This window comes from Protomyctophum parallelum, assembly GCF_964188405.1.
Source record: "Protomyctophum parallelum genome assembly, chromosome: 11".
Lineage (NCBI taxonomy): Eukaryota > Metazoa > Chordata > Actinopteri > Myctophiformes > Myctophidae > Protomyctophum > Protomyctophum parallelum.
In genome coordinates this window covers 14,467,698-14,539,100 of record NC_139707.1, presented here as the reverse complement: position 1 = coordinate 14,539,100, position 71,403 = coordinate 14,467,698, and the positions used below count along the sequence as shown (strand labels likewise).

At 42.4% G+C, this 71,403-nt stretch overlaps 5 protein-coding genes and 1 long non-coding RNA gene across 8 annotated transcripts; 4 read left to right on the top strand and 2 right to left on the bottom strand.

The window, feature by feature from the left end:
• Positions 1-8,690: 8,690 nt before the first annotated feature.
• LOC310866350 (E3 ubiquitin-protein ligase TRIM7-like) lies at positions 8,691-16,271 on the bottom strand. Its single transcript, XM_083775960.1, has 6 exons — positions 15,777-16,271; positions 15,126-15,221; positions 13,295-13,528; positions 12,518-12,662; positions 10,927-11,004; positions 8,691-10,782 (listed from the first exon to the last, which is right to left on the bottom strand). Exons 1-6 carry the CDS (start codon positions 16,218-16,220, stop codon positions 10,265-10,267), a joined length of 1,515 nt encoding a protein of 504 aa, XP_083632086.1. The 5' UTR covers positions 16,221-16,271; the 3' UTR covers positions 8,691-10,264.
• A 5,543-nt stretch (positions 16,272-21,814) lies between these two features.
• Positions 21,815-29,800, top strand: LOC310866492 (exosomal polycystin-1-interacting protein-like). The gene is made up of 3 exons (XM_083776125.1): positions 21,815-21,918; positions 22,213-22,330; positions 27,438-29,800. The coding sequence occupies exon 3, from the start codon at positions 27,498-27,500 to the stop codon at positions 28,356-28,358; it is 861 nt and encodes a 286-aa protein (XP_083632251.1). The 5' UTR covers positions 21,815-21,918; positions 22,213-22,330; positions 27,438-27,497; the 3' UTR covers positions 28,359-29,800.
• A 4,002-nt stretch (positions 29,801-33,802) lies between these two features.
• LOC310866493 lies at positions 33,803-35,861 on the bottom strand. The gene is made up of 2 exons (XR_014569922.1): positions 34,708-35,861; positions 33,803-34,674 (listed from the first exon to the last, which is right to left on the bottom strand). It is a non-coding gene; the product is annotated as an uncharacterized lncRNA (long non-coding RNA).
• A 3,297-nt stretch (positions 35,862-39,158) lies between these two features.
• Positions 39,159-46,262, top strand: LOC310866694 (uncharacterized protein). 2 transcript variants are annotated; one of them, XM_083776404.1, is made up of 7 exons: positions 39,159-39,269; positions 39,466-39,597; positions 39,954-40,074; positions 42,447-42,610; positions 43,004-43,164; positions 44,545-44,704; positions 44,865-46,262. In XM_083776404.1, the coding sequence occupies exons 2-7, from the start codon at positions 39,534-39,536 to the stop codon at positions 45,818-45,820; spliced, it is 1,626 nt and encodes a 541-aa protein (XP_083632530.1). In that variant the 5' UTR covers positions 39,159-39,269; positions 39,466-39,533; the 3' UTR covers positions 45,821-46,262. The 2 variants fall into 2 exon arrangements, with proteins under 2 accessions (XP_083632530.1, XP_083632529.1); XM_083776403.1 differs by having other exon boundaries at positions 39,466-39,607; positions 39,961-40,074.
• Positions 46,263-47,196: 934 nt separating this feature from the next.
• Positions 47,197-57,582, top strand: LOC310866697 (uncharacterized protein). Its single transcript, XM_083776408.1, has 8 exons — positions 47,197-47,226; positions 47,972-48,044; positions 48,929-49,058; positions 50,585-50,751; positions 52,020-52,171; positions 53,259-53,424; positions 54,604-54,716; positions 56,526-57,582. The coding sequence occupies exons 2-8, from the start codon at positions 47,996-47,998 to the stop codon at positions 57,354-57,356; spliced, it is 1,608 nt and encodes a 535-aa protein (XP_083632534.1). The 5' UTR covers positions 47,197-47,226; positions 47,972-47,995; the 3' UTR covers positions 57,357-57,582.
• A 2,627-nt stretch (positions 57,583-60,209) lies between these two features.
• On the top strand, positions 60,210-67,768 carry LOC310867189 (interferon alpha/beta receptor 2-like). 2 transcript variants are annotated; one of them, XM_083777048.1, is made up of 7 exons: positions 60,210-60,348; positions 61,457-61,586; positions 61,972-62,147; positions 63,021-63,181; positions 66,326-66,488; positions 67,154-67,266; positions 67,512-67,768. In XM_083777048.1, coding segments are annotated over exons 1-7 (999 nt in total). In that variant the 5' UTR covers positions 60,210-60,347; the 3' UTR covers positions 67,767-67,768. The 2 variants fall into 2 exon arrangements, with proteins under 2 accessions (XP_083633174.1, XP_083633173.1); XM_083777047.1 differs by having other exon boundaries at positions 60,281-60,334.
• Positions 67,769-71,403: the final 3,635 nt, after the last annotated feature.

Sequence of the window (71,403 nt, the reverse complement as noted above, 5' to 3'; positions counted from 1 at the left end):
CTATAGGAAAACAATATGTAGACTCCACTCCTCTTCGGTCTCTATCCTAGAAAAACAATATGTAAAATCCACTCCTCTTCGGTCTCTATCCTAGAAAAACAATATGTAGAATCCACTCCTCTTCGGTCCCTATCCTAGGAAAACAAGACTCTGAGGCGGCTCGTGAGCCACTGCGCTGTTGCTGCGTCTGCCTTACTGAGGTAAAAAAAACACTCATTTTCAGTCCATATCATATAGGAAAAATATATATCCTACTAAGGCCATATCGTCTCTGTCGGGTGGACACCTCATATGTAGGCTACAACAGTTTTTGTTCAGGATTCAAGTGCAAAAATATCAAAAGAAGCAGATCGACAAGCTCAAAATGCATGTTTCATGCTTGTAGATCTGCTACTTTTGATGCTTTTGTGTGATACTGTAGCATCATCAAGTAGGGCATTCATTTACGAAAAAAACAAACTTCTTAACCATAGTTTTATGGATAAGAAGTGTCCGCCGGACAGCAACGATATAATCACTAAATATGGCACAGAAAGCCTTAGAAAGTCCAGTACCAACAACAAAATAACTAAATAAAAAGCACAGTCTAAGCAGGCTAACCACCACAGCAACAGACAGACGGCGGGTGTCACGCAGGGCTTTGATGTGAGGATGTGGGATGTGATGTGGTATGAACATCTCTGTGCGTTTTAATCATTTGAGGATCGAGTCACCCTCCCTGGATGGAAGACCCGGGACAGTGTGTGTTGTCCTGTGTGCATACAGTGTGTGTGTGTGTGTTACTGTACATCTGTGCATGTGTGTGTTTGTCCTATATATGTGTGTGACTGGTTGGTATCTCTCTCACACACAAACACACACACACCTCGGAGTGAACTGATGCAAAACACATGCATCGTGTGTGCGCGTGCGTGCGCGTGCGTGTGTGCGTGTGTGTGTGTGTGTGTGTGTGTGTGTGTGTGTGTGTGTGTGTGTGTGTGTGTGTGTGTGTGTGTGTGAATGATCCGAGGGGGCTCATGCAGTCACGAAAGTCAGGGAGACAGAGGGTGACCCTGGCAGTGTGAAACTTAACTTGACAGGACAGCTGTGAGGGTATATTAACACAGTCACCAGTGTGTGTGTGTGTGTGTGTGTGTGTGTGTGTGTGTGTGTGTGTGTGTGTGTGTGAGTGTGTGTGTGTGAGGGTGTGTGTGTGTGTGTGTGTGTGTGTGTGTGTGTGTGTGTGTGTGTGTGTGTGTGTGTGTGTGTGTGTGTGTGTGTGTGTGTGTGTCTGTGTGTGTGTGTGAGGGTGTGTGTGTGTGTGTGTGTGTGTGTGTGTGTGTGTGTGTGTGTGTAATCCTCTCTCTGAAGTGCATGTGTGTGTCTATAGGCTCTGCAGGACGCTGGTCTCAATACAACTTGAGTCCTGCTGTCCGTTTTGTCTGTCATATCTGTTTATTAAACTCTGTTCAGACTCAGAGCTGATCTTAATGCAAGCGGACTGGGAAAGAAATACTAGAGGATTTCTCAGCAGTGACAGACCGCTGCCATACACAATGAAACCCCCACAAACACAAACAGCGGGTCACACAACACAACACAACACAACACACACATGCAACATAACATCAAATAGGCTCATGCCACAGACATGCTTGCATACACAGAGTGAGGGTGAGATGGTGATCATTAGAAGCAGATTACCTGTCAAAGTCTGCCCTCTAGCGGTGATAGGACTCATTGTAGTCACACAAACATTAGAATTGTTATAGTAAACCTAGCCTTTTATTCAAGATGCATAATTATTGCAACTTAATTGTAATGTAGAATTTATAATTATATTTAAGTTTATATTTATATTCATATCTATATTATTATATATTATATTATAGTATGTGATGACAGATGTAAATCAACATCCTGTTTACTTTTGTTATATTTCCTTTTCCTTTTCTGTTTTTAGTAATATTTCTATGATATTGCTATCTTTTTTTCCCATTTGTGTTTTCATAAATTATGCTACTGTGATAATTAATCACAGACTTATTATTATTATTATTATTTGTATTATATAAAAAGGTGGGCAAAATAAGCTTTATGCTTCAGCCCATACCTTTTCGGTCAGAACTAGTCACTGTGTTGACTAATTAATGTAATATAAATTAAGCAATGTAAATTGCTTAAACCTAATTTTGTTTATCTGTTTTGTAAAAATGACCGAAATAAAGATTCAAACTCAAACTCAAACTCAATGAAATAACTGCCCTGTGTGTGTATACATGTGATTGAACATGAAGAGAAAATGATGTGATAAAAGTTCACTGTATCTCCTAACAAACAACTCCCAAAGTGGACCTGTTCTTAAAGCAACGCACGTACGCACGCACTCACACGCACACACACACACACACACACACACACACACACACACACACACACACACACACACACACACACACACACACACACACACACACACACACACACACACTGAAGTTGGTATTACTTGTGAGGACATCCGAATTTTAGGACAGCAATTATTTTTTACCCTTTTACTTGCCATTTTGAAATCCCTAAAGGTCCTTGCACACAGGGAGTGTGACACACACGGGTCATCAGAAAAGTCTGTCTGTTTCAAAACTTGTCCATGTCGCAAAAGTCTATAGCCTGTAGGTCTGATAGTTCTTGTTGTTATTTTTTCTCATTATACTGTTCTTGTGTTGTTCATATCATCAGTGTATGATGCAAGGACTGACTGGAGGCCTAATAAACCTCATTATTGTAATCCCAAACATGGAACACATTTGTCTTGGACCATGCTGCATTAGTGCATTTAATGATGCCTGTACACAACCAGTAGGCTGTATAGCCTGCAGTGCCTGACTTGCCGATCTCCATATTTTCTTTAGAATAGGTAGGACACATAAAAAACACACATTAGGAGTCACTTGTAGCGTAGGCCAGGGCTGTTTCTGGTGATATTATGGTATTGACTGCTCATTTTGTATGTCTGTGGCAAAAAGAACATTTTGACGGAGAATTTGTCCATCACAAGTTCCTGTGATGACCCCTGGCCTGCAAATAAACCATCCCAAGACGTGCCGGCAAATATTCCACATCAAACTATTAATTTGATGATGCCTCATTCATACACGGTTGAAGCTTTTATTCACTTGAGATTGTAGATCAGCTATTTTTGGTGCGCGACACTGGCATGTAGCCAAGTGTTAATTGGCATAACTCCAACCCTAAACCCTAAACCTAACCTTCTAAATGCTTAATCCTAATCCTTACCCCAACCTGGATCTTTTCCTAATCGTAAACCTATCGTTTTTAACCATAGAACAACCATTTATCTTGTGAGGACCAGGTCCTCACCCATGCACGCACAATTGCACACGCACGCACGCCCGCACGCACGCACACGCACGCACGCACGCACGCACACGCACGCACGCACGCACGCACGCACGCACGCACGCACACGCACGCACGCACGCACACGCACGCACGCCCCTGGGCCATCCTGAGAAGTCCCCTGTGTACAGTACTTACACAATGGCTTCTCACCTTTTCTGATGGTTTTAGTGACAGTTAAATATATCAGATGTCAGCTGATGTTCCCCCTGGGTGACAGTACAGTATCACTGTCTAGTAGGTCATCTCAGACCTCCATGCACCATCACATATAATTAATAGTATGCTGTGTGTGTACACTGTACTGTACAGTGTGTGTGTGTGGTCCTTTGTTCCTTTCCTTGTAATATCTATTCTGTCACGTTATTGCACTCCTAATGTAAGCGGGATTGAGTTCATACTGTTAAATGCTCCAAATCAGATTTTTCTCATGTGATTCATGATAAACAAAAAAAAAGCATGCTAAAAGTATCTACTGTATGTCACACTCCTCAGGCCAGGACATTTCGACCTACATCTGTTCTGGCTCACTTTTGGTTTAGGTGTTTAGTAATACTTCCCTGATTGTTTACTTGTTAAGTTTCTGTGGCTCTGTATTTCAGTTTGTTCTGTGTCTTGGTCTTGTAGCTCTGTGTTGTTATGTTATTAATTCCCATGCATGTGTTATATCTTATTTTATTGTATGTTACCTGTCTTGCCTCACCGCCCTGTAATTATTACTTGCCTATAATGTCTGCCCATTCTGGAAGAACCTTGGTTTAGTCTAATTCAAATATACATGAACTTTAATTTAATCTGCCCTGTCATCTGCTCTGGGGTCCTCCACCAAATTCCTTCTGACATCTGTGTAGGAAATGTGTTATCCATGTCATTAATACTATTATTCTAATTGGGTGGTGTTATAAGGTCATTGGAAGTGGCCTAATTAAGTCTAATTCTAAATATGTCACTCTTACATGTGTCACTCTTACACTCATTTCAGTATACCTGGTGCATTGTGTATTACCGGCCTAAGAAATGCGGTAAACCAAGCGATCGTCCAACCCACTGTAGGCTACATTATAAGAGATTCCTGTGTTGGTGGCCGGGATGGGAAATGAGGCCGTTTTACAACTCACTTCCTGCAGGGAATCTAACTGAGCTGAACCTTTAGGAGAGGTGGGCTTCCACTGTGTCACTTCCTGATGACGGAGACGGAGCGTTTGTCGACGGACGGAGAGGAAACTAGATGTCATTCACCAATCAACGCTCACTCGTTCTTACGCTGGAGCCGGGGCCACATCCTGTCTTTCAGTTCACCTCTGTCTTACCAATTCACTCCTCCTCCAATTCATATCCCTCTCTCTCGCTCCTCTCCTTCCTCCCTCCTCTCTTCCTTCCCTCTCCGTCCTCAGTCTCCATCCCATTGTACCTCTCTGGAAGAGGTTTATAGGAGCAGTGATATCAAAGATGGTTGATATAGACAGATAGACCATCCCAATTGGAGCCACAAGAGACGAAATGGTACACAAATCCTACAAATGGTCTCCTAAGTGGGCAGTGGCAGCTTGAACTGCTGTTAGAACTGGTGCTAGGTCCCGTGAGAGTAAAAACTTGATAATAAAGTAGATTTTCTCCTGATTTGTCTTTTTGAAAAAAGCTATTTTTGTAACTCTTGGGAAGATTAGGCAATGTGTAGCCTCGGTACCAGGCTTTCACTTTGTTGGTGCAAAAATTGAAAGCCTGGCCGCATTGGCCGCTCTGGTCTAAAAGTGGGAGTCAACCCTTCCGGGTGGGCGTCGCTCCAAATTATGTGACGTAGCGCTGCACTAGGGGGGAGAGGAGGGGCCGGGGGTGACGGACAGATCGATGAGATCCAATCAGGGTGCACGTTTTTCTGAGCCGCGACCCTCCCATCTAGGCCAGAAATGTCTAGCGTTAGCTCAGGCTAGGCAATGTGTGTCTTGTGATTCAGAAGCTGTGTTCACGTTCACTCTTCCATTGGCAATAATAGACTTCAACCTGCTTCCAGTCCCCTAAAAATGGCATGTCTTTCTTCTTTCTTTGTTTTTTTCTTGGGTGATATCCGTCCCTTCCTGCCCTCCTCCCTCGGCCATGAGCGCTCCTCCATCATAAATATGATTGGTAGGTTCAGGCTGACAGTGAATGCAGTCATGGGTCGTTTGGTTGTTGTAACAGGGTTCAGCAGCTGGACAGACGGAGGCTCTCAGATCAAAGTTCTCTTTTACTTCCCAAGGAACATCCATTACAGTGCTTGTCAAGACCTAACACAACCGTAACCATAACATGAACAGACACATAGAATTAAGATGTTAGAGCAGCGATCCCCAAACCTGTGGGCAGCGGCCAATAAATAGGAACTAAAAAGTATACTACATTAGTTCCATTGATCCTAATCAGAAAACAATCAATTGATTGATCATTAAAGTAGGTATTATCTGGAAATGCAGCCCATCTGACCCACTTAATATGGCTTTTTCAAGTGAGCCCTGATCCATAATAGGTTAAGATTCAAGAACCACTGTGTTAGAGGATACGATAAAAGAAAACCTGTCACAGAGATAGGTCTGTGTGTGTGTTATTTATCCAGTGTGCTCCATACACAACAGCTGGTGTGTGGTCACACCCAGCTCAGTCTAATTAGTTTGACTGCTTGCATCAGTCATCACCACTCCATTTCACTTCCATTCTGATGGAGATTCCGGTTGCAATAATGTGTTGCATGCCGCCGTGTGAAGTTCAAAAGCGTGTATGACATTTGGACAGGACATTTTTTTTACAAACCAGATAGCTGTGTTTTTTACATCAATGGTTCTTAAACAGTTCTCAAACAGGACCCCAATGTAAGCTGCAGACCCTCATCTGAAAATATTTTTGTGCCATGGCCCCTCATAGGAGAAGATTTGAGTAATCATTTTCGACATTCTTCCAAATGTTTCACACATTTATTTTCATGACTGATCTACAAGTTTTTCTTTTAGTCTTATTATATAATTATATTTAGAGCCACATTGTCTCCACTCGTCAAACCTCAACCAACATTTCTTGACTGTGACAAACACAATTCATTTCTGTTGCGTCCGACTGGTCTGGAGCCAGGCCGGGTCTGTAGATTAAGCAGAACCACAGCTGTGGGTCCTTGTGATCAAAGCAGCCCGGGGCCCCGAGTGCTGTCAGCCCCGCTGTTCAGCTGGGCCATTCTGTTTGGGATTATCACACCTGTGGATCAGGGATTAATCTAGGCACAGACATGGGAACCTCATGGATCCAGGAGCCGCTTCAAAATGGGGGTTAAAGAGAGGGGGGGGGGGGGGGGTAAGAGAGGAATGGACATTATAGGGGAGGGGGAGAGTAGAAACTAGATAAAGTGCCCCTCAGGGCACAAGTCTCAACCAGGCCAGGTCAGGTTGTGGCCTCCTGGTGGCGCTATAATAGGCCAATGTGAAAATGGTGCCATTTGTTCTTACACCATTGATGGCAATTGGATGATTGGAGGCATTTTGTTCCAAAAATGTGTTTTGCAAAAATCCACCAGTTGGTGGCTCTATAATATATCCCAGGGTGGGATATATTCCTCAGCCTAGTAGGAAAGTCTGTGAAAGATTTCACGTAAATTGCACGCTGCGTTCATGATTTGAGGCTTTTTGTTTCAAAAGGGCCAATCCTGCAAACTTTGAAAGCCAATGTTAGCCTGGCAATTAGGATGGAATATGAAATATCGGACAGATCCATCTTGAACACATGACTATAGAGATAGTGTGTAACGATTTGCAGGATTTTTGGACAGAATCTGGAGTAATCAAAAAAATTGTTTTTCAAAAGTTGGCCTCCTGGTGCTATAACAGGCCGTTCTGGATTGTTTGGGGGGGGGGGGGGGCATAGGTTCATCGTTGGCATCCAGGGTGTGTGTGTGCAAAATTTGGCATCGACAGGGTTAACGGTGCCGGAGATTAGCTGTTCAGATGGACGGACGGACACACGGAGGAGTGCAAAACATACTCTCTCCCCATGCCTTCGGCCTGGTGGAGACAATTAAACAGTAAAGTGATAGTGAGGGGAAAATCCCTATGTTTCCAGGGTCCATGTGGGAACATGAAAAAGGGTCATTATGTTTGCACTTTTCAGGGTCAAACCATGCCCCATCACAGTGATTTTTACATAATTTGACAAGGCAGGCACAACAACAAGGATTTGAGACTCGCCCAAGCGAGCCACTAGGGCTAGGCCAAGCGAGTGTGCCATCTAAAGCTCGCTCAATGGTGCCTCTCATGGCTCAAGTTCGCTTGAGACAGCACGCCTCTGTCACGGTTAAAACAGTAGCCATCGCCCAGGCGGTGGCGTAATCGTCTGGGCACCCGACTGGTAATCCAGTCGCAGTGTGCCGCGGGTTCGACTCCCGAGCCTGACACGGCCTTTACTGCATGTCTTCCCCCATCTCTCTCCCGTTTCCTGTGAGCCTACTGTCTGTCCCTTCAAAAAACCAATAAAAGGCGTAAGCCGTCCCTTCAAAAAACCAATAAAAGGCGTAAGCCGCAAAAAAAAAATCGTATAAAAAAAAAAAAACAGTAGCCATCATCAACCCACAGAATAACGGCAAAACACCTACTGAGCTCGTCGGTAGGTCAGTATGTCACCTACTTAGACCATTCAATAGTCTGATTAAATGTGATAATGTCCCATACTCCCATTGAGTGCATTGACAGCAACCGAAGGGGGTGCCATAACTCTGTGAGCGTACAAATCCATTTGTATATTCTCAGAGTTACCCACTTGTTAGGGTCCCCCTCAAGGAACCCTGAGGGTCCCTGGACCCCACTGGTTTAGAGACCACCCGCTTCAAAATTGTACATTGTTTTTTACATTGAAGCACGTGTTAGGCTATCTAACATCAGCAGGCCTTGTAAACAGTCCTGTAAACAGACTGCCTGCAACACAGGGAACGTACTGTACTGTAGAACTCTGGTGGAAACTGTAACAATGGCTGCCAAGCAAGTGGGGTCAAACCGCTGTGACGACGTGGAATTCCTTAAAACGAACCCGAGCGATTCCGCCGTCCTCGCCTCCTCACTCGGAGGTGGGGCACTCAGCCCCACTCAGGAGGAACAAACAAGCAAGCAACTTGAATGCATGTCATTGAATTTCATGTCCAAACAAGACTCAATTAAGACACTACTTGATATGAATCAAACACATTTGGCTAATAATAAATTAATGAACATAATCTCAAACATTAAACCATTTAAACTTCACCTGAACTGAACCAGCTCAGTGAAATAACTCAGTACTCAAACATGTTAATTGATATCAATTTTATTTATAACTGCCAATGTATGTAAATGTACAACGCACAAAATGTATGTCACCATAACCAAACATGTATTTCTACTTGATAAACCTTATTTATTGGAAGACAGAGCACTTGCAGTATGTATAGATTTTGGGTCTATAATTTTGTTCTAAATACCTGCAAATTGACAAATTGTACATAACTCCTGTACTGGACGCTTTATCGTATAAAGTAAAGAAAATAAAGAACCAGACCACGTGATTAGACTAAAAGTCTCTGCAAGCTGATTAAAAAAAACAGTTTCTTACCCAAAATTACAAGTGAAACTTCAGTAGTATTTAACACGGTTCTGAATGTGACAATCTGACATAACATTTCTATGTTCTGCATCTAGAGCCATACTGTAAAATAGCTTCCAGCCTACCAAGAACGATGCATACATTTCACCTGGGCTGGTGGTGATTCACATTAAATGCAGGCAAAGCTGTCTATCCTTTAATCACTTGAAACATGTGAAATTATCCTTTACAAATGTTCAAAAACAGCCTCACAATGCACAATGCACAGTGTTGTGAGTTTGTAGATCAGCCGTTTTCACAATTGAAATTTGTTGTGCGACAAAGTGTATATATTCTGTAGGACTTAGGTTAATTACAAAATGATATAACAATAACTGAACAACTTCTACAAACATCTGTCAAAGGCATCACAAATAAAGGCATACAGTGTAATGTACATATACAGTGCCATCTAGCGGTGAAGAAGAGAAGACAGCCTGATTGGGATTGCATTTTTTCCAGTCCATTAGGTTTTTAGCCAGTTTATCTAAGAGCTTAATATCACTGGCTCCTCTTTCCCCTCAAAGGGAGGTGGAGAAAAAGTAAATGGAAGCAATCCCTTCAAAGCTGGTGTCCAATGAACTCACCTCCTCCAAATACTTCAGTGCAGACTTTTCACTTCCCATTACTCAACTTCAACCGAGCTCATAGCCTCATACTATGCAAGAATTATAAGGCACATAACGGCAAAACCCACTGAGCAGACTTTGATTATATTCTAACATGTCTGATGAGACTTGTGTCCATCACTTTTACAAATCCTGGCAATATTTTAACCACCACTTTTTCACCATATAACGTATAAATGAGATTAAAGGAGCAATGCAGAATCCAACAAAGAAAAAAACTTGAATGGAAGAGATGCGAATTATCAACCAAACGCTATCTTAATTCCTTCATTTTGGGATTCTGGATTCACCGTTCAGGAACATTTTACAAACTAAAACTCTCATCATCACCGGGTTGGTAAACAATATAAATTATGTAATTTATTGGGTGAACTACCCCATGTGACTAGGCATCCCTAGGCTTTCTGCAGTACCCGTGCAAAGCCTGGTTTTTATTAGAAATTTACTTGCCTTATCCCGCCTTCCGAATCCTGTAATTTGCACACACACACCGTATATACAGGTATGCATGCACCATTTCTGTGACATATGACTGATTTCTGTAGAACCATCATGCTCATGAGTATTAAACAGCCGCTGGACTCATCTAATTGGCAGCCGAGGTCCAAACACCTCTATGTAAAGCTTACTGTGTCTTTAGCCACTTGAAATATTGGGAAAATAACCTCTTTATTGAAACTGGTGGTGAAGGTATGCAGGGGATGTAGATTATCTGTAATATCTTTCCTATAATACAGACCCAGGATCCCACTGTCATAATCTAAATACACACAACATATCAATACACGAGGTACATTTATCCTTGTATGACATATAACTTTTATTTCTGAAGACCAGACTTCAAATGATGAATAGCTAGGATCCTGGGCATAGGGAACAATCCGAACCCCCCTACTCGTTTGTTTACTTAGTATCCCAAAATATGCGTTATGGTTATGGTCAAACGTAACTTGCCAGAAATGCCTTCCTCCTGTGAAGGATTGTGTGGCCCTAACCCGATTGTCTTCCAACCTTTCTGGGTGTGGTTCATGTGGCTGGACTTCTGGGTTTGTATTCCGAGCCACAGTTCCATCAGGAGACACCCAAATGAAACTGGCCGCAGTTGTCAGATCAAAGGTGAGAGACTCTGAATCTGTGGAATAACATTCAGAAAATGTGTACAAAAAGTGTCTTATTAGTTATTTGTTTTGTTTTACAGAACAGAATATTATTGAAACTTTCACTTTAATGTGTTTTGTTGATGAATAACCAACGCTGTATTCAAAGATGTACTTACATTTAATCAGCTTACTCAATGGAGGATTCAATGTCGTCAAATCAATGTCCAGGGGCTGTGCAGCGATGGGGCCTTGGTCTAGGAACAGACAGAATTGGAAATCAGAGGAATATTTCTATATATATTGAGTGGTGTCTGGCTTTGAGTATCTGGCTGTGATCAGTAGCAGTGTGACCTGTTGCACTGATCTCAGCTTTAAACCTGCTCCAAACCATTTACAGTATATGAGAGGAATAAATCTTCCTCTTTGTCATCAAGGCCTGGAAGCTGCATACGCTTAATGAGATCATAAAAAGACCAGCTCTGTTGTTGGCCTAGAGATGGATGGGCTGAAGGTAGTAGAAGAGGATGAGGGACAAACTCAACTCATTCTGGATAACCTCTCCCATCCACTATGACAGGCAGCAGAAGAGGCCAGAGGGTGAGAACTTTCAGCCAGAGGCTCACTCTACCTCAGATGAAAATGCAGTCTTCCTTTGTGTCAACTGTCAACAGTATACAGTACAATGTATATGAACTCCCACCTTTGTATTTAGAAGTCATGTAGCTACTGATTGTCCCATTGTGGATTGGTTAAAGAAACTGTTACAGACCGTTTAACAACTCTAATGCATGTGGTTCTGTGTCAGGCAGCTCATGGTTGTGTGGTTAGGAAGATAGATTTTTGTAGTTTTCGTATTGTTTTGTATATTATTTGCTCTAACATCTTCATTTACCTTTGGGGATTAATAAAGTGTATCGAGTCTAATCTAATATAAGAGTATCAGACGGTGCTGTAAAATGTAGCCTACTACTTGTTGTACATGTGGGAAGCTACAATTCAACCACACCACAATTCACAGTTTAGCCCTGTTCAGACTTACTAGACGTTCAGGAAATGTGGTGGCATGTAACGGTATTCATGTCTGAAAGTCACGTGGCTTTAATGCGTGTCCAAATTCTCAAGGAACCTTGAGGACACCTGTAAGGAAGTCTTCTGGAAAGTGTTTACGGTTTGATTATTTTATTTAGGTCTTGACAATTTTATCCAAAAGGAAGAGGTCCTGTGTGTGTGGAGAGAGACAGAATATTAACACCCTGAGTGTCATAAACTGAGGTCTCCGTCCTATCAAATAGTAACGCTCAACGTTCAGGATGGACTTTATTGATATCATAACCGAGCACACCGCTGCACAGGCTGGGAGCGCCTGTTGGGTAACATTCGATGTCATTTCCGGTTGGGAAGTCATCCAAAATGTTCCCCCCCATTTTAGTGGATGAGACCGAAAATCTTAAAACGTGAATAACTCTTGATCTAAATCAATCCATCCAACTCTAACCAAAGATTATGTTTTTGACGGCCCATTGCGGTCCCGTCGCTTGTCACGTTAGAATTAATCATACCTCCCGTTGTTGTCGATCGCCTCGGGGGTGTTTTGGCTACATCTAGCTACTTCAGCTACATCCAAGATAGCGCCTGGTGCACCTTGAAATGTGCTCCTTTGCTGCAAATGGCTGGGATGTCCTGATTTAATGGTCCTAAATACCTCTGGGCGCTCGGGGTGTTCAACTGCTATCGGTACCAAACTATATCAGTGATGATGCTTCTTACCCTTCCATATGCTTGTGACAGCAGTCATTAGTTGTTCTCTGATGTCTCTGGACTCTGTTAGCTTCTCCTCAGGGTCAAAGGTCACACCATCAGAGGACTGGATTGCTGATGCATGACTTGAACGTCTTTGCAGTGAATTATAAGCCTGAAAGATCCACATCACATTTCTATTCTATTGACATTCATCTGCTTTTATAAAAGGACAAGTTCCACAAATGTAAGCTCAGCTGATAAAGGTGAATACACGTTCATGTAACGCCATACATAGGACCAGTTATCAAATCAGAGTGATTCATCTTTACAGGTTTGTCTTCATGGGTATCCTTCTGATTTAGGAGTGCAACAGTTAATCGAACAAATTGTTTTTTTGTTTTTTTTGTTAATATATATTATTATTAATAAAAAGTCAGCACTTGACCAGGAAACCAGGTTCAAATCTGGGGTAGAAAAGGAAAGTTGCATAGCGCAGTTACAATGAGCTTGAGAGTGCACAGACCACACCCAGCTCAAAAACAGCTTTTACACACTTATCTCAATGAATTGGATACACAGGACCACAATGGAAACAAGCCCCTAGGATTTTTTGTGTTACCCTTTTAGCATCATGGTAAAATCGTACCACTGTACATTTGCAAACTGGTAATAAAATATTAAATCAATCAATCAAACTTGAGCAAAGTACCAAACTCTCAGGGAAACTGGCTTGGATGTGCAATAAAAAGATAGACCAAGTGTGCCCCTCACTTCACACAGGTGTGATTTTTTTATGCTGCCCACCTGCATCATTCTGTAGGGGTCCATGCTTTTCAGGTCGGCATCCATGTTGGAGACCTCATCCTCCAGGGTCTTGCAGGTGGCTTCCATCTTTGTGACCTCACTCTGACTTTTCTGCAGCAGCCTTTTCTCCTTGTCTTCCATGGAAGCCATCAGTCGTCTCTTCACATCAGTGATGGCAGATATGAGTGTGGACAAATCATCCTCCAACTCCTCTTTCTGAAGCATAACTGACTCCTAACAGAGAAAGAGACCAGATGCAAATAATGATGTATTTGTAATTTTGTATACTACAATTAATGCAAAAACATGCTTTACAAGATACTTAACAAATAACAATGAATAGATAGTACCGAGCATAGTCTAGATTGAACAAGAAACAATATGAAGAATATAACTTCCTTGTTATTACAGAAAATGGTCATTATTCATTATGAAAACCAATGCAATAATGCAGTACAGCCACTGGATGGCGGTAACATCTCAATATAGTAGTAGTGTTAATGTGAAGCCATCTATAGACCGATTCCGTAGCTGGTCTCATGGTCAAAGCCTACGTATTTCCTGTAGGCGGACTCGACGTAGCTGCGGGGATAAAACCCTCACCAGGCGCACCTCTTCCACTACAGTGAACGGCAGAGTGACTGATGTTAGTTTGCCTCAAACTTTACTCCTTTACCTGCTTTTTTACTAACACTAACATTACAAAGATGCCCAGAACATCGAGATGAACCTGTGTAGTTTATGGCTGCTCCAACAGTAGTGGCAACATAAAAAATAAAATAAAACGGAATGTCTAATATCCACCGCGGTGGCTGAGACCAGAGCCATTGAGTAATGTTTGAGACGAAGCAGTGAAAGATACATAACGCCAGTGTACTTTATACCTCATACTTTAAATGCTTAGTATGAGGTATAAAATACAGCAGCCTTGTGTTCATAAAACAGAAAGATTTGGTATTGGGTAAGACTGGCGATATGTATCTTTCCCTGCTTCGTCTCAACCATTACTCAATGGCTCTGGTCTCAGCCACCGCGGTGGATATTAGACATTCCGTTTTATTTTATTTTTTATGTTGCCACTACTGTTGGAGCAGCCATAAACTACACAGGTTCATCTCGATGTTCTGGGCATCTTTGTTAGTGTTAGTAAAAAAGCAGGTAAAGGAGTAAAGTTTGAGGCAAACTAACATCAGTCACTCTGCCGTTCACTGTAGTGGAAGAGGTGCGCCTGGTGAGGGTTTTATCCCCGCAGCTACGTCGAGTCCGCCTACAGGAAATACGTAGGCTGCGACCATGAAACCGCTACGGAATCGGTCTATAGTTTTGTTTTTGAGTGGTGCAACCAAGGAACAGCAATGTCCGTGTTCACCTATGTGTCCGCCTATGTATGTGGCCATGAGCACCAGTATGACTATTAGTAGCAGTAGGGGCGCTGTTGTGCAGAGAGAGATAGTGCTGCACTGTTGCCTGCTAATGAGAGAGAGAGAGAGAGAGAGAGAGAGAGAGAGAGAGAGAGAGAGGAGGGGGGGAGAGGGGAGTTAAGTGGTGCAACCGTGCAACCACTTCATTAAGGGTAACTTTGTCATTTCTCAATTGTTTCGGACATGTGGCACCTCGCAGGAACCAGCCCGGCCCCCTGGGTTGATGGGCACACTGCATACACTGCCACAAACAACACACACAGACTCACACACACAAACACAGAAAGAAAGAAAGAAAGAAAGAAAGAAAGAAAGAAAGAAAGAAAGAAAGAGAGGATGGGTATGATAGAGGGAGGGAGAGAGAGAGATTGCGTAATGTGGATTAAAAAAACGGGATAAAATAGGATTACCTTAAATGTTTCCATGTTCATCTGAGTTTTAACAATGTCCATCTTTATGTTGCGTGCGATGTTTGCTGTCCTGGTCTTCTCATTTCGTAGCATTATCTATCAAAGTACAGTAAACTAAAGTGAACACAAACGTTTCCATTCTGAAGAAACGAAACTTACATGTATGGACAGGTCACAGGCGAGTCGAGGCAGGCAACTACTAGAGTAATAAAAGTGGGCAGTCCCAACTCCCCATGCACTGCATGCAGTCACCAGACAAATATAACCAGAACATATTTTGTTAAAGCCAAATACACAATAGTTTGTTTGTTTGATTGAAGTATATATATATTAACAGTTTGCTGAATTACAGTACATTTCAAGCACAACTCAATATAGACCTAGAATGCCTGTGATCATTTAATTATACTTCGTAAATTTACGAAGTATAATTAAATGATCACAGGCATTCTAGGTCTAAACTCAATACAAAAACGGTTTACTGCGAGTGGACGACACCACAAAGCATTACACTTGTTTATGTTTACGTTTACATTTTACAAGAGGGTCCGGGACTGAGGCAGACTTTAATTGGTTCGACACAGCATTGGTCCGACTGGATTAAGGTTGGTGAGGGATGCGTTAAAACGACCGGATTAAGGTTTTTCTTACCTTTATTTGTTGCATCTGCTCAGCAGCTGGCACAGTTGTGTGTGTCTTATGGTGAACACACTGACCACACAAAAGCTTGTTATCATCCACGCAGAAAAGACTCATCTCTTGGTGATGTTGAGAACATATGACTTTTTTCTGTCCGGCTGCCATTGTTCTGTCCGGCGGTGGTGAGTCCGGGTTTGGATCTGGAACCAGCGGTTGGTCTTGTAACCGCAGGCCACTGGCCATCTCCTCCATGATGAGGTTGACAGACAGAGCAGGTCTGTGAGGGAAACGTGTCAAACAGAGAGGACAGCTGATGTCTTCTTTCTTCCAGTAGGTGTGGATGCAGCCCCGGCAGAAGGAGTGTGCGCAGGGCAGAGTGACCGGGCTGGAGAACACATCCAAACAGATGGAGCAAGTCAAATGCTCGTGCTCCAGAGGAACCCCGCCTGTCGCCATTGTTCCTCTCAAAATGCAACGATACGAGACTGTGAAGAATTGAAAAGCCTGGTGGTGACGCGAGGTTAGTGAATCGAAACGTTTCGAGAAGTTTCAAGAAGGAAGGGGTCAAGGGGAGGGACGAGTGACGTGTCCCAGGTCCCAGGCTTACTTATCTGCGAGGTTCAGAAGAGGGTAGGGCAGAAACCGAGCGCTTGGATAAGACCGATCGAGTGTTGTGTGATATTAGTCTGGTTTATTAGCCAGGCTATTATATGTGCATGCAGCCTGAAAGGGGGACAAGCTGGAGTTTGACATTTGACATACATTGTTTTCAACGAGGGCGGTGCAAATAAGAGCTATTCTAGGCATGTGTGCTGTGTGCAACTGTTTTAAAGTATTGTACAGTGACAACTAAACTAAAGTCTCTGTAATGTTTATGTTGTACCATTACTACAAAACAATCTAAAATAAAGGGATTTAAGATCATTACAGCTGGGCTGGCCTGGCACCATAGCTAATATGATGTGCTGTTTTTTGTCTTTTTTTTTCATTAGGCTGTTGGACTTGATGTTTCCATCTCTTGCATCTTCATTTTTACACTGTCTTTCTTACGCTGACTACAAAAACAATATGAAATTTATGAATGTCATAGTTTCAAGAGAAAAGTTTATATTTTATTAACACCAAAGCATTTCAAATACTAGCTCTGGTCCATAGCTCTATCTGGTCCATAGCTCTAATGCGTTGCACTTGCATTAGAGCTATGGATCAGAGCTATTCAAATACATCAGTCAGTCCTCTCTCTATCCCAATCCATCCAGTCAATAATGATACATTTATATGATACAATAACGACAGCAAAATGCTCCACATATAAGGAATAAAATATTTTTTTTATAAATCAGTTATTTGGAGCAAGAAGTTGAAATCACTCATTAAACCTGCACTGCAGAAGATGAGGGGGCGTAGCTGTACACTTACTGCCTTGATGCTCTTTCTGAAATAAATGTAAATAAATAATGTTCTCTCGTGTGAACAGAGAGTGCGCAGATTAGTGAAGTATGTGCAAACCATAATCGCACTTGCTGCCTAGAGAGATCTGAACACGCAACAGGATTCGTGTCCTGAACGCTCCATTTATCAAGGTGTTTATACTGGAATAAGTTATAAGCCTGCGTTGAGACCCGTACCAGACCCCGATGATATCTATCAGCCATAGATTATACACAAGCATACTTTCCCAGAAACATTAACATTTTTACTGTACTTCCTACAATGTTGGTGTGTATACTGTTTCGCCGCTGCGCATGTTTGCAGGATACTGCTGCTACTAGAACTGCTATTAGTACTATTCACTACTACTACCACCACTACTGATGCTTCTAGCCTGCTATTATACTACAGTAATACTAACTATTACTACTACCAGTAAGACGCCCTGAGGCCGGGCGAGAAGCCACGCTGAAACAACAGAGCTTTTTAATACGGCACAGTTGAGAAGCAGGAGTTAAACTATTAATCTGGTGTCAGTGAGGTCAGATGTAGAGTTGCTGGCCGGCTCCATATATGCAGATCTAGTATGTCAGTCAAACCATGTATGGCTATCCAGGGTTTGATGAGTGATCAGTGTCGTGATCTTCATATATGGAGATCGAGGTGATGATAGTCAGCTCCATATATGGAGATCCATGTGTTGTACCAACTTGGTTCATTTGCAAGTGTGACTTGCGTCGCGGCAACCACACTGGTTATCATGAGACTGTCACAATATGGCCATATATTGACATTCCCATATATTTCTCCTGTTTTTCATTGACCAAAACCCAAAGCACAATGAAAAACAGGTATGGCCAATTGGTTCATGGCCACAGGTATGGCCACGGGTATGGCCACGGTTCATATCTATCAGCCTGCCATAGATTATACACAAGCATACTTTTTTTTACTGTAGGCCTACTGGCGGAGCGTGAGCGGGAGCAGGATGTACTGCAGTTTACAGTTTTACTCAGTGTAAGGACATTTGGTGGAATAAAAGGTGTTTTACTTTTAGAACGACGAGCTCAAGAAGAAACACACACACACACACACACACACACAGAAAGACAGTGAATGTTAACACAGTGTAAACACATTAACCACTAGACACAGTAAACTGGACCCGAGTTGGCTCTGTCCATGGACCACTTTTTCCTTATACACAAAGTCTTTTTTCCAAAATAGCAGATCTACAAGCTCACAACGTGTTGCAGACGCATCATTGTATGTACACATATCTTTGGCTGAAGTTTCCCAGAGGATATAGATGCCGGGATTCTTTTTAAATAACGCCTCCCTCTGCTCTGTGAGTGAATGTTTGATGGCTGGGGTTTAATACGTAACGGGACAGACAAGACAAGTTTGACAACGGACTTGAGCTTGGTTGCCATGGGTACCACACAACACGAGGGGGGGGGGGGGGGTGAAAGCAAAGTGAGAAAGAGGCAGCCTAGGAGGAGGAGGAGAAAAGCAGAGTAGGACGGACGGAAACAGTGAAAGCCGGTTGAAACGTAGTCATACAACGGGTTATATAAACTTGGCTTTACATACAGTGGACATCCTATGAGCTCTCTGCTGCAGTGAGGTGTTCCACACAGACAGGACCACACTTCATACCGGAGACTGAGGTACAGTAAGTCAGGGAGAGAGAGTGTGTGTGTGTGTGTGTGTGTGTGTGTGTGTGTGTGTGTGTGTGTGTGTGTGTGTGTGTGTGTGTGTGTGTGTGTGTGTGTGTGTGTGTGTGTGTGTGTGTGTGTGTGTGTGTGTGTGTGTGTGTGTGTGTGTGTGTGTGTGTGTGTAAAGAAAACAATGCTGTTTTGGTCACTTTGTGGTCCTTGGAATTCAAACGAAAGTAAAAGAATAACACCTTGGCTTGTCACTTCAGATTTGATCAATGGAATCAGATTGCCAAGCCTTTAAACACTTGGATCAAAAATAGCAGATCTGCAAGCTCAGAGCAGGTCGCAACACACTGTGAGCTAGATCGGATATTTAGTGTAGAGGGAAAATAGGAGGGGGCTATAGACCACCATATATGAAATATAGGGTTAACCGGTTAGAGAGCTTATCCATTTTTGCTTTGGGGCCAAATGATAAGATTGCTGTGACTTCTTCTGAGTCAACACTGTTAATGTGAATGTTGAAACCTCTGTCATTTTGTGATAATAATGCGAGCAGTCAGCTCTGAGAATTCTGGGAAAAATAGGCCTAGTGATATGTGCCTCGGAGGCCCTGTATATCGTAATAAAAAGTACAGCTGGTTCAGCTTCAAGGGCAAGATATTTGAGAGGATGAGAACATTCCCAGGTCGACCTTATTTGTGCAACTCTAAAATTTGCAACCCCATCCCCTCTTTCACCCTCTCGCTGTCTGGCAGATATTCATCAATAAGTATCCATGCAATTTCTTGTCCATGCGAGTGTTAACCACTTGAACTCCAGCATGCCTATTCTAGGGAGAACATTCACCAGTATTCTACAAGCTCATAACTTGTCACAAACAATAACTACACATAGCGAGCTTGGATGGATTGTGAAGTCCATGTAGGGAATGATACATTAACCCAGGTGAAGAAGTTCAAGTATCTTGGGGTCTTGTTCACGATTGAGGGGAGGACAGAGAAGGAGATCAGCCGGGGAACCGGAGTGGCAGGGGCGGTATTACAGTTGCTGTACCCCACTGTTGTGACAAAAAGAGAGCCTTTGTGATGATCGGGGGGATTATCTCGGATCGACTACTTCAGTCTTGACATACAACATGATGTGTGATGATGTTGCTTTATTATTGTCTCCACCAGGCCGAAGGCATGTGGGGAGAGTATGTTTTGCACTCCGTCCGTCCGCGTGTCCGTCCGTGTGTCCGTGTGTCCGTGAACAGCTAATCTCGGCCACCGTTAACCCGGTTGATGCCATATTTTGGACACACACTCCCTGGATGCCAACGATGAACCTCTGCCCCAAACTTTCCAGAACGGCCTGTTATAGCGCCACCAGGAGGCCGCTTTGTGCTTTGTGCAAAACAGTTTTTGCACAGTACACCTACAGATTTTGTCCAAACATCACGCAAATTGGTACACAGTCTCTCTAGAGCCATTCAACGAAACGGGTCTTTCAGATTTATCAGACTCCATCCTGATTGGTTAAGATTGGCTTCCAAAGTTCACAGGAGTGCTCAGTTTCAAACAAAATGCTGCAAATCATGAACACATCGCGTGATTTCCGTGAAATTGTGCACCCACATTCCCACTAGGCCGAGGACGAAATGCCACATGAACAATTTCAACTCAGCCTCAAGGTGGCGCTATAACTGGCCAAAAAGTGTTTTTACCTCTAACTGCACGGATCTGTGGATAACCTGGTGGAGACCTGTACCCGGAATGGCACTTTTTCTAGTTATGACTGAGTTTTGTAAGTAAAGAAGAGTTGTGTCGTGGTCCACTGATTCACAATAGTAGCCTACTTTTAAACAGAGAGAGAGAGGGAGATTTTTACCTGTACTATATTTTTACCTGTACTTTGAGATTTTTCCTGTACTTTTAAACAGAGAGAGAGAGAGAGAGAGAGAGAGAGAGAGAGGAGGAGGAGGTAAAGTGTCTAGTTATAGTGAGAGTAGAGGGGGCCCAAGGGGGGTCATCAGCCTCTTTTGTTTGAGTGTGCTGGGTCGTTACAACAACAACAGATCAACTGTATAGGAATGTAACCATTTATTTGAGTGAAATAATAGTTAATATATACAGATGCCACTTTAAAAAATAGTTGAACAAAAAAATATATATATACAACGCTTCTTCAATACTAGAAGAAAGAAAGTTGAACAAAAATATATATACAACGCGATAACTAGTGGATTTAAGTGCTTAAAGACTAGCTTATGATTAACTATAAGATCATCAATTTAAAATGACCTTGATCTAGGTTCATGTTAGCAGGGTCTAAAACTGAGTAAATATCAAGATAGATCTTTCTCTAGAGATCTTTCTCTAGTCACAGAAGGGAAGGAACTGAAATATTGTATTTGTGGTGAAATGGAGCCATGCAGCAATCAGCAAATTATCCAAAATAGCCTCAATATTACTAACACGAGTTATCACTCTGTTGTATATTTTTATTTGCCTAATACCAAATGAAAAGTTTAACAACTAGTATCAGTATCCACAATTAATTTAACGATTAAAAAACATGTAGAATATATATATATAGCCGATCTCGTAGGCTTCTGAAATGATTGTCTCCCTATCCACATTTGAGAGGCTAGCTCAGTTGACTAGTCTTAAATCAAGCTCAAAATACTTTTTTACATCACGCTTTTACATCACTCTGAACCACTCTGAACTACCAAGAACTACATTACAGTCAAATTTGACTTGACTTCTCAAGTCAAAACCAGTAGGCTAATAATCTATGGGTTCTGCATGGTAGTACTGGAGGCGTAGTAACCTTTCTCCTCCAGAAGAGGGCAGTACACAACATCATATTGTTATTAGTCACTAACTTGAGGGAGGAAAAATGTGGGGCACATGCCAGAAGAGGAGGAGAGAGGGAATGAGAGGGAAAAGATGAGAAAGAAAGAGAGTGAGTGAGTGAGAGAGGGAGGGAGGGAGGAAGAGAAATGGAGGAACATGCGTAGAGAATGGACAGAGTTTGCGTCTCTAATGCTGTCAGAGCTGAGAACTGTACAGACAGTAAGTCATATTATCTTTATTTCTCTCTTTTGTGTTTCTCTCTCTCTCTCTCTTTACATCGCATACTCTATTATATTTCTCTTTCCGTTTCACTCACTTTATTTCTGTCTCTCTGGTTCTCTCAACTTATCTTGCTGTGATCTCTATCTCCCTCTCTCTCTCTCTCTCTCTCTCTCTCTCTCTCTCTCTCTGTAGAGCTCTTTCTGTCCCTCTCTAGTCTTACTGTCTTACTCGTGTCTTTCTCTGATAGTCTCTCTCTCTCTCTCTCTCTCTCTCTCTCTCTCTCTCTCTCAGCCAGAGGTTCAGGTCTTACAGACAGATGTGCGGGAAGCAGTGAGTGAGAGAGAGTGCAGACACAGGAGTGCAGCAGCAGCAGCATGATGCTTCCCTGACAGACACCACTATCCTTCCTGTAAGTAACAGTTATGCGGACTGCAGTCAGCCTCATCCTATGGAACCTGTTATGTTATTTATTAATATTATTTACTTATTACGCCTCTCATTGTCTCTTCTCCGCTCTTCTCTGAGGCCGCATTTCGTTATTGTATCAGACAAAGGTGGAACAAATTTATAACAATAAGCATGTATTTCCTCCTCATTTCCCCTCCTCTCCTCTCCTATACAGTATGCACTTGACACTGCTATTTGCTATACATTGATCGACTGCATTCAACTGTCTCTTAATCTATCAGAAGGCACGTTTATTTGTATCAACATTTCATCACTTAAAACCTATTATGGATAACCAGAGTTTTCTGTTATAGTGGGGAAAGCTTTTGCAGAAAATGCAACACGTTGTGAGCTTGTCAATCTGCTATTTTCTGTGACAGCTTTCTCCACAATATGGATGCTGGCCTGGGGTTTAAGTGGTTAAGACATTACATCAAGAAAGACAGTGCAAAAATAAACGGAATATACAGCAACAACAACAACACTAACAACAAAAAGTTAACATTACAATTGCAATGCAAAAGTAAGATAAAAGAAGAAGAAAGGTAGCAGCAAACAGAAAGGTTTTCTGGGGGTTTGTTCCAGATATGAGGTGCATAGAAATTGAACACTGCTTCTCCAGGTTTAGCTCTGATTCTGGGTTCAGACGATCTGAGAGGTCTGCATGGTTCATGTCATGATGTGGCACAAGATGAGGGAAATAAGGGGGGGACGGGGGGACGGGGACAGGCAGGGGTGATATTGTCTGCTTTCTGGACAGGTTGTTCTGAATCAACTGATTGATTGTTTAGGGAGATGTGTAAGACACTTCTTGCTCTTGCTGAGACAGTAATTTAATACTGCATATATTCTTTGGAATTGTATTGTGGTTGAAATTAGGTTACAATTCACGTCTGTACAATTTGTAAGGTGTAATGCAAGATCAACGGATGATGGAGGACTTGTAGTGACGAGAGAAAGAGAGAGAGAGTTTATCTCTTTTAGTTGAAGAATAAGAGAAAGGGAGAGAGAACAAGACAGAGAGAGCACAGCTACAATTTGTATTTCTAGACAGATTTGCTAATTACACCTTTTAGTCATAATCATTAGTTTACTGAGGAACGAATATTTCTTTATATTATGAATGGATTTTATTATTGTTGATTGAGAAAATTCCAAATGATTTACAGTTGATTTATTGCACTGCAAAATGAGAGGGATGTAAGAAAAGAGAAAGGGAGTGTTGAGAAAGAGAGGGAATAAGAGAGAGAGAGAGAGAGAGAGAGAGAGAGAGAGAGAGAGAGAGGATTAGGGTGGGTGCTTGCGGCTGCATGTGGAACATGATGTCAGAGGAATGCCTTGTTCCTTTAACAGGCTGGAGACGTCTAGCGCTGCACCTCTCTCTCTCTCTCTCTCTCTCTCTCTCTCTCTCTCTCTCTCTCTCTCTCTCTCTCTCTCTCTCTCTCTCAGCATCCGGTTCTGCAGCTGGAGCCCGTTTCAGGGATTAGACTGACGGAGCAAAAAGGAGAGAGGGAAAGAGATGACACTGACAGACAGAGAGACAGACAGAGAAGAGAGAGAGAGAGAGAGAGAGAGAGAGAGGGAGGTGAGAGGGGGAGAGTGATAGAAGGTGAAGGAAGGAGAGCGGTGAAGAGGGATAAACAGAAGGATTGGGTGTGGGAGAGAAAGGCTGAGAGCTGAACAGCTGGAGAAAGGATGACTAAATGATGAGTGAAACTATAGGTGAGAGAGAGAGAGAAAGACAGAGAGACACATGCACAGAGAGAGAGCAGGTTGAAAGGTCATACACAGTCAGTGTAGATATCCATTTGTAACCATCTTTCACAAGTGAAATGATCACTGATGATCTTTTCCCCAAGTACCATTGGTCAGTGCGCCTTATAACTAAAAATCTAACCCTAACCCTAATTACTATGCCTATAGACCTATAACTAAGCCTATAATCCTCATAACGAAGGATATGGGCCTAACCTGTCTGCAATACTGGGCCGTCAGACTAATGGCGAGCCCCCGATGTGAGTGTGTACCGGCGGATGTGTACATAAACACTGCGCTGCTGTAAACGGAGCAGACCATGTGTTTATGAAAGGCTCCACAGTATAACATGAATTCATACTTGAATGGAGAGCAACACTGAAGAATGAGAAGTAGACACTATTACAGGGGCGGCCAACCTTCTTAGACAAAAGATCACTTTGTTCAGACTGCAGGCAAGAACTGATCTTCAGGAGGACTGACTGTCCGTGTCCACACTTATTATTTGCAAGTGATCAGATTGGATCGCCGACCTTTCTTCCTTTCTTTGCTGTGGCAACGACATAATTAACCTATACTGTAGGACGGTGTGAGTAACGCTTAACGTATACCGTCGTACTACAACTTTGATTCAGCCAAATCCGTTTTCATGCGTTAATTTTTATATTTTTTGCTGTGCAGACTTGATAAAACAGAACTGAAAACTGAGTGTGAACATAGCTTCTCAACCCTGAAGTAGAGAGCCAGATGGGATTCACCTGCAGGTGTCTTTAGTTTGTACACTCTCTATGCTCGTTTGGACTACCAGAATTTAGGATTTGTTTTCATTACGTTGCGACTCGGTTTCAGAGGAGGTTCTGAGACTCGAGTAGAGTCTAGATGTAGTGCTACTGTACTGCTAACCCTGAGTTCTGGAGAACTCAGAACTTGTTATTTCCTAAAATATCAGATATAGCTGATCTACAAGCTCACAATGTGCCACGTATTTAATGCTGTACCTCCTCCTTCAGGGGTGGTTGTGGTTATAATGGAAATATCACACTTCACGGTTTCTAGAAAGTTTCTGGTCCTGGAAGATTCTGGACAGAAATGTTTGATTTAGTTTTTGTTATAGTCTTTTGAATACAATTCCATTTACGGAACATTCTGCATAGTGAGTACTTTCTAGTACATTTCGATGCCAATACTTTTGTGTATTTTGAATTCCGGGCTTTTACTTGTAAGGGAGTAGTTCTACATTGCAGTATTGATACTTTTACTTAAGTAAAACAATTGAGAACCTTTTCCACCACTGATAACCTGTGGGTTCACTTTGGCACTGAACATTAATAAGCGATCCAGAATTGACTGCGCACCATCACGGCAGTGCTGAGCACAAGAGGCGGGCTGGCCTGGCACTGCGGGCGTTCATAAACCCCGTCATGGGCACCAGAAAGCACCCTGTGGATTTGTTTCCAGACATGCTCTCAGACAACCCAGTACATTTTGTCCTGCCACCCTGCCAGTCAAAACACTGGGTAGAGAGAGAGAGAGAGAGAGAGAGAGAGAGAGAGAGAGAGAGAGAAAGAAGTAAGTTGTTGACTCTGGAAGTCAAGGCGGTTTATTCATCCCATTTCTCCTCTGCTGCTAAACGATAGAAGAAAGACGCCACTGTTTTATTTTTCCTGAGTGATTTTAATGTGGTCGGCCGCTAGCTGCCTTTTTTTCTCTCTTTTTTCTTTTTAGCCCACTCTCCAGCCAAAGCGCAGGCACTTTTATGGACAGCCGTATGCCATCGGCAGTAGCTCGGGGCCTGGAAGGACCTCTGGCCCTGTTAAAGCTGGGAAGCAAAATTGGTCTGAATGACGTGGGAGGGAGGGAGAGAGAGAGAGAGAGAGAGAGAGAGAGAGAGAGAGAGAGAGAGATGTGGGCTGGACTGGAAACAGTGCTGGTTTCAGCCTCATGCTGGTCGCTGTAACGCTTTAAAAACACAGATGTAAATCAGACACAGGTTACCATAGGACAGAGAGAGAGAGAGAGAGAGAGAGAGAGAGAGAGAGAGAGAGAGAGAGAGAGGGGGGGGAGAGAGAGAGAGGGAGATATGTTTTTTAATTTTTAAAAGATTCCTTTATAATACATAAATTACTAAAGGTAACAATTTGGGGCAGAAATGCATACACCTGAAAAATAAGCAAGGGACATGTACAGAAAGAACTACAACAAGAAAACAAAATGCTAGACATTAAAACAGTAGTCTACTGTCAAAATGAAAATTAATCTCCATTATCTCCCACCGTACTCAAAACCATTCGCACACTTCAAGACATGTGCTCTGTGTTTTGTAATAGGCGTGCTCAGCCCTAACACTGAATTCACGCCACAAGGGCTTGAGCCTGAGGGACATGCTCCTAAATAAGCCAGTTTGTGGTCCAGTGAGAGCTCTCTCTGCTGCTCCGAAACAGATCAAAGCGAGCAGCTGTGCCCGGTAGGAGGGCTCACTGACAGAGAGGACAAGACACTCGATGCTTGTCCCTAGCCGATTGTTTGTAAACAGACTATACATTGGAGGTATAAGACATTGACCATGTATACTTGTATAGTTGCTCAACCTTGATTCATCTCACATCTAGTGCTACTGCTAGTATAAAACTTCATCAATATACGCTGCTTGCCTTACAGTACATGCAGTAGTCCATTTCTGTCCTTCTCAGGCAGTCTTGAAACGCAAAGTTTAACTTTTGTTGGCTCGATCGGCCCCGAAAGTGACAGTCACTTTACTTGACAAGGACAATCCTTATAAACTTTGCCGCTTTCTGTTGCTTATTCTGTAGGGCTCACAAATTATGAGTTAGGCTTAAGGGCAGGCCGACAGCAGTCCTTGCAAGATCTCAGAGAAAATGTAAGTAGACACGTGAGCCACTGAGGACAGTGTGTGAAAGCAGAGTAGGACAGTTAAATCATTCCTGAGTTCAGATCTCATCTGACACAGCTAGGTAGCGGATGTTTGGTATTTGTACTGTCAATATGTTATTTATAGAACAGGGTGTGTCTGATACTGTGACCATAGGCCAAAATAAAACCTTATTTCCGGCTCCTCCTGGCTGCATGCATGTTGAAGTGTGCGTGAGTAAGACACTTGATTGAGTGATGTTTTTATCGACAAAAACACATAATATAACATATTTATTTTATACATATCTGTCGAAAGGATAAATTGCTCCTATATGCTGCTGCTCCTGCATGTGTGAATGGGTGAACTGTGAATGTAACACATTGGATAACTGTGCTACTGTGCAAATGCACCATTTGTTTACCATTTATTATTTCTGTTTCAGGTGCGGTCGCGTGTTCAGTCGCTGGGTGAAGATGTAGTCCGTTTGGTCACCATTTGGAGTATGTCTTTCATCAGGATCCCCTCTGCCCTGTTACCGTGCTTACTGTGGCTGTCCTTCCTCCCGCCCCCTGTCGCCCCAACCACGATGGCGACAGACACCGCTCCCCCGTCCAGTTCCGCCTTCGCCTCCTCCTCCTCGCCCTCCTCCTCCTCCTCCTCCTCCCTCCCCCGGCCGGCGGCCAACACCACGCTCCTCTTCGTCAGCGGTGTCCACGGGAACAGCCTGCGCAACTGCACCTGCTCGGCCCCCGTCAGCGACTGCAACGAGCCTCTGGCCAACCTGCTGTGCAGCTGCCGCACGGTCCTGCGTTCGGCGCTGCCCTCCGCGGGCCTCCGAGAGCCCGGCGGGCTGACGGTGTGGCTGCGAGAGCCGTGGGTGCTCGGCGAGCTGCTGAACAGCAGCACCGTGGGACACCTGCGGCTGGCTCTCTGCGGAGGAGGGACCCCGGTGGCCAGCCAGTACCTCACTCTGTTTGGACTCAGGACTCTGACCGTCCACAGCATGGCGCCGGGGACACCACACCCCTACCAGGAGCTCAACCTGGACCCCACGGTGGGGGCGGCCACAGAGGGAGGGAACTCCCTGGACACTGACCCCGTCCTCTCCCCCGATCCCCCGGCATCTTCATCATCATCATCATCATCCTCGTCCTTCGTCCTTCACGTGACATTCCTGGATGTGGCCGTGTTGAACGGCCTCTCCACCCTGAAGTCATACAGCGTGGTGGGGCCGCCCGTTTCAAACCTTTCACAGGAGTTCCCCAACCTGCCCCTCCCCCTCCCATCCCCCGCCACCCCCCAGGATGAACACGCGAGTCCCAGGGACCCTCAGCTCAACTCGCTACTCACCTTTGTCTACTAAAGCCTAGTTTATGCTCCGAAAATTTGCCCGCCTACGAGATGGTGATGGATGCGGCACGCTGTCAGGCCATTTTGCGTCCATCATGTAACAAAGTATTAATCTGGATTTATACTTCATTATGATGGTTGCAAAATAGAGAAGACATCTTCAAAAAGAGAGACGTCCGCTCACCTTTGGATCTTTGTCTCCTTGGGAATGCTGAAACCTTGAGAAGACACGGGAGGGACGGAATTTGTTGGATTTGGATCTCAGATTAGCAGTAGTCTTTCTCACCATGAGCTAAAAGTGATGCTTGTCACTACGAAGGAACGTTTGTGATTGTAGTGGTTGCAGCAAGTCTCTCTGGATGAGAGCATCACTTGATTATTCAAATGTAAACAAGGAATGGATCAATATTTCCACTTCCTTTTTCTACACGCTGCTCTTGTGGAGCAAGGAGCTAAATGGAAAATAATTCACATGATTTTTTCGGCATAGAATTCCACTAGAAGCCGTTCTCTGTGACTTCTGCGTCAAAGGGAACACGAAGTGCCACATGTTGTGTTGTTCACCTGCCTGTGGTTTTGAACGCAACGTTCCAAACATAATTTTATGTTTTCTCAGACAGACACACTGTCTACTAAGAAGCGTATGTGTGTTCACACAGCGACAGCCTACAAGTAATTTTCAATGCAAGCCAGCGGCATGAAGCTACAGGGTGACACCCAAGCCACTGCATGGCGGCCATGGCGAGCCACAAATCAAAGTTGAGCTGGTCTCAACGTTTTTCAGGGCTCCACTGATGCATTGAACCATCATTCAGTAATATGTTTTCCACCCCCTCTTCTCCCTAGTCAAAAGCGTACTCTGTTCCATAAATGGAAGGAAAACTAACTATAGCTCTCTGTGTTATTTAACCCCTTTCATTTGCGCAGTGTGGCTTGAGCAGCACTTCAACTGCGACTCGGCAGCAATGAAGCTGGCCAAGTTTGTCATTTTGTTGCTTTTGAACACAGCCATGCAGTAGCCTATGGGTTCTTGAGGTTACCTCTTTCTGACCTGCTCTCAGCATGGCTGTTGCCACAGTTTTGTACCTTAAACCTTAGGAATTATTTGGTCTACAAAGATTATTAGGTCTACAAAGATTCAAATTTTTAAGACCCCGGTTGTCAGTTTAATGAACACTGACGTGTCAACTAGAAAGCTTCGGTTTGACAACCATGGCAGATCTTGTGTTAAATTAAACTTTTTCTTGAACCAAGAGATTTGGTGTAGACTAGGGATAAAAGAAGTGGGCCTGGTATAGATCAATGGGTGACCCCCGGTCAAGGAAGTAGTATAGGGTTTCATGTGGTTAACCTGCTACTGCGGCTACACACACACACGCGCGCACGCACACACACACACACACACACACACACACACACACACACACACACACACACACACACACACACACACACACACACACACACACACACACACACACACACACACACACACACACACACACACACACACACACACACACACACACACACACAAACACCTACCTGATGCAGATCACATGCAGGGAGTGTGTTGACATGTACATATTGTCACTGTCTGGCACAAACCTTGTATCTCCATATTTCAACGTTTTTCATAAATTACCGTAATGCCCTACTTCACCAGTTCAACAGTGGCACACAAAAGTAGAGAAAATAGCGTATAGACTAGCTCACAATTGCGATGTTACTATTCGCTATTTCAGACAAAAGTGTTTAATTAAGTCTGTCTGTGGGTTTTAGAAACATTGAACCAATGAAAGTGTTGGAACACTTTCCCATTTCCTGAAAAGTAAATGTTTTGGTCATACAGTACATGGTTTGTACCCCGGCAGCAGGTAGTAAGGCTATGTTTTGGTATGAACAGGCTGTTCTCGTTGTTTCCGTAGCAACCAAACTCACAAAGAAAGCAGTGATGTTAACACGTTATAAGATGTCCAGCTTTCCAATAACCTGGCTGCCAATAAAACCCATGGAGAACAGGATATGCCATGGTATTACGTGAGTAAATAAATACGATGTATAATTTATTTTTGTAAGGCAGTAGTCAGTACTCAAGTTACTGTCCACCACCACTGGCATTACGTAATGACAGTATCTCTTCACAGACAACTTGGATATCCCAAACACTACTGGAATGCACTGTAATTGTGCATGCATGCACCACTCATTGCATATACTGTAGCGCGAAGCCACGTCGTTAAATCTTATACACACTGCACATTCCATACGCAGGGAAACTCAATGCGCTTTTGTGGCAAAAGCTTAAGAAGATATCGTCGCTGTCAGGCAGAAATCTGACATAAATCACATCACATTAATATTCTATTTTATACTCGATTCTGAAAATGTTTGCCTATAACGACATGGCCAAAATAGGTTGAAAATGGTCTGTCTGTGGTTTATAAATAATTAACAACAAGTACTAATAAGAGCTGTGACTAAATATTTCATTGGATCAATTTTCATTTTCCTTTTAGGATATAGGCCAACAAGTTTTCCACCTGACAGTGACCATATGATACTCATCCCTACATTGAAATGTCCCAAGTCCAGTGTCTTGTCAAGTCACATGGTGTCATGGTGGCCGCTCAAAGCCAGCAGTACCAACACCAAAACCTTCACGCATGTGTCTGAATGAACAGATAGCTAGCTACAGTATATCCTCAAATATCAGAGAGAGAGAGAACAAATCCCATCCAATAATAATTTATTACCTGTTAGTAGTGATATCTTGACATCAAACTCACGACTGCTCGTATAGTGTGGGACGGGATGTTCCAGACCGCACTTGCAGTCAGCGTGATCTCCAACGCACCTGCAGGTGCTGTCAGAAGATAAACTGCAGCAGATTACCTCCAGAGACAGACAGAGGAGATCTGGAGTGTAACCAGTCAGTGCAGGGTGGGGTCAGCTGGATGGAGCTCAAATCATAGTCCATTATTTATGGTCGGTGGGGATACGTTTTATCCCTGTTGCTGGTTAGACTGAATTATGTAATTACATGCATTTCCTTTTGGGAAATGTAGACTGAAATATATTACATAATATCCCAATTTTACCATTTAATTAAAAACAATTTAATTAGAAATGTATGTTAACCACATCCACACCGGCATCCCTATTTGGCAAAAAAAGAAAATTAAACTTCTGTTTTGGTTTTTGTTCGTATTTTGACAAATGAAGCCCTGATGACAACACAAACTGATTTGTTTCACGGAGTAGAAATTAGGCTTTTTAGAGCAGTTGTTAAGATTTTAACCTTAAAAAATAACTTAGCATATCCCTATTCTGGTACGAACATTAGAGCAATTTTTGGAAGACATTTGTTGTAGAGTGAAATACTGCAGATGTTAATGAATACATATTAACTACAGCAGTACATCTGCAATGTCTGTAATGCTATAGAGATGGTGCAACAGATTGGATAATACATGCAGCGCCATCTTTATTGTAGTTCAGATATCATTGCAATTACACCTCTCTATCAGGAGAGGGAGACAGCGGACAGAAACCGTATGTATTGTAGCTTTAAAGGGAAAGGGTAAATTACATTGTTTGTTGTGTTTGTTTTAGGGGGTGAGATCAGTGTGCAGGGTTAACAGCTGCATCACAGCTGCTTCACACGCACGCACGCACGCACGCACGCACGCACGCACGCACGCACACACACACACACACACACACACACACACACACACGCACACACAGAGAGAGAGAGGGAAAGGAAACATTACAAGCTACATTACGTTACACGCTTAACCACGTCCCTATTATAGGGCAAATATCCAGTGACGAGATTTGATGGAGGGAAAAAAGTAGAGAAATCCAGTAGCCGAAAATAAAATTTCAACGGTTGTTCTTTGTGTCACGAGTACACACAGAATATTATGGTATGTTACCATAAAGTGATGTAATTGTTATATAGAACTGAGCTTCACACCGCAGATAAAGGCATCAGTCTGCATGAATGATGAATCAACTGCATGAATAGTTTTGATTTTAAATATTCGCTGGCGAGTATTTCACATTTTTGTATGGATTATTCGTCGAGGTGTGTAAAGGCCTTCACTTTAAGAGTTGGTTTGAGGGACTGACCTTTTGCCAAAATGCCACAGGTTCCATTTGTCTGTCCTCTTCCCTGTGTCTTATCAAAGTGTCAAGTCAGTGAAATGACTATACAATTCAAAATACAGCTTATTATTACACATATCTCCTGCACGATCCTTGTTCACACTGATAACTTATACTAAACTGGTGGATGATGGCTGGCTGCGACGTACTGCGCCTGCGGTTAGCCTGTGCTAACTACCAGATAATATTTGGCTCGTCCCCATAGCAACGTGAGAGTTTTGGGACGAAACCGTCTAACTGCTTTACACTGAATGTTTTCAAGTGCGTCGTTGTGAAGTAACGTCTTGCCAGTCTAACACACTAGTCTTTGGCAAACAGAAAGTACACAGTAAAATCCTTGGTGTATATTTGCAACTTAGAGAGTGTACAAATGGAACCTGATGGGTCCAGTTGGTTCTATTTGTACACATCTCTGAGTTAACGGAACACTCAGGAGGCGGTCTGACGGACGGACGGATAGACAGACAGACAGACAGACAGACAGACAGACAGACAGACAGGCATGTGTTTGGATAAGAGACAGGCAGACGGATCAGTGGGTCTGAGATTTTTCTGGAGTACAGCTGCTGCCTGCATTCTCTCTCTCCCTATCTCTTTCTCAGTGTGTGTGTGTGTGTGTGTGTGTGTGTGTGTGTGTGCGTGTGTGTGTGTGCGTGCGTGCAAGTGCGCTGTGTTCTCCCAGTCTTATTGAGTGCAGATGTACTAATAAAACATGTTGTTTTGAGGCAGCGTGCAGGTTTACTGTAGATCAACGGGGGGCCCGGTGTGAGGGTCCCTCTCTGAGCCGCCTGTAAATCTCAACCCTCCTGGATCAGAACCACTGGACTAGAGCTTCTGCTGGGTCAGAGCCACAGAGGACAGGCTCTGCTGGATTCCAGTAGTGGTGTTGGAACTTCTCGGACGTTTGAATTCCGAGCTAGGACCCCCATAACCGTGAGATTGGAACCATTTGTTCCATTTGCACACTCGCAGAGTTACAGACCTGTAAGGAATGATCCATTTTGGTTCCTGTCAGACACTCATAAATAACCCCTTCAAGGGGCCCGCTGGGCGTCCCCGAACCTCACATTAAGAACCACTGGTTTAGAGGTTGTGTTGGAGCAGAGGTTCTGTTGACTGAACAGAGGTTGGTTTAGAGGTTGTGTTGGAGCAGAGTTCTGTTGACTGAACAGAGGTTGGATTAGAGGTTGTGTTGGAGCAGAGGTTCTGTTGACTGAACAGAGGTTGGATTAGAGGTTGTGTTGAAGCAGAGGTTCTGTTGACTGAACAGAGGTTGGATTAGAGATATATATATGTCAAAAATAGCAGACGTACAACCTCACGTCGCTGCACAAAGTGACGCTATGTGAGCTTGTATATCTGCTATTTTTGAACAGCCAACATATAAATGGATAAAGTGGATAAAGTGGTGGATAAAATGATTGTGATTCTGTATTACCGGTAACTACTTTTGCTGGGGAACCCCCCAAGGGCCACCATTTAAGAGAAACACTGGGTTAGACCCTCGGCTTGCCACGTGTGCTGAATTGCCCCAGAACGTAACCCCCTTGCACTCATCTGAGCCTATAAGCAGCCATCAGCTGAGTGAAGCACTAAAAGTGATTCACATACTTTCCTTTCGCTTCTTGTGCCTGTATGAGTAATGACAAATCATTAAAACCCCCTTGATTCATGCTTGATTTTGTGATATTGAGGATACTGGGGCACCAGTGGCTCATGAGGTGGAGCGGCCACATGGGAATCGGTATGCTCCCGGTTCAATCCTGGGCTCCCCTGTGTTAGTGTCGAAGTGCCCTTGAGCCACTGAACCCCTAGCCTCGGAAACCCAGACGTTTTTATTTCCAGGGAGAAAAACAACTGAACCCCTAACTGCTCCGATGTGCATGCAGGTTGGTGCCTTGCATGGTTTCCTCTGCTGTGAATGGGTGAATGTAATTGGTGAGCACATTTCTTGTGTGGTTTTGTATGCGGTTTGGTAGTACTACTGCGCTTCAGGGGGTACTGTTATTGTTGTTACTGCGAGTGTGGTCTAGCCAACACCAACTCGGGACTCCTGGATCGCTGCCCCCCCACACTCTCATATCCAACATCCGAGTCAATTTTATTGCCTCTAGTTCTGGTTGCCTGACACAGTGCCCTGCCAGCCTCATCCTTCTCTCTCTGATTTTGTCTGTGACCCCTAGGTCCACATTTCTAATGTGGTCCGTCCATTTGACACCTAGTGCCATTCGAAGAATTCTTGAATAGGCTCCATTCAGGGCTCTTTCCTGTTGGGCATGTCTCAGCCCAATACAGCAGTACTGACTCCACAGTAGCTGCCTCTTAAGGTATTCTCCCATGTCTGATTTCCACACTCTCCTCATCCCATGCAAGGCATTCCAGGCAAGTGCTCTCTGGATCTTCAGGTCCTGTTCTGTTGAAGCAGTCCAGGCCTTGAGCTATTTGAAGTCATCGACTGTCTCGAGCATCGACTGTCAGCAGTGGCAATGGTTTTGTCCTCTGTGTTGACTGTCATTACCATTGTTTTCTTGGCATTGAGCTTGAGGCTGATCTTCCTGCACTCCATTTCAGTAGTAGTTCCCTTCCTTTCTCTGCTGCATGTATCTGAGATCAGGGCGATGTCGTCTGCATAGTCGAGGTCAGTGACCATGATAGGGTGTATGCGCCTTGACTTCCTCGGGACCAGAGTGAACCCCAGTGTGAGCCCCACGTTGTGAGCTTGTAGATTATTTTTTGTGACTAGATTTGGTGCAGACGGAAAACAGTGGTCCGAGTATACAGACCCAACTAACTAAGTGGTTAAATTGCACTCCGCAGAGAACAGAAAACAGGGTGTGAAGAGTCATTAAAATGAGAGGCCATGACCCTGTAGCACACTGAACCCTCACTCTGCCTCTTTCTGTCTACAGTCTCTCTTCCTTGGTATCTCTGTCTATACATCTACTTTCTGTCTACAGTCTCTCTTCCTTGGTATCTCTGTCTATACATCTACTTTCTGTCTACAGTCTCTCTTCCTTGGTATCTCTGTCTTTACATCTACTTTCTGTGTTTGTGTCTTTTTCTGTTCTTCTCTGTCCAACACTCTGACTGCCCCCCCCCCTTTCTTTCTGGTTCCAGCTCATTTCCTGAGAGAAAGAAAGAGAAAGAGAGATTGTTAAGACTTCTCTCACAAACGCAGTCTTCAGCCAACACTTCTGCAATGTGGTGTGTGTGTGTGTGTGTGTGTGTGTGTGTGTGTGTGTGTGTGTGTGTGTGTGTGTGTGTGTGTGTGTGTGTGTGTGTGTGTGTGTGTGTGTGTTTGTGTGCGTGCATGCGTGTGTGCGTGCGCACGTGTAGTGCAGTGCAGGGGCAGGGTTAGAGTTAGGGTTTGCACGCTTGGGTGTGTCTTTGTACAGTAGTGTATGTGCAAACATGCTTCATCCCCTCCTACCTTATTATATTTTCAGTTTAGAGAAAGCCACAGTTGTTCTGCCATGCTGTGCTCATGGTTATACCCAGGGCTCGATTTGTGAGGAAACGGGTGGCGGTGGGTCATTTAAACCCATTTCTTTGCCCGACAAATAAAAAGAATATCCGAAGCATGCATCTAGCAATGCTTCAAGTTGTGAACTTGCCCAGTCTTTCTGTGGGTTTTATAAATATTGAACCAATGAAACTTTGAATAAGAGCTTGGTACTAAACTTGTGTCCAATCGACAGTGACGATATCATACACGACCTTCATTATTTATTAAACAGTAAACTATGTCTTATTTGAGGGTCTCTAACATAATATTAACAATGATGATGATAATAATAATAATATTAGCTCAGATTTATATAGCACTTTCTAAGTACCCCAAGTCACTTTACAATACATAAAAGAAAAGGAAGGAACCAACTTTATTAAGAAAATCTAAAACAATAAAAAGTGCTAGATTAAAATGTATGAAAGGTTCAGCATGTCTTCTATAGCGGTGGTTCGCAAACTTCTTTTCTAGCTTGAGACACAATAGTCTCCCCTGGACCCAATCGTACAAAAATATATTATGATTAACAACCGATGACCTATTTATAGTAAAAGAAAAATGGTTTAGGAACCACTGTTCTATATGAATACCAGATGAGTCCTTATAGTGACTGTTCGGCTATAATGGCTGTATGGTAACTTAGTGGAGCCAGAAGTGTCCCATTAGTTCCTGCCATCTGGTGTGCTGGTGAGCAGCGTGCTGGACTGTGTATAATGGTTTTCAGACAGGATGTTCAGACAGACTCCGCACATTTGTTACAAGCCTCCAGTCAGCTTACAGCTCACGCTCTTAAAACCTCTGGAACATTCCGCCATCAAACCAGCGAAATGAGGTCATTGGCTATTTGGCTCCTGACATCACATATACACACACATGCATGCACACGCACGCACACGCATGCGCACACACACACACACACACACACACACACACACACACACACACACACACACACACACACACACACACACACACACACAATACACACACGCACACACACACACACACACACACACACACACACACACACCTAAGCTTTAATTTGTTTTATTTCTTTTGATGTTTTTTTAAAACTAGACTATAGCACCTTACCTACTTGTTTCAGGGAATGTAATGATTCAAAAGTAAAATAAAAAGGGTACCCGTTTGTTATTAATGTCCATAACCCGGGGCTGTACGCCTTAAGATGTGTGTGTACAAATTACAATAGAGTTATTTACATTCTATGTACGACATGTTTGATGAGTCATCACTGAATCTTACGACGTTTAATGAAAGAACTGTGGATTTGGACTTGGTTTTGATAGAATTAATTTGTATATAATTTGGTTTTTGTCATTGAAGATTTTTTATAAAAATGGGAAGCTTGTTTCTTTATCATGAGGCTGACGTGTGGACTATGTGTTGTCCACAAACTTATTGCTGCTGTATATTGTGTAACAGTGCCTAATTAAAATTAAAATATTTTTGGTTTAATGTTTGAAATGCAGTCTTCAGTCTTGATGTCATTTATATTGGGCAGAGCATACATCATATAGTGTCACACTGCAACACAACATTGGAACTAATACTTATTATACATTATGCCCACGTATAGTGCATCTGGATATTGTTTTATATCCGGAGGCCGGAGGCATCCGGTGTTAATTTTAACTTTATTTCATTGATTTGCAACTCTGAGATAGTAGACTACAAATGGACCCTACGGGTCTCAGAGTTAAAGTAGGCTAACACAGGGATTTTGCTGTGCAAGGGCCGTAACAGTTACATCATACAATGTGGCAGAAGTTGCACATTAAATTAAGAGCCAGGAATTATATTAAACTACAGTGTTGACGTCTCCTTTCAAACAGGCCAATTCTATTATCTGGCTTTTACACCGGGGGCCAAATTTGACATGGAAATAAGGGCCCAAGATAATAAATAAGACAATATTATCCTGCCGAATGTTATCTTTGTTCATGGTCCTGTCATCTCCCGGCTACTGTTTTAAAAAATACAGATCTGATCACAACTAAACATTCAAATTCAACTATTAACAAGAAGGGACATTAAACCACTTGTGGTCCCAGTGTCGTCCCTATTCTGAGTTGAACATTCACCGACGATGCATTTCAATTACACTGTATATCGGACTTCTGACATTTTGAGCAGAGGTAGGGTGAAAACATGAGATGCCCTAGTAGAGTCCGGGAACTCCGGTCAACTAAGTAGGCCTATAGGGATTAAGTGGTTTAGTAAAATTACAATACTGTGTAGATTAAAAATAGAAATGCACCGTAGTTTCACAGTGACTAGATCTGTGGTTCCTTGAGTCAGAGATTGCGTAATCCACATCCACATTACTTTATGACTTGGTCTTGGTTGAATAGAACCACAGACTCTTATAGGATATCCCCCACATCTTGCATAGTTCACTGACCTCTTGTGGCGAAGGGGAGTACTACAATATGATGGGGGGAAAAAACCTATCAAGCGTCGTTAATTGGTGACCTATTGATTTATGTGACGCGGTTGGGTTCAAGTTCAAGGCATTATTTCGCATACAGAACAATACAGGTCGCACTTCTTAGGCTTTTAAAAGCAGTGAAATTCTTGTACTTCAAGCTTCCTCAAGTCAACACAATCATTTCTGTAATGTGTAGACTTTATAGACCTTTCAAAAAAGGTGTCCAGAGTCCAGAACAATAAACGTTTGTCAAACTGTAGATATTTAGAACAAACTAATATTTATCAATAACAATATCATATGAAGTGTCATCGATCCTCTCCTCTCCGGCTCTGAGTCCCAGAAATAAACTCTCATTATAAGTTATTATATAAGTCTGAACAGAGTGGATAAACATAAAACACCGCTCCCCGATCAGCACATGATTCTTCAGTGACGAAGGGAAACGGCAAACGGGAGGCTTCTCAAATTCTCAGTCAACAAAGCTATCACAGTTGTATAATATTCAAAAAATACTTCACAATAAAGAGAGAGAGAGAGAGAGAGAGAGAGAGAGAGAGAGAGAGAGAGAGAGATATGCATAATAAATAAATATTTTATTTTGAAGTCCGCAGCCGGATGTCTTCTTATTTTCAGTATAGGAGATGCGATTTGACACGTAGTGACGTAGAACCATAGAGTACAGAACTGGTATCGTATCTCCAATTCGCCTGTATTTGTAACATTCTGTCTATCACACGACTTTCACTTCACTTTTTTTTGGACAAAACACAACAGCGAGGCTGTCTGGCACGGTACAGTAGCAAAATAGTAATATCTTTGAGAAAGTTTCTTATCAATGTTGTGTCATACTGTAATGGATTATTATTTATTTGCCACTTTCATTGTCACTGCTGCGATTTCCAAACGCTTCATCGCGATTGTGGAATAGTTGTCTGGCTACGCGAGACTATATTGAATGAATACACCCTGACTCTGTTTCCTTATCAGACACTGACAGTAAAGGATATGCAGTCTGCAAACGGAGAGACCCACTCTGTGCTGTTGAATGAGGAGAGATGGAAATTAAAAACGTTCATATCACCTGCTATCTGATGATGATGATGATACAATGTTATAGTGGTAAGAGCTGGTAACACTGAACACACACACACACACACACACACACACACACACACACACACACACACACACACACACACACACACACACACACACACACACACGTTGATGATTTGTGAGGTCTAGCTCTGGTCCATAGGTCTAATTCCAAAGGCATTAGAGCTATGGACCAGAGCTATTCAAAGTCATGCTGCCCAGCCCTGGTTTAAACAGTGTGCTGCAACTATCGCTTATCTATCGATAAGTGTTACTTTGTCACACAACAGTGGCCAGCTAAAATAATAATAATAGACCTTCGATCCGGCAAGCTTGTGAGCCCTAACATGAGTGTGTGTTCTGTGTTGTGTCTGTCCCAGCACTGAGCTCCCTGCCTGCTCCAGTCAACCTAAAAGTCAATTCCAAAAACTTCCACCATGTTCTCACATGGGACCCAGGTCCGGGAACGCCACCAGGGACGCAGTACAGTGTCCACCGCAGGTCTGTCTATCTGTCTGTCTGTCTGTCTGTCACGAGGTTAGTCTGTCACTAGCATTTGCTGTTCAAAAATATCAGATGCACAAGCTTGCAGCATGGCACAAAGTGATGATGTGAGCTTGCCTTGTACATACATCTGCTATTATTGAATTTGTTTTGTTGATGGCTTTTAGCACACCTGGTGTGCCTCGACACTGTTTGTAGTTGATGTTTCAGAGTGTGCTGTTCTACAGTGTTGGTTGGACATTGGACCTGTAAGAGACAGGCACATTATATTATTATGGATTATCAGTGTGAGTGAGATAGCTGGACTGTACAGGTTTATTAGACACACAATCACGCAGTGGTGGGTAATGATATTGGAACATTATGTATGGCCCATCCCCAAAATAAAATGTATTGCTTCAAATTATGCAAATGAATGTCCTAAAAATAAATAAATGCGTAAAAAGAAATAGAAAATGGCACGAGTGGCACGATTTCTTCGTTGATTGCGACTGTAGGTCGCAGATTACTATGAAAACCTGCAAAACCTGTCAGTCAGTCAGCCCGTCCTTCAGGCCTCCATATATGGTTGTCAGTCCATCACGCCTCGTGACATGTCACACCACCATATATGGCCGTCAGTTCGTCACACCTCGTGACATCCTCCATATGGCTGTCTCCGTATATATGAAGATCACAACACTGACCTCATCACACCCTGGATAGCCATACATGGAGAAGACTGGATCATCGCCTAGATCTGCATATATGGAGCCGGCCAGCAACTCTCTGACCTCAAACCCTTAGATCTCCATATATGGAGCTGACCTATTCTGACATTCCAGATGTTGACCTTCCCCCACCCGAAAACAAGAGTTCTCAACAGGCCCGGAAAATGAAGGCCCAGCCCTACCTGGGCTGACCCGAGAGGCCCTCAATCAGGTGTTCCTCACTTAATGTTTCGGAAGGCGCTTTACATAGATTATGCATCAATTCACCCATTCACAGTACACACACATTCATACACCGATGGCGGTGGAAACCATGCAAGGCACTAACCAGCACATCAAGAGCAATTTGGGGTTCAGTGACTTGCTCAAGGACACTTCGACACTAGCCTCGATACCCAGGGTTTCATTTCGTCTGCGTGAAAAATGAAAGCCTGGATTTACGCATGGGCTGCACTGGCCCAAAAGTGGGATCGCTCCAAATGATGTGACGTCAGGGCTCTGAGCGGTGTGCACCCCTCAAAATAACACTGTGAGGAAATCATTACCAGTGGAACTTCAAACGAGGCCATGCGAGGAAAATGAGGAGAATGGCTGAAGAACCCACCACACCGTCTAAGAAAAAAATCAACGTGTGCCTACTCTGTGTAAATAACTTTGACAGTCCGTTAGAATGGTATACTCCAGCAACCAGTGGTTTCTGCTTCTGGTCGACACAATAACAGTGCTGCACTGGGGGGGGGGGGGGGGGGGGGGGGGGGGGAGGAGAGACCGGGGCTGACGGACAGATCAGGGTGTGCGCAATACTTAGCCGTGGCCCTCCAACCTAGGCCAGAAAGGTCTAGCGTTAGCTCAGGCTACTTCGACACTAACTCTGGGGGAGCCCAGGTTCGAACAGGCAACTTTGCGGTTACCATCCAGCCACTCTACCCCTGAGCCACCGCCTCCCCTTTGAATGGAACATTTCTCCCCCCGCAGCTCTTGACTTTCACCTGTACATGTCACACACACTTTGTGTGAGGGTGGTTAAAGTTTCCATCCGTTAGCTGAGCAGTGGCAGTGATACAGCTGTGTCCACATACCGTCTGAAAATGACTGGAGAGAGGAACTGAACAGTACGCTGGCCTTTTAAATAAACCACCACCCTTGATGGAAGTGTGTGTGTGTGTGTGTGTGTGTGTGTGTGTGTGTGTGTGTGTGTGTGTGTGTGTGTGTGTGTGTGTGTGTGTGTGTGTGTGTGTGTGTGTGTGTGTGTGTGTGTGTGTGTGTGTGTGTGTGACGTGTGCGTGTGTGTGTGTGTGTGTGTGTGTGTATTGTTGTATTGTGCTTTGGCAATGTAAACGTATGTTTTCTCATGCCAATAAAGCCCTTTGAATTGAATTGAAATTGTGTGTGCGTGGTGTTTTTGTTCAAGTTCCATCGTTAGTTTTAAGAAATTAAGTGGAGAGGGAGAGTAAGGAGAAAACATAGTAAAGAAACACATACAAAAAATCTCATGTACAGTCCATTTATACACGGTATTTTGTATTCTGCTTTGAAACATAATAAATCTTAAATGCTATGTGCTTCACTTTCTCTATCTGTCTCTTATTTACCGGTACTCATAATGGGTGTAAATAAGTATTGAAGGTTTCACTTCCATTATTATTTGTCTTTGTACAGAGTCAACAATAGGCTGCTAAAGCCTTTTAAAACATCCAACAGCACCAGTAGGAAGTTGAAGCTGAAGCTGTTTATGAAGACGTACAAGCTGTCTGTCCAGGCGTCTCTCAACATGTCCGTGTCTCCAGAGTCCAAACATTGCACCTTTGTTCCCTTCGCTGATAGTAGGTCAACACAACACATCACTTTCACTAAACATTCTTTTACTAGCTTGATTTGTATTGGATACTACTACTAGTACTATTACTACTACTATTAAGGTGTTACTACTAATACTATTAAGGCACTGCAATATTGCAGTGCCTGTTCGGGACCTGGCCACCATTTGGAACACGAACACCTGGTTCTGGAGAACTGCTCATGTGGTCAGCTTCACACTCGACATTGCACTCCGTTAGTGGGTCCTCAGCAAAACACAGATATGTGAAGGACAATCACACGCACGCACACACACACACACACACACACACACAGATCCTAGGAATTTATAGATTGCAGACAGACAGTTTGATCAACAACACTATAATAACAATGGGTAATTGTGTGTTTGTGTGCAGCTATCATAGGTCCACCGATGCTGTCAGTAGCAGGATGTGGGACATGTATCCAGGTGAACATTTCGATGCCTAAGCCTGACAACAATGACAATGTCGCTGACATCCAAAACTTATATAAATACAGAATCTACTGTAGAAAAGATGAACAGTCGGAGGAAAAGGTAAGAAAATCTGTTCATGTTTAACATTTAACCACACAAACCCTCTATACTTAGTAAACTTGTAAACTCGGTCAGGGTGATGGACTTAAAAAACACACACACACACACACACACACACACACACACACACAATTTACAATTTAGGCATTTAGCAGACGCTCTTAATCCAGAGCGACTTACATTTAAGCAAGAACAAAAGCATGGGAATACATCACATAAAAGCATTTATCATGAGACATGCGTAAGCTAAGAAGGTAACAGTGGAATATCTATATGATGAAACTATACATACATTATACATAATAAACTATACATATTCACTACTATGCTATACATATGTACTATGGCGTGCTATGGCTATATACAATACAATTATAGTGCTGTCTACATAACATGCTATAAGTCTGTGTCAAATGCTATCTAAGCCAACAGAAATGCTATCTAAGGGGTTAGGGTAAGTGCTATGGGCCATGATGGAGTCTGAAAAGGTGGGTTTTCAGGCTACGGCGGAAGATTGGGAGTGATGCTGCAGTTCTGACTGCAATGGGAAGTGCATTCCACAGTTTTGGAGCCAGAAGGGAGAAGAGTTTGGGACGTGTGGAGTGTTGTCCCGGCGTTTTTAGTGAGGGTACTTCCAGTTTCCCTGCATTGGCTGATCTGAGTGCGCGGGAGGGTTTGTAGGGTTCAATCATACTTGTAAGATATGGGGGAGCCATACCTTTGGTTGCTTTGAATGCCAGCATCAGAGTTTTGTATTCTGTGCGGGCAGCGACCGGGAGCCAGTGGAGGGAGCGGAGCAGGGGGGAGACATGTGAGAATTTTGGCTGGTTGAAGACCAAGCGAGCTGCTGCATTTTGGATCAGCTGGAGAGGCTTAAGTGCACATGCTGGTAGGCCAGTAAGGAGGGAGTTACAATAGTCGAGTTTTGACAAGACTGTTGTCTGGATTAGGAGCTGGGCTGATTCCTGGGTGAGGAACGGTCTAATTCGTCGTATGTTATAGAGTGTGAACCTACATGATCGAGTGACAGCTGTGATGTGAGCTTTGAACGAGAGCTGACTGTCCAGGACAACACCAAGATTCCTGGCTGTTGGGACAGACGTTACCAGGGCGTTGTCTACGGAAATAGTTAGCTCCCGCATAGGGCAGGACTTAGCTGGGAAGAAGAGAAGCTCAGTCTTGTCTGGGTTCAGCTTGAGGTGGTTGGAGGACATCCACTGTGAGATGTCAGCCAGGCATGCACACACACACACACACACACACACACACACACACACACACACACACACACACACACACACACACACACACAGAGATAGACGATAATGCTAGCAACACAGTTTAGTGTGGGGTAATTTGTTTACTGTTTGTTTTCTGCAGGCGACAAAGCAAGATACAAGTGACACCAGTTATCGTGTTGAGAACCTGTATGTTGGGGTGAAGTACTGCATCAAAGTAAAACCCATGAGCGCAGTCATTCCGAACACTTCACCCTCAGAATGGAAATGTGATTATACCAGTAGACTGGAGCCAAGCAGAGGTCAGTATGATGTCTACTTACTAAATACTTCAAAACCGTGTTGCTGATACTACAACTACCATGCTACAGACAAGAACCGTTACAAATGTGAAACGCAACATTTTGTGTGTGTGTGTGTGTGTGTGTGTGTGTGTGTGTGTGTGTGCGCGCGCATGTGTAGGTCCTGCAGTAGTATCTTCACTAACGTCCGTCCTGCTGGTGGGTGGAGGTGTCCTGGCTCTTCTCTTCTCGTGTCTGCACTACACTGGTTTCCTCTGCAGAGTGCAACTCCTCCCCGCCGTATTGTTGCAAGACCAGACTGAACCTCGGCCCACTCATGAATACCTCCTGTCCCCAGAGAGGACCATCCCGGACTCGGTCTCCATCCAATCAGATCCTGAACAGAACATGATGGCAACCAATCGCAGACCACTACGTCCCAACATGGAGCTGGAGGAGGAAAATGAGGAAGAGGAAGATGAAGACGGGGCCTTGTACCTACAGAGTGGCGTACAAGGCAGCGGGGCAGCGGAGCTCTCCTCAGGTGAAAGCTCTGACTCAGACTCCCAGAAAACATCTGAACCAGGGGTGCACGCCGCCTCCATCTCGGGGGGCTGTGGTAGTTTCAGAGGTGTTGCTGAGTTGGCGGCTGAGGGGGTGGAGCCAGGGGGTCATGGCCCAAACAAAGAGGGCAGAGGTAAAAGGACAACAGTCTTGTATTCCATGCCTGATCTGGACCAACCAGGAATTCTGGGACATGTTGGAAAAGCTATTGAGGAAGAGAACGAGATGAGAGAGGAAGAAGAGCAAAAGGGGGGAGAGAATTCTTCTGGCCACGTCAATCTGTTCTCGCTGACCCTGGGGTCGCAGGAGGAAGATGAGGATGAATATGATGAAGCACAGAGTGCCAAAGACTTCCTGAGACCGTGTGACGAGCGGCCATTACTCCCTACAGACTCACCGCAGAGGACTTCAGGAGACACAGGAGCACAAAGGGAAACGCTGTCTGGCGATGGGACTCTGCAAGCTGGACTTACAGAGACTTTCCCACAGAATGTTGACCAACAATCAGGGGGTACAGACACGAGCTCTGAAACAGAGGAGGAAGAAGAGTTCTCAGGCTATGTGGGACGTTAATTATATTGACGATATACATTTGCATGTGCACACTGCACAGTGAAATCATCTGTGTTCAAACTTCATTTAACTGAGCAGTGTACAAATGGATAAATGAACACTAGTAGTGCTAGTGTTGATTATTTTGCAATTGGTCTATCAATAACTTTTTGGATTAATCAAATAATGTAGACGTTTGTTTTTTTAATACTTTATTTTTTGATCTATAGCAAATCGACACAAAAAATGTAAGGATCTTTTTTATTATTAATATTATTTTTTACAATTTAAATATGGGATACCTCTAATCGCTTGATGCAACATGTGAGCTTATAGATTAGTATTTTGTACTATTTGTGTCATTTTTTATATTTTTTTGCCTAGAATGACAAATGGGGATACCAACTATAATGTATAAAACGATATATTTTTATAATCGATTAAATCGATTAGTTTGATCTCTAATTGACACTAATGTGTGTGTGTGTGTATATATATATATATATATATATATATATATATATATATATATATATATATATAATACATTCCTGCCTTACAAGTCTATACTGTGCAAATATGTATATATTGTCTAGGGCAATACATTCTTAATGATATTTATTACTGTGTAATAAAGGTCTATTTCTATATAGAGTATATTATAATTATTAATTACTAGTATATGTGTGTATGCTATGTACTATTTAGGCCTATAACCTATTACCTATAACCTATTTAGATACCTCTAAACCTATCACCATGCTGTAATGCATTCCCCATGGCAAATTATAAATAACACAATATTATGCTAAATATTATGCTAAAAATGTCCTATGCAAATAGTATATTAATAGAGTGCTTCTCAAACTTAAGTTAAAGGATGCCCAAATTATCATCTGAAATTATGGAAGAATTTTGTCTTGTTTTTAAATAGAAAGATATACCAGCTTTATTTTGCTGGGTGGGAGACTGGGAGTATAGGGAGTCGGGAACCAGGATGGATATACCCTCTCAAAGCAGGGGTCCCCGGCTACCCACCCGGCCCGAACCCATACTCTATGCCCGAACCCCATACTTTCTTGGTAAACCACCTTTGTGCTGCTCTGCCAGCCTGCAGTACTTCACGTTTCTACTAGATCACATGATTTCCTACCATTCCTGGAGCATAGGGTATTTATTTGCCTCATCTTAGTTTGTGATTTACGTAGCCGCTCCACCACTCGTCATACAAATCATCAATGAACACGTACAAATGAAATTACATCAATAAATCACCCTATTATGTTATAAACTGTGATAAATTAATAGTATCATAACCAAACCAGTTATGCTTGTGTCTCCCTTTGCTAGTTTCATTACATGGCAAGAACGTCCCCTATGTCAACAACAATCTCGGCAGGAAACAACATGGAGAAGTTACAGTGCGGGTAAGTTAAAGTTGTCTTAATATCATATTGTAAACCTAATTGAAGTACCGGTACGTACAGAATACAGATCAGTGTAGAGCTGCCCCATATAGGACCACTTTATTTCTAAACTTCATGGCTTTTCATTTATTTAATAATAAGATATCAGCTAATAGCAAAACAAACAGTGCTATCAATACAGCCTACTGTTAGATCAGTTACCGCTAGCAGCTTAACGGATACAGGCTGTCAGTGGGCATTGCTGGGCATAACGCGATCGTGGGCAGCACTGGGCACAACGTTAAATTGACAGTTTCTTCCTCAAAATGTATAAATTAATACATACAAAATAAAATAAATCAAATCTATACGTTAGAAAATGGTCGGAAAATAAATGGATTGATTACTTGATTGATTGACACAGTATGTAGAATGGAATGGCCCTGCAGGGTGGGTACATTTCAAACGAAACCAAGTCAATACAAAAAACTGTTACTTGTGGACGAACCATAGCATTACACTTGTTTGGGGTCCAAATCAGAACATTTTGAACGATTTAGAGACGTAGGCCTAAAAATATACACTTCTAAAAAAAGGAAAGTAAAAAAGGGAATCACATGTACAGTATGGGGAAAAAGGGTTTGACTCAATGACTGGATATCACAAACTGTTGCAGTTTTAGAATTTGTAGACATATTGGGCCCAAAATAGATTTGTTCTCATTTAAAAGCAAAAATGATTGTATTATTTTATTTTTGCCACTCAGCACAATGGAGAATATGTCACGGTCATGACAAATGTAATCTGGACGCTCTCATGGTTACTGCAGGTGCTCACAGGTGAGTGGGTGTGTATGAGTTCCATAGACACATTAGGGTTATTCATGGTTAACTCAGGCCTACTGTGGCAAAACAATACTTTCTGGCCTTGACAGCCCATACATCCATTCCAAACAGAAAAGTCCTATCTGATTGCATTAAAGTTAACAATTTTAAACTCACTTTGCCTGTCACATCTCCACTCGATTTGTCACTCACTTTATGCATGTGCATACCCTCTATAGGCTATTTACTATTTGGTTCAAATGATTGGATTTTATTTGTAAAATGTGGGTCTGTAAAGGCCTTTTGTATGGAAGCCTATTTACACCACTGGACACATCTTTGTTTTGTACAATTATGATTACCGGTGTATATATCCGAATACTGAGTCAATTATTTAAGTGATTAATTCAAGTGAAGGTTAAATATTTACTTTTAAAATTGAATAGAAGTAGTATTAATATTGAATTTGTTGTTAAAAAATATGTAGGCCTGGTCAAAAACGGAAAACATTGAACTCCTGTACTGGTGGATGATCACGAATGTACTTCCTAATGTACTGATGTGTTGCAGCTATGAGTGTACTTCCTAATGTTGTACTGATGTGTTGCAGCTATGAGTGTACTTCCTAATGTTGTACTGAGGTGTTGCAGATATGAGTGTACTTCCTAATGTTGTACTGATGTGTTGCAGCTAGTGTACTTCCTAATGTTGTACTGATGTGTTGTAGCTACTGTATGAGTGTACTTACTACTTCCTAATGTTGTACTGATGTGTTGCAGCTATGAGTGTACTTCCTAATGTTGTACTGATGTGTTGCAGCTATGAGTGTACTTCCTAATGCTGTACTGATGTGTTGCAGCTATGAGTGTACTTCCTAATGTTGTACTGATGTGTTGCAGCTATGGGTGTACTTCCTAAGCCAAACAATCTGACGCTGACCTCCAAAAAGTTCATACACCTGGTGACCTGGAAGCCTGGACCAGACACTCCGTCAGACACGTATTACAATGTTTCAGTCCACTCTGGACGGTAGGTGTGTGTGCGTGTGCACGTTTACACGCCCATGACAAACGTGGCGGCGTGTGTGTAAATAGCACATTATCGTAATTATGATATCAACACTGATGACAGATTGCAGTCAGATTGTACAGTACGACCCACTTGTACACAACAAAGAGAAAATCTCAAAAGACAACTTCTCTTTGACACCTGTGTGCAGTGGTATCCACAGAGCACACGCATGCTGCCACAGCAATGGTACCCACAGAGCACACGCATGCTGCCGCAGCAGTGGTACCCACAGAGCACACGCATGCTGCCGCAGAGTCGGACCCGTTGCTCCCACAACCACGAGATGTTTAAGCCATTTGAACTAAACTATGTGTGCTAATAACACAACCTGGATTAGAACATTTTCCGCACACACGCACACGCACACACACACACACACACACACACACACACACACACACACACACACACACACACACACACACACACACACACACACACACACACACACACACACGCGCACACAAACACACTTACACACACACACACTTGCTTATGGCAGTCTATCGTTGTCGATGATGACTTCATATCTCCTGGGGGTAGGGTTTTTTTCATATAAAAACGTTAATAAAGAGGGTATATTTTGGGAAAGCAAAAAACGGGCGTTGTTTGTTTGCATATATGTTAGCGGTCAATTCCTGTGTGCAAAATTCAGATCAATTGCTCCAGCCACTGAGGAGAAGCGAGCAGAACAGGTTATCAGGACAGGTTTTGGTGACAGATGTTTGCTTAATTTATTGCCCATTTGATTAGTCACTAACCCTATAGATTCTTTGGCATGGTCGTGGTGGTATATCCTTGCCCCCCTCCTTTTCCCTCGGTACCAAATCTCTTCACTGAAAATAGCTAATCTAAAAGCTAACAATGCGTCACTCACATTGCAACGCATTGTGAGCTTATGAATAGGTTATCACCAATTTCAGCTGAATGTTCGACTATTACGACATTCCCAGAATAGGGACGCTAGGATTCATGACTGTACGCACGCACGCAAGCACGCACACACACACACACACACACACACACACACACACACACACACACACACACACACACACACACACACACACACACACTGTGTGTGTGGATTTGTTTACTAGTGTGTGTGTGTGTGTGTGTGTGTGTGATTGCTAGTGTTATGAAATTTTACTTACGTTATTTATCTCAGATATTGGCAAATGAACTGATGTGATTATTGTGATTTGAAATAATATACCGTTGCTGTCGTATATACAAAAATAGCACATCTGCAAGTTCACAATACGTCACACCAAATTAGGGAGGCTTGGTATCAAATTTGACCAATGAAAAGCATTTAGAGCTTGTAACTAAATACTAACTACTTTGGATCCATTGGAACACAGTCCCCCCTCCCTCATTTCCTGTAAATGAATGGTTTTGGTCAACACGGTATGCGTTTTCCACCCGGCGACAACAACAACAACAGCGTTCTATTAATTAATTATATTCTTCATGTATTCTAGGGGTAGCTGGGTGTCGGTCTGTGAACGTGTGCGGCGTCCACTGCTGTGTAACCTGACAGAGCATTTCCCGGACCCCAACAAGGTGTATTATACACAGATCCAAGCCGTCCTGGGCTCCAATGTCTCAGAACCGCTCCTGCACGACGGCTTTGTGCCCCTCAAAGAGAGTAAGTGTCAATAGACCCCCTTCAAGAGCATTACTCACGTTTGTGAGTATCGATGCCACAATGTAAAAATACAACTTACAATACAAAAAATACAACTTGCAGAGTATTTCCATCAAAATATACTTAAAGTACCAAACGTAAAAGTACTCATTATAAGTTCCCATATCACAAGTTCTCAAACGTATAACATTTGGGTTAGGGTTAAAAGTTGTACTTAAGCACAGTCATTGCGTATGTACTTAGTTACTAGTACTACACATGCCAGGCTGTTACTTTAAAGTGCAGGGACACTTTGGTGGAGGATTGGCTTGTGCAGCTACCTTGCCATGGTGTAACTCCAAAGTTGGGTGAGATATCAAAAATACTTGCTCCCGATTGATAATTAAAAATATGGTCCTCATTGATTACATTGTACAGTGAAACAGCCCTCAAAGTCGCTCTTTTTCTCTATCCCCTAAACAAATACAAACAATGCTGATTCTGCAAATTGTTATTATAATTATATCAAGTGACACACCCACCACATCTACAAGGACACAGGCTGCATACAAAGCTGTCAAGAACAAATTATTAAAATGGCACTAAGGGAAATCGAGGGTAGGGTGGTACAATGGTGCAGAAAAATAAATAATTAACGGCAAACCAAAAGACATCAAAATAATGAACTGCAAACCAAAAGACATCAAAATATGTCAAAATATATGCATTTATTTTTCTGACCAATAAACCACCCTACCCTCGATTTCCCTATTTAGGAATCTCGTCTCTACAGTTGGCCTTAGTGCCACTTTAATATTGTTTCTACTAGTCCTCGGCTTACAGTCAAACACTTAGTCCAAAAGGGATAGCAGCAAAAGAAAAGTCCTTGCGGTCTTGTTTGCATTTAGGCCCTGTGTCCTTGTATATGTGGTGGGTGTGTCACTTGATAATTACCCTCATTGCAAAAGCAGCTTGTTCATTTTAACTGTTATATAATACACTCCAACCAACCTCATACCAAACGTTGTACCTATGTAACCTATCTATTTATTAATAAGGAGCATGGGACTTCCTTCCTTCTAAACTGTATGTATTTCTGTTCCTCACCCGTAGAACCTTTTGAATCCAAGCTAACCACACAACCAAATGTCTACCAAAGTGTCCTTTAACTTCGGTGTAACCACTTGTTTCAGCCTGGCGTCCCTATTTGGGCCTGTCACTGTTATCTCAAACATCTTGTCAGATCAATACGTTTTAAATAGTTGTTTTTTCCATGGCGTTTGTTCCAGCGGAGATGGAGCAGCCCCTGCTGACGGTGGCTCCCTGTGGGCCTGGGTCTTTATGTGTGGATCTGCAGCCTCCAGAGGAACGCCTCAGGAACATCTACCAGACCCTACATTACCGTCTGAAGGTCCAGAAGAGCAGCCCACAACCAGCTACGGTAACACACACACACACACACACACCAACTATTTATTCTAATGCGACTAGCGACGGGACCGCGATGGGCCGTCAAAAACACAATGTTTGATTAGAATTTTAATAATTTATTTAGATTCAGAGTTATTAGCAATTTTTCCTCCCGTCCAGTATAATGGAGGGAAAACACTTGATGACGCACCAACCAGGAAATGACGTCGAAAGTTGCACAATAGATGCTCCTAGTAGTGACTGTAGTGTAGCTCGCTGATATCAAACAATTAATTCTCCGTCTTTAGCAGTAGAAGTGTTAATCAGTAGTTCATGTAATATATATATATATATATATCCATATTCTTTATTGCGATCGAAGGTCGTCACTCAAAATCCCCTAAAAACATGCCGAAAATTGGGTTTTTTATGCTTGTTGACACTATTTTCTGATTTGTGGAGTGATAATTAGAGATATCAAAAATCCCATCTGTAATTTTCTTTGTCTCTAATGTGTCAACAAAATGAAATGATACTTTTGAACCTGGCTTTATCCGATCTTCAGATTTATCGCCCCGAAATGTATGCAAATTAGCGCATAATTTGCATTTTTAAACATATAATTTCAGAAAACTTGTAATACAAAAAATCTTAGTTTTAATATAAGTAATCAACTGGAGAAGTTTCATTGTGATAGCTATTATTTAACTTTTTTTCCATATTCACCTGTCCTGGGGTGTCTCGCCCATATACGAACATTAAGCCCATATACGCGAATGTCCCCATATATGGTCACGCATTGTGATATAGTCACGTCTCCAAGACACGCTATATATGGCCATGAATGGATATATGTCAGAAACTGTTCTTGAATTCCATTTGTTGATCCTTCTCCATCCATCCTTCCTCTTCGATGTCTCCCTTTTGACTGATAGCTGTCCATTTAAACTCTAGACTAGACGACTCTGCCACAAAGTTATTTGTGCAGCCGGACCCGGCAGCCGGCGAAAACTAGAGTTCTCAAAAGGCTGCTTCTCGCCCTCAGGCGTCTTACTGGTATTATCTATTGTGAAAGTATTTCTGGAAACTTAAACCTCAAGTGTTTTGTGTGTGTTCAGTTCTTTCAGACTAGGGAAGGTCTGAAGAGTCTCATTCTGACGGACCTGGTTCCAGGCAGACAGTACTGTGTGTTTGTCAGTTTCTATGAGAACTTTCTGCCTAGAAGAGAGTCCAACTACAGCCAGCCTGTGTGTGCCTTCACCACTGACCTACCTGCAGGAAGGGGTGGGTGTTTAATAACAATAATAATAATAATTACTATTATTATTTTGTAATTGTACATTTGCAGATACATACAATTTGTCCTCTGTATTTACCCATCCTGACAATGCTGACAGTAAGGTGTTAACCACATGAACCCTCCCATCCCTATTCCTTCTGTGGTGAACATTCGCTGAGATTAGCAACTCTAAAAGCTTGCAGTGCATTGTGAGCTAGTAGATCGACTGTTTGGATGTATGGGCTGTCAAGGCCAGAAAGTAATTTTTGCAACATAGTAGGTGTTCCTGCATAACTTCCGGGTATGATGATGATGTCGCGCAAGAGATTTTGGTGTAGAGGGAATTATAAGAGCGGACTTAGTCATAGTGTAGAGCCCTGGGTGAACCTGGTCAACTAAGTATATATTGTAGTCTTAGTGTAGAGCCCTGGGTGACCCTGGTCAACTAAGTATATACTGTAGACTTAGTGTAGAGCCCTGGGTGACCCTGGTCAACTAAGTATATACTGTAGTCTTAGTGTAGAGCCCTGGGTGACCCTGGTCAACTAAGTATATACTGTAGACTTAGTGTAGAGCCCTGGGTGACCCTGGTCAACTAAGTATAATACTGTAGTCTTAGTGTAGAGCCCTGGGTGGCCCTGGTCAACTAAGTATATACTGTAGACTTAGTGTAGAGCCCTGGGTGGCCCTGGTCAACTAAGTATATACTGTAGACTTAGTGTAGAGCCCTGGGTGATCCTGGTCAACTAAGTATATACTGTAGGGTTGAAGTGTTTAAACTTGAATAAACAATATGAAAGTGTGCCCTGTTCCAGCTCTTTAATTATTTGCCTTTACCTGCTTAGTTATTGTATAGGCATTGCTGTTGCTTTATTCTCAAAGAACACCAATATGCATCGCCATAATAATACTGTTATTATCGTCACAATATCAATATCGACGTACAGTATTTGGTCAAACATATCATGTTATTTGATTTTGTCCACTCCATATCACCCAGCACTGCCTTGTATTTTGGTTATTATTGAAAGTAACAATAGGTCTTCTATGGAACATAACTTCAAACTCTTAGATCAGTGCCTTGCTCAAGGGCAGTGGCAGTATGCCACCGACACGCCTCTGTTTAGTGTGTCTTTGTGCTCATACATTATGTGTATTTAATGTATGGATCTCTCTCTCCACAGCTATAAAGATTGTGGCGCCACTGTGTGTGTTGGTGGTGTGTATTGCAGTGGTTTTGGTTCTGCAGTGGTGGACCGGGTTTATCTGCCTGGAAACGGTGCTACCGAGCATCCTGGTGAGTACTGTCCACTTCCTACCGAGCATCCTGGTGACTACTGTCCACTTCGTGTCCACTGGTCAGGACTCAGGAGTAGATCATGGGTCATTAGGTACCTCATTATTTATTGTTAAGGTACTCAAAGGTTCTCTGCACACACAGTACTGTGTATCTGTCGATACCGATTTTTCCCGATCCGATATTTATATTGTTTACTTTAGACTCTAAAGTAAACAATATAAATATCGGATCCGGAAAATGTATGTGTCTGCTGTCTACGTGCATATGCACTCTGCGCGCTCCAGTCTTTCTGGAGGGAGCAAAATGTAGCGTCTTCTGCATGCATCTAAGCATTAACATTTCAATGGCCGAGGGTCGTTAGAGTCTATTTTTCCGTGTTGTTGTTATCGCACGTCTAATGGTTAGACGTGTGACAACGCAACAATAGGAAGCCTGCAGCCCAGTAGCTATAATATTGCTTTCGGGGGAGAGTTAGTGTGCCGCCTGATTTTGACAGAAAGTAACACTAACTTAGTGTTACTTTCTGACAAATCAGGCGGCACACCTGGACATATCAAATGGCACACCAAAGTGCCGCGGAACACAGGTTGGGAATCACTGCTTTAGAGAACACGTTTATACCATAATATGGTATAAACGTGTTCTCTAAATATTGTCTGTGATTTTGGATATTGTACTATTGTGATATATTATATCACAATAGTACAATATCCAAAATCACAGACAATATCCAGTCTAATATCATGATATGGATATAATATTGATACTAGGGATGTCCCGATCATTTGAAAAGGCCGTGATCATGACAACCCTACTTTTTTTGAATGAATAATGTGTTGTGACAAAAGCTCAAGGCACACCTGGACTTGACTAATAGTACACCAATGTTCCTCGGCATACCGTTTGGCAATCACAGTAGGGGATAACAGCGACAATTCACTTGGGAAATTGGGCCTATTGGCAATGATTAAATTGGGTAGAAAATTATGTAAAACGTTTTCTTTTTGAAATGCCACTCATCGGAATTTTCTTTCAAATGTATCTGAGGTTTTCCATCAGCGGTTTGTTTTCCATCCGCCAGCAACATCGCACGCTTTGAAATTTGACTCGTAACCTTTGGTATTATCCCCTAGCACAAATACAATGCAGCCTTAAAGTAATCAGACGATGAGACGTTAACATGTGTGTAGGTGGGAGGAGGGGGCATGGGGGATATAGACTTGGCACTTGGTGGATGTTGTGCGTGTTGTGTTTTCTCATGCGACTAAGAGCCGACCGTGCTGCTAGTCAGGTAATGTTCCATTGTTTTGAATGGTAAAAGTCAAAGTCAAACCACAAGGGAAGATAAACCATGAAGGGGGCTTTCCCTTCCCCCAAGTGTTTCTGAACAGTAAAGAATAGAAGCCGAGGTCCTTTAGAGAGTGATTGTTGAAGGTTGGCAGATAAGACTGTTGGATTGACATCTGACATCGTTCTGTGTCATAATATAATAATATCTGCTATATCTCAACTTTATTCACGCTTTCTCAATGTTCTTTCACTGACTCACATCTAATCTGTCTCTTCTATCTCAGAATATTACTTGAAATGGGTAAACATCTACAGTTTTAAATATATACATAATAATGTACTTAATAATGACATTTCCTTTCACAAACACACTTTGATCGCTATTCTGCTAGAGTTTATGTAAATTGCTAATTAAAATCAGCAATTACATTTCTTTTTCATTACAAGTACTATCTCTCCCTTCATTCTTCTCTCTCTCTGTCTCTCTCTCTCTCTCTCTCTCTCTCTCTCTCTCAGTTGGACATCACCATCCATCCAAAGGAGGAGCAATTAGTTTTCGAACCCTGTGATGGTCTCATATCCTTGGTCTTTGTTGAGTCAGCGTCGCCCTCTACAGGAGGTGAGGGGAACAACAACAACAGACAGTCAGAGAAAGGATATGATGATGAAGGAGAAACGGAACAGGAGAGCCGGTCAGGGAGTGGAGGAGATGGTTATACATTGCGTCCCGTGCCCCTCTCTCCCTCCCCCAGCTCCTCATCGTCATCCTCCTCATCCTCACCGACGGCCGGGTCTACATCATTTGAGCCCGTGGGTTCAGACCAACACGCTGTTCTTCTGCTTGAGTGGTCCAATGGCGTGCGTGACCACACCCACTCCTCTCCCCTCCGTCCCACATCGCCCCTCCAATCAGCTGTAGGCACAGACCGCCACGCACCGGCGGCCGAATATACGGTATTGAGTACCGTTCCCCTGCCGGAATCAAATGAGCTGGGCTCATCGGAGGCGTGTGAGATGATGCTCCAGCCTCACGTGCAAGGTTTGGGCGCTTTGACTGTGGGCGTTGTGAAGACGAAGGTGGAGGGAGTGTGGGTGACGGGAAGCGGTCAGGGTGTCGACCTCTGGTCACTGTCGTTCGGCGCACACGAGCCGGAGGAGGTCAATCATGACACAGCGGTGCCTCCCTCTGATGGAGCGGAGAAGGCCCTGGACGATGTGTCCGCTCCCCTCCTCCTGCCCTCACAGGAGGAGGTGACGGACACTATGGAGGTCGCTGTGGAAACCACGTCCGCTAGCGAGGAAGAGGAGGAGGAGGAGGAGGAGTGTTGTGGTTACATGAAGCGTTAGGATGTTGTTACAACCTGCCAGTGTTGGGCTGAACTCGGTCAGTGTGAGACATCAGGTAGTGTTCACTGTTGCACAGTTAAAGCCTCTCAGCCAATGTTAGGAGTCAATGTTACAATGACCAAACAAGTGTTCTAAAGTGAAATAACCCCTTTAGGTTTCAGAACAGCTAGCTGCAATATGTACCGGTATGTTTTGTATAGGATTGACCAGGATTAATTGACATACTGTATGTCCTGCTAATGTTCTGAATTGGTTAGCTCACATACTTAGCCCATGCTAACTACAACAACCTCATATTAACCTCATATCACATCGTTGCTGTCGGGCAGAAACCTTATATCTCCATATTTCACAAGTATGATGCTATAGGCCTACATGAGAAAATACTCTGTTGTCAACTTGTCATTGACAGGCAGGTACATACTGTAGTAGGCTATTATGAAAATGTAACCAAAGGATTAGGTGACACCAGTGTCTTTTCGGTTGTCATTATTGCCTGACTACTTAAGCACTATTTTATAAAGCGTACGTCGGTGGTGTCATGCAGATCTATAGGCTCTGTTCAAAATGTTTTGAACATTTTTGATAGGCCTAGTTTTTGTTTTTGGTACATTTAATGACATGGCCAGAATAGGGACACCAGGTTGAAAGTGACTACAGTAAAGAGAAGGCAGATTCACACATTCAATGAAAGTTGTTCGTGTACAGAGGTTCTAAAACCTTTTTATACCAAGGACCCCCAATAGCCATAGCCTCTGACTGCAGCCCCATATTGCGTCTTTAAATGTAAAACATTATATTGGCACAAACAATAATGCTATGAATTTGATTTATTATTAATTATTTTGTTTATAGATTTATATATACTTTATTTTTGTTGTTTTGCGCCACCTAGTGCCCTCACTTTGAAAACCTGTGTAGTAACAACATCATGCAATGGTGCACATTTCAGTACAGATGACTTGACGATAATCGCATGGATCTTCGAATCATGTCTTGAATGAAATGATAATGGAGGATGATGCTTTTGCTTGTCAGAATCAGAATCAATCTTTATTGTCACATCACATTACAAGTAAGGTGGGTGGTTGTGCAAGCTCATAAAACCTGAAATAAGAAACTCTTAGGCACACACTTGTGACATTTTAAATTAGCTGTTGCCTGGCAAGATAAAAACAGCAATGTTTTGCAGCATAAATGAGGTACACTTTGGTTGTTTTGGAGGATAACCCACAATTTGGAAATTATGTTTGACTCCACAAACCACATTGAGCCTTTGGTTAGTGAAAGCAATATTAACTGCTTAACTAGGTGAAGGTGTCATCATCATTGAATACTACATTATCTTAATTACGTTTTTGCCAGAATTCTATCATTCTATTGTGATGAATACAGGTAAAAAAATGACAAAGCATTTCCTCAATGTGTTCTGTGTCTCGAGAATTCACACCCTCACAATTGTTGGCAATACAACAGTAGTAGACTACCTAAAATTATTCGCAGCAAACTAAAAGCAGCAACATTCCTTAAAGTGTTATTTGTTAACTGTTGTCCTTTGAAAACCAGCTCAGTGGCCTTGCCTTGTATTTAGTGTCCGTGGCACTCCATGCTGAGACTGGAGGGTTCAATCTCCTGCAGAGTCATAACAAAGACTATAAAAATTGTACCCAATGGCACTGAGCATCAAGGGTTGGATTGATGTCCAGGGTACATCATGTGACATTCTAGCGTTGCTGCCTCATGCTAAGGAAACAGGAGAGCGACTCCTGATCTATCGGCCACATTGGGCCAGCATGGCTATACTTATTTATTGACGTTGCAGCCAGGTTGTTGAGAATTGAATATATATGCTTGTGGAACTTCATAAAGTTACAAGCACAATGTGCACACATCAAAATGTTGGATTTTATGATGAATGTTGGAACACACAGGTCCAGATATTTTTTTATACATTTGCTTTACATTGTGTCATTTCTGTATTACTGTATGTTTATATATTCATGTTACCATATTTTCTTTCATTGTCATTCAGCATATGAAGAGTTTTCCGTTTGAAATTGTAAGACAATTTGTTGCACAAGACTTAAGAACACATTACAGTTATCAGCAGTGGACATGTCCTTGCTTTCCAATTACAACACAGACTGCATGGCTCTTGTACAATTTAAAGACATTAAGTGGCTAAATTATTCAAGTAATTTCTTCTCCCAAAATGAATAGTATCTTAGCATGGATCTCTTCATATGTCGACAGTATGCTGTCATAATACACCTGCACTTAGTATCAGAGTTAATTTTGTACCACTGCCACAACCTCTTTTTTTCTTTTTCTATTTTTTACAAATCACTATCATCACATCACAGTTTCGTATTATGCATGTTTACCATGTTTTTATATATTTGTTCATGAAAGACCAGAAAACCATGTTTATACTCATGCCAAGATCAAAGGAGTCTTCATATTTCACTGTTTAGCTAAATATGTCATTTTTCTACTCTAAAACATTTAGACTATCTGCTATTTATGTCATTGTAAGTCTTTATAGATTCATGCATTATGTTTAAAATCTAACCCTTCATTAAACTTAAACAAAGTACCATATACTATTACTATCAAGAATCATATTTAAGACAAAAGTATTGAACATACACCAAAGATCCCAAGTCAATCCTGCCGTTTTCCAATGTGTGTGTGTTTGTGTGAGTGAGACGGAGCGTTCAGGAGTTATATATGAGCTCTGGGTTAACAGACCCTGGGAGGGACTAGTGGGGAAAATGAAACTTAACCTTATTGCACATTTCACAACAGTGGGATCTCCCCCGTCCTCATCTATAGGTTGTGTTTTAAGTCAAACACAGTCTCATCAGCTGGTGTGAGCCTTAGCGGTGCCATGAAAAGCCTGGTTCTGTGGGTGGATGGATGGTTCTTAATGACGACCTGGATGTCTCTGCCTCTACTTCTACTCTGTTCACACTGTGGTAATGAAGATACAGTGAGATAACCTGCTCTCATTTGATCACTGCAATCACATTGTGATAATGCTCCATATACTGTAGTTAGGCATGTGGTGTAATGTGATAGATATACAGGCATTTTATTATTATCATCATAATCATCAATTAACAATTCATGTTATTACTATTATTATTACTATTAATGTTATTACTATTATACTATTACTTCTCTGATGGTTCTGTCTCCCTCTTTAACAGGCAGCATATATACCTGTAATGGAAATGAGTCTAATGTAATTTGTGCTTGCGTGCGTGCATGTTTGTTGTCATTGTGCATGTATTTAAAAGGGATGCAATTTCTTTTTTGGTAAAAACAAAAACAAAATATATAAGAATAATAATGTCATAATATCAATTCCATCCCTTTTAAGGACTATGGTGGTGACTCAATCCTGCTTTCTTCTATTGACCTCTTAGTCAGTATGACAGTATGAGCAATTTGTTATTTTAGATGGATGGATGGATGAACAGATGTTATTCAGTTGTCATAGCAGTCGGGCAATATTGTAAAGGTGTTTATTCATAGACATTTCACAACAGTGTCACATCGCATCGTGTTGCGAGCTTGTAGATTTGCTGATTTTATGACAAAAATATGGAGATACAAGGTTCTACCTGACGGCAACATTATCATCCTGTAAACACTAAGCACACATTATTTTGCACACTATTTCTAGGTTTTCCTGTAATTCTATAAATCAGTTCTCAAACGTTTTTGTGCCCAGGACCCCCAAAAGAATATGCATTTGGCCGTGGACCACCATCTGAGAATGTTTTGTGTCAGGGACTCCCAGAAGAGAAGATTTGATTGTGCCCAAAAATAAATCGAAATTAATCAAACGCTTTCAAGATTTTTCAAAAACTTAAAAAATAGCAGATGTGCAAGCTGACAGCACGGCACAAAGTAAATGGTAGATCTGCTATTTTTGTTCTAAACTTTGGACTGTTCTAAATCCCTAGAGTTATTTGCTAAATGCATGTTGCTATAGGCCTATTCAATCTAAAATGGCAGATTTGTTCCCGGTTTTAATGGGTTAAGCTTATGTTTTCGATGGTCCACCCCCCCCCCCCCCCTCTCTCCAACAGTGGGTGGTTCTCTGCTGGCTCCTCTCAATGTGAGCGTCAGGTCCTTGAACATGGAACACTGGCTCACCTGGCTGCCTGCTCCAGACATGCCTGCAGACACACGCTATAGAGTTCACACCCTCCGCCTCAGGTACTGTAGGATGGGATACAGCACCACTTTACCAATTGAACCCTATAACATTGCAGGGTGTAACCCTAAACATTATTTTTTGTTGACTGGAGTCCTGCAGAGGTCTATCTAATATAGGCCCATCCTTTTTCCCCTCTACACAATGAGTCTTCATCAGAATTGGACATGAGCTGGACATGTCTATGGGATACAGTATGTCTGTGTTACTGTTGTCGTTACTTGTATCCTGACTGTTCCTTCCTTTGCTTTTTTTCTCTCTCTCCTCTCCATTTCCTCCCTCCCTCTCTCTCTCTGTCCCCTCTTCCCCCCCACTTCTTTTCCTTCGCCCACTCACTCTCTCTCTCTCTCTCTCTCTCTCTCTCTCTCTCTGTATCACTCCATCCAGGAGGAGCAAGTGGAAGCCAGTCGCTGGTTGTGAGAGTCTATTGTCCAGCCAGGTGTGTAACGTGACCATACTTTTCAAGGAGCTGTTGGAGGAGTATCAAGGTCGAGTCCAGGCTTTCACCTTCACCCACACCTCAAACTGGACCTATTCTGGCCTGTTCCAGCCGCTCAGAGACAGTGAGATCCCACACAATATTATGTTGCCTCTAGCCCAGTGCCTGAGGCCCATTCTAATCAGTAGTTCTCACACTTCCATGATTTTTCTAAAATGTAAAACACCCGTGTATATGTATAAGTGAGGGGCGCTCTTATCATCATACATCATCAAACATCATCTCATTCTGGCCAATTAAATCACAATTTGCGTCCTCACTTTTGTCTTCAATGTTTGTGTTTACGCAATGTTACAAACACTCAAAGCTGGCCATTCATTGTCAATGGCATTCAATGTTTGTGTTAACACAATGTTTGTGTTTACACAAACCCTCAAAGCTGGACATAGTTGGGGCTAGTGCCCCTCAGAAAATAGCAGATGTACCAACGGCAACGCAAAAATCTAAAATGATTGGCTAGAGAATGTTATTACTAGCTAGAGAATGTACTAGCTAGAAAACGGAGAATGTTATTTTATCTTGTTTCGCTTGCTATCTTTTTTCTCTCCCTCAGTAAAAACAAATCTGATGGACTCACACATCACTTGTCTGTGTGTGTGTGTATACTGTATTTGGTCAGTGTATACTTGGTCAGTGTATACTTGCCTAGACAATCTCTTGCAACTCAATCAGCCGGCATCAGTTGACAATGACATGCAACCCAATGGGGTGATTCAGACCACTGCCATTTTGATCTACAGTCTTCTAAAACTTTTTTGTTGTGTTGCAAATCTTTGGTCTGAACAAGCCGTAGTTTTTAACAAACTATAGAATTTGCATTCACATATTACTACACATGCATATCCAGTCCATATAGAAATAAATATACACTTTAAATAGATCTATTAAATGAACCCCTTCGTTTTTTGTGTGACCATTAACCCCTGACCGCACACAGCTGTCCTGGGTGCTCCTGGCGTGTCGGTTTCCGGTTGTGGAAACTGCCTTCTCCTGCAGTTCAGTCCTCCCATCCCTATGGGGCACCAGTCACACCAGCAGCTCCTGGAGGTCTACAGAGGACTCACCTGCCTGGTGCGCAGGACCAGGGACGGAGCACAGGTACACTCAGTTTCACATGAACAACTGAGGTGTTGAAATAAGATAACATTAGTCTATACGTCATCAGAAGGTCAGTGGTTCAACCCCCAGTATACGTGTCAAGTAAGGGTCTTTACAATTTACAATTTAGGCATTTAGCAGACGCTCTTAATCCAGAGCGACTTACAATAATCAAGAACAAAAGCATTTATCATAAAACATGCGTAAGCTAAGAAAGTAACAGTGGAATATCTATATTATGAGACTATACAGATAAACTATATATATATACTACTATGCTATACATATGTACTATGGCGTGCTATGACTATATACAATGCAATTATAGTGCCGTCTACATAACATGCTATAAGTCTGTATCAGATGCTATCTAAGTCTACAGAAATGCTATCTAAGGGGGTAGGGTAAGTGCTATGGGCCATGATGGAGTCTAAAAAGGTGGGTTTTTAGACTACGGCGGAAGATTGGGAGTGATGCTGCAGTTCTGACTGCAATGGGAAGTGCATTCCACAGTTTTGGAGCCAGAAGGGAGAAGAGTTTGGGACGTGTGGAGCGTTGTCCCGGCGTTTTTAGTGAGGGTACTTCCAGCTAGGGTCTTGCCCTATAAGCAAGACTCTTACTTGTTTTTTCCACACTTGTGATATTCTCAGAACCTCATTGTCTAGTTGGAACAGTATAGACTACCAAGAAATCAAAACTGAAACACCACAACGCAACAGAAGGCGAGGCGCTCGCAAAAGCCGTTCAGGATATTGAAGGTCACACTTGTTGGCTGGTAGACTGTGTCTACCCCCCCCCCCCCCCCCCCCCCCCAGAGGGGCTGCATTTCGACAGCACTGTGGTTCTGCCCACGCCTTCCCATCATCATCATCACAGCACTATGTCTGTCTGTGTTCGAGGAGAAACAGCGGCTGATGAACAGAGCTGCATCTCAACACAGCCTCGTCTACGTGGTTCTCAAACCTTTTCATATCAACAACCCTCAAATTGATTGAATTGGAATGCAGGGGAGTAAGAAAAAGAAAATAAATCATTAAATTATATGACAAATTCAATTCAAATTCAATTTATAACATTATTGTGCCAGTTAACCACTTTTAACCTGGCATCCCTTTTCAATATTATTATTACTTTGCAAGAAAACAGCACATCTTTTGTAATAGACATTTTGCACCTGACTGCGACAAAATAGGACAGTAAAACATATTGATATACATGTAATGTAGTATCCTGAAAAGGAATCCACTAAGAAGCTGCATAACTGCACATACAAATGTCGTCAAAAAAGTCAGGCTGACATCGATCAGCCTCTATCTAGGAACCACCAGCCGAAACGAGGAACAGAAAAGCTTGGGAAAGTTACCATGAGTCTTTATTATAGGTGATAGGGGAAATGGCTGGTTGACATTGTATTTAATTGTTGCTATGGAAACCCTGGTCATTCAGGCGACAGTTGTCTGACACACAAAGGGAGGGACTTTCACCCTATAGTTTTAGACCGCGACGGAGGTGGACGGAAGCGAATTGATCCACGAGAGACAAGTTGCCATGTCAAACATTACGAACTTCGTTTGAGCCGACTCTGTGGCGCTCCTTCCAGCCCCTCCCTTTGTGGAGCAGAAAACGGGGTCGCGTCATTGAGAGTATGGGTGCCATTTTGAAGATCCGTTTTACAATGGGGTAATACATAAATTGCCCTCGCTCTGCGCACAATCGTATAATGAAAGGCATATCGGCCCGTGTTGAACGCACACACATATGGCATACGCGTTCCTGAATATTTTAGCATTGTGGGAGTGTCCATATGTTAATTATTTTCGCTTTGCGCACTTTGCTATTAAGCCCCTTGACCTAAAAACACTCGGCGCATAACGATTAGACGTGGGTCTGACCACCTCATAAACGCAAAAAACACTGTTTGATTTTACACAGCCTCTGGGAGACTGCTGGAGTGTTGCCATGTCTGTTTATTATAAGCGGCTTCTTTTTCTGTAAAGTTGCTTGTAAATATTGGTAGTTGACTAGTTGTACTAGTTGTGGTTGCTTTTCTTGTTTCTAAAGTGGTTATTTGGGCATTTCTCCTAATGTTGTTTAAACCAGTGATCCTCACACAGCACATTCCCATGTCAAGGATCCCCAGATGAATGCATTTGCCCAACTAAGGACGCTAATCCAAAAATTAAATTAATTTTAGATTACTTTTGAAAATAGCAGATCTATACCAGCTCACAATGCATCACATTCATTCATTAAAACTATGAACTCTGACTGCAGGGGGATATATAATGATCATTATAACAATGTGCAAGAACATATTTAAAAAGAAGGAAGAACTTTATATTTGTGGACAATCAAAATATGTTTTTCTATTTTAATGTGGTGTCATTAAAATTAATCTGGATATGGCAGACTCACTATCTAGAAAATAAAAACATTGCACTTCATTTAAAATAGGTTACAGACCCCTGTTATATGCGCTTATTTTTATAGACCTATTTACTTGTTTCTATGAGACATGGCAACAGCCTCTTTTTGCAAAATGTTGAGATTAGAAACGGCCATAATTCTAATTCTCATATGCTGTATCACACCCGATTCAAGTCTTCTTCAATAAAATGCTAAGAGCGAAGACCATATACCATCGGGGCCACAGGCACAGCATTAAGCAGCAGCATTCAACTCATTCCTTCATCATGACTTGAATGAAATAAAATATAATAAACGTTATTTTACTGGTGTTTTTCAATAGAAACAAATTATTTTGAGGCATAAAGGTGACAGCATGCAGTGCAATAGGAATAATTAACCCAAATGTGACCAAGTCATGTCATGTCTTCTATGGTGCCAGCCTGAAGAAATGTAATACCACGATCCCCAAAGTGCGCATTCCGTATGTGACATCAGCTGACTGGTAAAGAGAATAGTACGGACATGTTGATTGGGTACGTCTCAAACACTCCTTAAACACACCCATGACTAATTCAAGGCCGTTTCGCGCAATCCACGGGGTGTCGAAAGCACTTCTTAACATGCCCAAAATTGCAATATGACATACCACACGCCCCCAGCTCATAAAACTGTAATATGATTAGTAATATTATTTGAACTGCTTAATGGAGCCCTATATGTCTGTTCTGTTTACAGTTCACTCTCAACCTACCTTACCAAGAAGACATTGTGATTGGCTACCTGCAGCCAGAGGTGGAGTATTGTGTGACAGTCACCGTGACGACGATCTTTAACCATAATTCCATCCCGTCTCCAGCGAACTGTGCCTTCACCAGCCCTCCTCCCACCATCCAATCAGGTACATCAGGGTTAATTCTTTAAAACAATGCCCAAAATAGGGACACAAGGGTTACTGTGGTTAAAATAAAATGTTAATTAACTAAAACCAGCAATGGCTACTTGTATCTGTATGAGGGAGCGACAAATAAACCCTAACCCACTTGAATCTTAAACCGTTAAATAGTGATATTATAAAATATCAAACGTATCAGACAGTGTACATTTCCCAAAAGGATATTCATGTATTTAATTCAGTCAAGGACCAGAAGCAGCTGCAAGGACAAAACATATCCTCCCAGATAAGAGGAGAGATGCAGATGCTTCATAATTATTAAAGCAACGTGAGCTCCAGGCCACACAAAGCAAGTAGACCTGCCCGGGCAGCAGAGCTGACAGGCATGTCTGGCAGCTGGTATTTATAAGATCCATATAATATTTTTAACTGATAAATATGCCATATAGTTGCTCAACCTTGATTCTATCCACATTTACACCTACTAATTCGGCATATCAGTCCCATCGGTTAGGCACAGATGAGATGATGCTACTTCCTCATAATGCAACAGCAGTTACAGCCTCCATGAGTGCATGTTGCATGAGGTTAACCTGCCCTTGGTTGCTCTAGCATGATGTAGGAATACCTACTGTAATTCAACTGTAACTGTACTTTAATGTGTCCTGCAGTATATGTCATCCTCAGCCTACTGGGTGTATTCTGTCTATTGGCACTTCTCCTCATGGGATTGGTCATCTACGGTGGTCAGCTGATCTCACGACAACGCCTGCCCAAAACTCTGGTTGGTGGATTTATTTGACCTGTGACTCTGATGGTCAACTGACTTTATTTTTTGCAATGTGACATGTTGTGAGCTTGTAGATCTGCTATATTGCTATTTCTTGACTTTTTTTTGCAATATACTGTATATATAATTTGTTTGCACTATGTTGCTCCTGTTACAGTATATGCCCAGAATAGGCACAGTATAGTTAAAAGGTGCTATGTTATTTTAAATATAGCTCTCTCATTTTACCTCCTGTCTAGTCTGCCATCCTCCTCTACAGTCAACTCCTCCATACGGCCCAGTCTGACCAGTTCATCCAACAGTCTGACTACCATTTCATTCAACAGTCTGACCAGTACATCCAACTGTCTGACCACCAGTTCATCCAACAGTCTGACCAGTTCATTCAACACTCTGACCAACTGGCCACGTCTGATCATTTCATCCAGGTCTCAGCTGTGACCCTTCCCCTGGATGACAGCTCCTTGACAGGCCCTGGACAAGAAGTGTTTTAGGAATCGATGGATGTTGTCGCCTGTCCTCCTGTCTCCCTATATGTGTTTTGTCTTTTACTTATCTTCTTTGTATCTGGCAAAGATGTTTGTCTGTTTGGTTGTTTGTTTGGAGATAGTCTCGCCTGGCCAGATCCTCCTGCAATTTTCAAATGCTTCCGTCATACAGTCTGGAGTACGGAAGCTCTGCTCATTAGCACGCGATAAAGCGGAAGTGAAGCCTCCTCCCCACTTCCATTTAATTTACAGTCGTGAAAATGTATCCTAATAGAAATCAAAATAATCTAAGCATATATAGCTGCCTTGCACCTTAGCAGAAATGGATATTAAAATATATTTTCGTGAATGTAAATTATACAGCTTCCTTGCTCGTATTTGGGGAGTTGTAGTTCTATAGCATTCAGAGATTGTGGAATAGTTGTCTGGCTACGCCAGAGTTAAGGTAGTCCACAATTGTTAAACGTGTTTCACAAAACCATAGCTGACTCCCAAATGTAACATCATTGTGAAGCACACTAATAACATGGTGTAAACTATGTTACAAAACATTTCAAATAGCAAAAGATAGCTGCTTGGCTATTTCACTATTTGGCGTAGGTTACAAGGGCTTATAGGGGGTCTCAGCTTTGTCAGATGTAAGAAAAGGGGGCTCCAAGGTTGGGTACCACATAGCACTTTTAAGATAGATATGCTAACACCAGAAGAGGTTCCAACCGTTCCACTATATGTTTATGAGCCAGAGAACCACTTTAATGCCATTTACTGTAGTAGCACAATTTGTGTTGATCATATATGACTTGTTGTGTTGATCATATGACTTTTACTGTAGGCTACTGTACACCTGTTTGTACCTTACCAATTACCATACAGGAGTTTGTAGGTTACAATGTGAGGAAAAGAGTATAGTGCTTTATACTATATCCATGCGTGAGTAAATGTGTATATCTAGCATACATGTGTGTTTACTTGGTTACTGTAGGTTTATGTGCATGGTATTCATTGAAAAGTTACTTTATGATGTTTTCTTGTGCGGTGCAATTTGGTGGTCAAAGGTTGAGGGTCGACAATGAGCCCAATTATGCCCAATTATACCATATACACCATAGTCAGGTGAATCGTAAAACAAGCTCCCCGGACACACAAGCAATAGAGAAAATAGCAGATCTACACGCTCACAAAGTGTCGCATTGCTACTTTATGTTGTTGTTCTTCTTTCGTGTAACGTTAGAGGTCCAACTCTGTGTCGTGGAGCCACGCCCGCATCTCTGGTCCCAGGTCAAAGAGGCTGGCCTCTGAGGGCGGTCTGTGTAAGGGGCAGGTGAAGATGACATGGTCGGCGGTCTGCTCAGGGGCACCGCACTCACATGCCGCACTGTCTGCCAGTCCCCACTTCTGCAATGATGCATTGAAGCGCCCAAACTTTATGTTGTGAGCTTGCAGATCGGCTATTTTCACTAGTTTGGGTGCCGATCAATCCAATATCAGCTCACCCAGGTAGTCAACCAGGCAAGTAAGATCATTGGAGACAAACAATTGCAACTTCAGGACCGCTCCATAACCAAAAATGCAATTCAGATTTACAATAATTCTACCCATCCTCTTCACTCTGAATTTGACTTGTTGCCATCGGGCAGGAGGCTTAGGGCAAAATTAGCTAGATAGTCTAATCCCCACTGCTCATGATCACTGTTGCTGTGTTAATGTGAATGCATTTTATATAGTATTTTAATGAACCTGTGTATTTTTCTTTATGTTTTATTGTTGTAACTGACTGCCGGTGTGCCAAAGACGAATTTCCATTTTATGTCAATTTAATGGACAATAAAGTTTTCTTTCTTTATCTTTCTTTATCTTATCATCAAAAAGGTTTGGGAGTCACTGTCCTACATCACTGTTGCCATGATCACTAGAGAGTGGATGACACCTCTTATAAATGTGCTTCAGTTATGGCCAACTCTCTGAAGATGCTAATAACTTTTTTCAATGAGGCTCATTTACATATAAACAGGTGAGTATCCACGGCTTCCCAAGCCGTGCATGCCTATTCCCACTAGGCTGAGGAAGAAATGCCACTTGACAGTTTTCAAATCAGCCTCATGGTGGGTCAAGTTGTGTCTCTCTCACACACACACACACACACACACAAACCCAAACAAACATGTTTAAATTACTCCTAAACATTTTGCCAAACATCACACACTCTCCTATCCTCCTGGTGGAGACCTGTGCCCAGAAGGGCACTTTTTCTAGTTAATATCTCTTAGGGCCCATAAACCAAAAATGGATAGACTGAATGAAGGACTAGTTGCACTGTAAAGTGTATTTGGATGGCTGGTGCAAGGAGAAGTCACCACGCTAAATATCATAACTGAAGTTATGGACATTGAAGTGATGCGCATCAGCGTCGGAGAGGAACAGGCACTGTCAGATCAGTTACGCAACTTTTGGGAAATCGAATCCCTTGGAATCCACATGAAAGAAATGCATTCTGAGAAGGAAGACATGGCAGTGTTTCCCAAGCCGTGCAGGAAGCCGTGGATATGCACGGCTTCCCAAGCCGTGCATATCCACGGCTTCCCAAGCACACACACACACACACACACACACACACACACACACACACACACACACACACACAAACCCAAACAAACAAATGTTTAAATTACTCCTAACCATTTTGCCAAACATCACACACTCCTATCCTCCTGGTGGAGACCTGTGCCCAGAAGGGCACTTTTTCTAGTTAATTTCTGCATCTCTTAGGGCCCATTTAACCATATAATCATGCAATAGCAAAAATGGCAGATCTGCAAGTTCAGTGTCTTGATCGAATGAGAATCGATGTGCTGTGACTTTGCATATCTGCTATTTTCCAGCATAGGACCGTTGCACAGTAAAGTATAAACAAGGATTTAGGATTTATAAGTCGTTTTTAGAATCCTCCTCCTCAGGAGCATCAACGGATATCCCAAGCCGTGCATATCCACGGCTTCCCAAGCCGTGCATATCCACGGCTTCCCAAGCCGTTCATGCTATAGGCTGAGGAAGAAATGCTATACTTGACAGTTTTCAAATCACAGATCAGCATCATGTAAGTGATGACACCCATTGCAGAAATCTGCATGGCGTAGCACCTGCGGTAATTATAAAAGCCTAATTTAATTTGACCATATTATTGTATTATTATTATATTGTATTATTATTGTATTCTTTATGTACATATATGTACATATATACAGTACATGTGCTTATATGTTCATATAAGTGCATATGCACATATATGTTCAGGGGGTCCAATTTCATATGCCACATATATGTCTAACATATAAGTTTCATATAAGTCCTTGACATGTTTCTGCTATATGAAAATGGTGCTGGTGTTGAATATTGTCTGTGATATAGCTTAATTGAATTGCACTGTTTACAGCACTTTAAAGAAGACAATATAGGACAATGACCATTCAAACAGATTTTTTATTTGCAAGTTTGGAGTGCATTAATTATACGTATTACTATTACTTATACTTATTTGAATTCTAATGAATTGTGTATTGCATTTATAATTAAATTGCATATTTTTCCTTTTTTAACTGTGTTGTCTCTTCAGTGAATACACACACTACACTGATAAATACTATAG

Excerpts from the sequence above, each read along its gene's own strand:
- LOC310866492 (XM_083776125.1), top strand. The coding sequence starts at position 27,498 with ATGTCTTTCATCAGGATCCCCTCTGCCCTGTTACCGTGCTTACTGTGG.
- LOC310867189 (XM_083777047.1), top strand. The coding sequence starts at position 60,286 with ATGACGACCTGGATGTCTCTGCCTCTACTTCTACTCTGTTCACACTGT. Across the intron at positions 62,148-63,020 it reads GTTCCAGCCGCTCAGAGACA|CTGTCCTGGGTGCTCCTGGC; the intron begins GTGAGATCCCAC and ends GACCGCACACAG. Across the intron at positions 67,267-67,511 it reads AACGCCTGCCCAAAACTCTG|TCTGCCATCCTCCTCTACAG; the intron begins GTTGGTGGATTT and ends CCTCCTGTCTAG.
- LOC310866350 (XM_083775960.1), bottom strand. The coding sequence starts at position 16,220 with ATGGCGACAGGCGGGGTTCCTCTGGAGCACGAGCATTTGACTTGCTCC. Across the intron at positions 13,529-15,125 it reads TGAACATGGAAACATTTAAG|GAGTCAGTTATGCTTCAGAA; the intron begins GTAATCCTATTT and ends TTTCTCTGTTAG. Across the intron at positions 10,783-10,926 it reads ATTGAGTAAGCTGATTAAAT|ATTCAGAGTCTCTCACCTTT; the intron begins GTAAGTACATCT and ends GTTATTCCACAG.
- LOC310866697 (XM_083776408.1), top strand. The coding sequence starts at position 47,996 with ATGACAAATGTAATCTGGACGCTCTCATGGTTACTGCAGGTGCTCACA. Across the intron at positions 49,059-50,584 it reads GTTTCAGTCCACTCTGGACG|GGGTAGCTGGGTGTCGGTCT; the intron begins GTAGGTGTGTGT and ends CATGTATTCTAG. Across the intron at positions 53,425-54,603 it reads TGACCTACCTGCAGGAAGGG|CTATAAAGATTGTGGCGCCA; the intron begins GTGGGTGTTTAA and ends CTCTCTCCACAG.
- LOC310866694 (XM_083776403.1), top strand. The coding sequence starts at position 39,534 with ATGGAAATTAAAAACGTTCATATCACCTGCTATCTGATGATGATGATG. Across the intron at positions 39,608-39,960 it reads TGTTATAGTGGTAAGAGCTG|CTCCCTGCCTGCTCCAGTCA; the intron begins GTAACACTGAAC and ends CCCAGCACTGAG. Across the intron at positions 40,075-42,446 it reads CAGTACAGTGTCCACCGCAG|AGTCAACAATAGGCTGCTAA; the intron begins GTCTGTCTATCT and ends GTCTTTGTACAG.